The 72,089-nt window shown below is 42.3% G+C and overlaps 3 protein-coding genes across 9 annotated transcripts in view; 2 read left to right on the plus strand and 1 right to left on the minus strand.

Annotated features, from left to right (window-relative positions):
* LOC124002142 (leucine zipper protein 1-like) overlaps positions 1-5,698 on the plus strand; it is a 75,303-nt gene extending 69,605 nt beyond the window's left edge. For both annotated transcript variants that reach the window (XM_046309450.1, XM_046309449.1), the window contains one exon: positions 719-5,698. The gene's annotated coding sequence lies outside the window, so the exon portion shown is untranslated. The remainder of the gene's footprint in view (positions 1-718) is intronic.
* Positions 5,699-9,210: 3,512 nt separating this feature from the next.
* LOC124001588 (lysine-specific histone demethylase 1A) lies at positions 9,211-36,289 on the minus strand. Of its 6 annotated transcripts, none has more exons than XM_046308503.1 (21): positions 36,210-36,289; positions 35,328-35,379; positions 34,479-34,778; positions 34,075-34,240; positions 33,820-33,953; positions 33,339-33,510; positions 30,513-30,619; positions 30,149-30,230; positions 25,583-25,677; positions 24,570-24,587; positions 24,047-24,189; positions 22,854-22,944; positions 22,583-22,717; positions 20,905-20,978; positions 19,587-19,698; positions 18,783-18,915; positions 18,496-18,683; positions 13,781-13,895; positions 11,730-11,857; positions 11,319-11,465; positions 9,211-10,319 (listed from the first exon to the last, which is right to left on the minus strand). In XM_046308503.1, the coding sequence occupies exons 2-21, from the start codon at positions 35,370-35,372 to the stop codon at positions 10,134-10,136; spliced, it is 2,571 nt and encodes an 856-aa protein (XP_046164459.1). In that variant the 5' UTR covers positions 35,373-35,379; positions 36,210-36,289; the 3' UTR covers positions 9,211-10,133. The 6 variants fall into 6 exon arrangements, with proteins under 6 accessions (XP_046164459.1, XP_046164457.1, XP_046164458.1 ...); XM_046308501.1 differs by having other exon boundaries at positions 34,069-34,240; XM_046308502.1 differs by having other exon boundaries at positions 34,075-34,243.
* A 1,017-nt stretch (positions 36,290-37,306) lies between these two features.
* Positions 37,307-48,511, plus strand: tmem30b (transmembrane protein 30B). Its single transcript, XM_046308764.1, has 8 exons — positions 37,307-37,470; positions 44,695-44,887; positions 45,265-45,372; positions 45,481-45,588; positions 45,685-45,775; positions 45,898-46,035; positions 46,782-46,988; positions 47,628-48,511. The coding sequence occupies exons 2-8, from the start codon at positions 44,699-44,701 to the stop codon at positions 47,804-47,806; spliced, it is 1,020 nt and encodes a 339-aa protein (XP_046164720.1). The 5' UTR covers positions 37,307-37,470; positions 44,695-44,698; the 3' UTR covers positions 47,807-48,511.
* Positions 48,512-72,089: the final 23,578 nt, after the last annotated feature.

Genomic DNA, 72,089 nt, shown 5'->3' on the forward strand with positions numbered 1-72,089 from the left:
AACCACGACCCCAAAACCGCAAAATGTACCGAGCCGTGTGTGTGGTTATTGCTGTATAGTGTTTAAACTGACTAGACAAAAGGAAGGATCATCTTCTCATCTCACTGAAGCTCTGTAATAGCCATGACTACTACAACAGGAAGGGTCATCTTCTCATTTCACTGAAGCTCTGTAATAGCCATGACTATTACAACAGGAAGGGTCATCTTCTCATCTCACTGAAGCTCTGTAATAGCCATGACTACTACAACAGGAAGGGTCATCTTCTCATCTCACTGAAGCTCTGTAATAGCCATGACTACTACAACAGGAAGGGTCATCTTCTCATCTCACTGAAGCTCTGTAATAGCCATGACTACTACAACAGGAAGGGTCATCTTCTCATCTCACTGAAGCTCTGTAATAGCCATGACTACTACAACAGGAAGGGTCGTCTTCTCATCACACTGAAGCTCTGTAATAGCCATGACTACTACAACAGGAAGGGTCATTTTCTCATCTCACTGAAGCTCTGTAATAGCCACGACTACTACTGTATTTCTATGGTGGGAATCATTTTAGAACTCGGCCAGAGGATAAAAATTTGATTCCAGACTGAGCCACTGGACTGCTTGACTGCACTCGTTACTTTAATCAAAGGATGTGCTAGTTTAATTACTCCTACTCTAATGATTCCAGCCCTCTCTGAGTGTATGACTTGTGCTCTCTTTTCTTCCAGAGCTCTCCATCCCCCCCGCCCAAACTGCACAACAAGAAGGAATGTACTGCGTCCCACATCTCTAATCCCCCCCCAGCAACAGCAGTGGCAGGCAAATTCCTGCCAAGTCCCTGTCCAGCAACAACCCCATGCTTCTGAGTCTAAAAACAAGATGTCCACCTGTAAAACCTTCCACCACAACGTCCATGTATAAACCCTGGATGACTAACTGGGTACTGTATTGAAGCCACCGCGCAGCCATCTTGATTTTTCGAAGCTATGGAAATGCATTTATTAATGTCTACATACGTTTTTGACATTCTATTACAGACACCTTTGGCAATACTTTAAAAATATATTATGTGAGCTAAACATAAAAATAAAAAAACGTGATGAAAAAATATCCCTTTAAGTATTTTTTTGTAGAGTACTAATGTTTACTCTACTCTCCCCACTACAACAACAAAATACTTAAATACATGTCATTTTGACCGTAAAACATTGCATTGAAATACTCTAGAATACATTCCTATGGAGGGCTGCTCATTCTAGGGAGTGCCAATATGGCCGACCGGTGGTTTCAAAGCCTCTCAGTGGTTTATACAGAGTGTCAGCAATCCAGGGTTTATATACTTCATTGATCTGCACAGACCTCTTCAGTTGTATTATAATATGCCCATATACAGTGTCGCGATGGAGTGGTCCCCACCACCCTCTTCCGCTTCTTCTCCTACCTGATGTATTATAATGTATTGCTCCGACTTGACAAGGGAGAGACGCTCACTCGGGTGACTGGGTCTAGAGGTGTGTGTGTGTGTGTGTGGGGGGCGAGAGAAGAGGGGAGTGACACAGGAAGGAAGGATTTGTTGTCTTTCAGGATGGACCGTTACAAGACCTCACTTTGGAACTTCTCAGCGGCGCTCCCCCAAGCTGCACCAAGATGTGACCAAAAACAGGGAGCGAATTACTTCTATTTTTTTTAAATGTCTTCTGATCTCGGAAATGTGTATATATGTTTTTTTGCTTAATTTGGTGAGCTTTTGTCCATGTGTTTGCTTCATACTGACAACCATAGCAGGTTTTGCAGGGTTTTATTTTGCACATCGTACACATACACCTATATCTATTTTTAACCTACAAACATGACTATCGTCCCAGAGAATGCATAATGTGGGCCTAAAAGAGGGTTGACTGTAGGGCTTTGGGGAAGTTTGCATGTTTCAACTTAATGTATAAGAGGAGCATTTTGGAGTCATGTGCCTCCAGTTTCCCAGCATGTTGTCTGCTTCACGGACAACAAAGACAAGGACCCTGTCATAGACACGTTCTTTATTTTCTTATAGGCTGCAAACTCAATATCCTCTTCAACATCTGTCCCTGTGCAATAAGGAAGATAATAGCCAAGTACTTTGATCAACAACCTTCAATTGTGCTTCATTTGGTTCCTCAGTAATTCGCTCCCTGTTGCCCTCCACTGTCTCTTCCCCCTGCTCAACGGGACTTTAGAATGTGTCTATTGTGACACACAGCAGAAAGGAAGGTCCACCCCCTTTTGTCTGCACTCAATGAATGATGGATTGCATTTATTTAAGCTTGGGGGACATGCATTTGTCATCTGGAACAGGACTACTATTCCTATGGTGCTCTGCTTCAGCGCACTTTCCTCCAACTGTAACTGATGCTCTGGATCTAGCAGTAAAATGTGCTGCGCTGCTGTGAACAGCCAATCAGACATAAAAATTCTCCAATCACCAAAAGGAACAATCAGTCCAGATACACGCGACTGTGTTTGCGGTGCGATTCGTCTCAACTTCTCCCTGTTTCTGTAGAAGTGTATTTTGTTGTAATATTTAAACTGGACTTTTCATTGTTGGATTAGGGAGGTTTCTCTGTCACTCTGGACAGAAACAGAGATCACTGGGTTGCCATGGAAACACAAGTAGTCTGGCAGGTGGTGAGACCTGATGTACTCATATAGGCAATACTCTGTAAACTCTGAACTGCAAACTCTGGTAGGAAGTTTCCCCTTGATACTGGTCAGTCATTGTCATTTAGCATTGCCTGTGTAGTAGCAGCCGGCCAGCCGTTTCACTGTTAGATTTCATATTTATTTGTTATTTACCACAAAATGCATATAACTATTTTTGTCATTGTGAATGTTGTAATTTGGTGATGGGGACCTACCATTTACAGTCCTTTAGATTTCATAGTGTATTGATTATGGGAAATGGAAGAAGTCAATTACACACAAAGAATGCAAATATAATCACTCCTAACCCCGAAATCACCACGTTGTATTCCTCTAACCTTGTGGAAATGTGAGGTGCAATTCCCCTCCTGCTGGCTACACATTACTAAGCTGTTGAGCCTAGGCTGTGTGAATTACTCCCTAGTATTTCTGTCAAGGTTGGTCTAAAGATTGTGTGGACAAGTATAATGAATGCAGTCATTACACATTTGCAAAGATTTTCACATTTGTAGAGAATATTTTATAGAAGACCATTGTGGTTTCAATTGAAGAAAAATCTACTGACGAGTAAAAGACCCCCACCCCAATCCTTTGAATTTAATCATTTTTTTGTCCCCCCTCCAAAAATCTTCAAAGGACCCATTAAAATAATGTTCGCTGGCCAAAATGTTCTGATCTTTCTATTTTTCCGGCCAGAAGTGCTCCAGCTCGGCATCATAAAGCATTAGTGTTGCCATGTGGCCCCTTACATGGCTACTGGCCCATCCTGTGAACATGTGTTCAGTGCAAACACACACACCGCTTGATGTTGTTCAGAAGCCTGGTGCTGATGTGCCAAGGGCTACGTGATGACTTATCCACTTCAGAAGGCTTCTGTTGTTGACCAGTCCTCTGTTACCAGGATGACAACTGCCAGAAGGCCACTCGTTCCAAATCTGTATTTCCGACCTCATCCCTTCTTTCCTGCAGTGGTTCCAGTTTCCCTCCTTCCTCCCTCCTCCTTCCCCTTCTTCCTTCCCCTCCAAGAATGCCTTGATTCTTAACGACCGTGATAAGTATTGCTAGGTCTGAGAGCCGTTTTACAGTCTGCCAAAGCTTGCCGGCAGACACTGATATACAGCCCCCGGGTAGCCGAAAGGTCAAAGGTCAAGGCTGGAGCTAATCGCGTCTTTCCCTTGGACTTTGGGGGTTATACTGTGAGGAAAGCAAAATGATTTGGCAGCAGCCAGCACTAACCCGAAATGGAGGCAGTTGATGAGTGCCAGTCAGAACTGGCTCGCGCCGATGTGTAAACCAAAATCCACGTGCTGGTTGTCCATCATAGCCAAGGGGTTTATGTGTGATGCTCATATAAGTGTCTGTGCAGACTCTTGTTTCGATTCACTCACTGGGGACAGTTTGATAGTCTGCAGTTGGCTAGTGAACTCCAGCCCATCTTAATGAGATGCTGTTTTCAGAGGCCCGTGTCAAAGTTGAGCCCAGGAACATTACAGGTTGTCATTCCCATTAGACCTACATCACCATGGGTCGGCTATCATCATATTTCATTGATCCTATGATGCAAGGCCAGCACCCTTGTCTGCTCAGATAATCAAGAGTGATCACTGCTGTAGGGAGATTGACCTTCTCCGATCATACCTAATCTGACAGAGGGAGACTAGGATTAGACAGGAAAAACTTCAGCCAATTTTTGAGATGAGAACTAAACTCTTAACATTCCTCATTATGTAACTTCTGGTATATAAACATCTGTTATTTACGAGCCATTGTTTTTTCCCCCTCTTACACAGTAGCGTAGAAGGTAGTTAGTGGAGCGGGACCAGAGAGCAGAAATGGCTCTTTGGAGTGACTTGCCATTCGTCCTGTAAGGCCTCTTGTAAGGCGAGGGTTCATGGTCTCTTTGGACATCAGAAACGGTAATCTGCACTTAACCAGCACTTAAATTAAGACCCGACATAAGTAAGACCCGACATAAGTAAGACCCGACCTAAGTTCCTACGTAAGACCCTACATAAGTAAGCCCCCTTTTAGCCGCCCTTTTGTCAAACATTGCATTTGCGTTTATCCCTGAGAATTGTACTCCACTCTTTGATTTATTTTCTTCGCTGAATGTATGGTCATCAAAGATGTTTATATATATATATATATATATATTAAATGTGTGTTTCTGCACCGGCCAAATTGAAAAAGTTGCTTGGAGCAATTGCGAAACAACTTGTCTGATAATGTGAGGAGTTGTGGACTGTCACGTTTATTGTACAGATTATTATAAAGTCCTTTTTTTTTACAATTGATTTCCTGAGCACTTATGTGTCTCTGCCTTCTAAAACTGTGCCATAATCATTCCATAGCATGTCCAGTTTACAGTCTGAGACAGCGTCAGTGTTTTCCAAGATGGAGTCCCTGTCTCCAACTATTTGTGCTGAAATAAGGGGAAATATTACATTTGAGGGTTTCTTTTGTTTTCAACTCATGTATTTTTTTGTTTCAGTTTTGTAAAACAAAAGATGTCTTATTTTGGAAGCTGTTGTATCGGATAGATTTTATTTAAGAAAATCGTGTAATTTTGTAAAGTGGGCCTTATTGAAATATATGTAGGATTTTGTTGTTGCTAGATATGCATCTTTCTCATTAATGCACTCCTGGAGAGTACTTCCTGTTTTGTTTTGTTTTAATGTGAGAGATGTCATGATCTCGAGCTATGACATGAGATGGCAAGCCAACAGAGACTTGTCATAGTCTCTGTCGATTTGAGAGTAATGTACGTTTTATCAAGAGCGCGTCTGCTCTGTCCACGCAGTCTGAAGTCATTCTCCATGTGGCGTCCTGGTATTAGTAGTTCAGGAATCAGTCATTCTAACAGGTTCTCTGTTTTCTCTCTCATATGCATTCGGGGTTTATTCATCTTGTGTGCTGTATGTAAGTGCTGCCAAAGAAAGAGATGTTCAGGCCTCGAGACACGCACACACCTACACACACTCCAACATGAACAACTGGATATTCTCCACACACACACCTACTCACACTCCCACATGAACAACTGGATATTCTCCACACTCCAACATGAACAACTGGATATTCTCCACACACACACCTACTCACACTCCAACATGAACAACTGGATATTCTCCACACACACACCTACTCACACTCCCACATGAACAACTGGATATTCTCCACACACACTCCCACACAACTGGATATTCTCCACACACACACCTACTCACACTCCCACATGAACAACTGGATATTCTCCACACACACACCTACTAACACTCCCACATAGACACACAGAGGAATTTCGTCCTGTACGATCAAGTTGGAAATCATGTATTTTATATTGCAGTGTGTTTAGAAATGACTCTTAAGCGGCTGGAGGGAACCGATGGTCATATCAAAGAGAAACATTTGTAATGAAATCAGATCAAAAGGGTTATTGTGGATGTCGCTGCTCTGAGCTTCAGAGATACACGGCAAACTGCGGGATGCTTTTCCTGTCCTAGGGTAATATACGTTTGTGCATGTTTAATCTTACCGCATTCTGCATGTAGGTCTCTCGAAGCTGCCAACTGTACAGTGGATTATGTATTCCAATAAAATAAAATAAACTACCTGTTTGTAACCATGTTTTTGTGTCTATCTTGACTATACTTTGTGTTATGGGAAAATGGAAAACCCAACCAACTCATTTTAGTTTAACGATTTGACAGCACCTTACTCCTGTGTGTGTGTGTGTGTGTGTGTGTGTGTGTGTGTGTGTGTGTGTGTGTGTGTGTGTGTGTGTGTGTGTGTGTGTGTGTGTGTGCAACACTTCCATTGCTTTATACCACCTGCAATTGGCTTGTCTAGAGAGAGGTGTTTGACTGTGCAAGATAAGCAAACTAGCAGACAAATTAGGCAAATACATCAGGAGATGGTGAAACTTGTGGAATGCCTAGTCAGCACACACCTCTCCACCAGCTCCACCAGGTAGTGAAAAGGCTAAGCTTGTTCCCTGACAGTCTTACAGCCAGCAGGTCTAGTAAAAGGGTTATAGAGTTGTTCTGGAGACTTGGATTAGTAACGGCAGTTGCACAAATGAAGGGTTGGCCCAGTTCACACAGGGCATTTGATAGCATGCATGTTGTGATAGCATGCATAGTTTTTTACGAGTTTGTCTAAAAATGGTTTTTAAACGGTTGTGAAGACACCCAGCACATCATTTGTACAAACTGAGTGTGAATTATCCCATTAATTGAATTCTGGAAATGTGCTACATGGCTTTAGTTTAGGTCACAGTGCAGAAAAGGTTTAGGGAACCACTGTGGAGGTTGAATCAGATCATAATCACCAGGTCGTCTGCTGGATAGGGACTTCACTGTGAACCACTGAGCATGGTACACAGGTCCCATCTGGAGTGGGTCCCATCTGGAGTGGGTGACCTAAATGTTGTGTGTGTCAAGAATACAAATTAATCATCCTCTATGCAAAATTGTAATCTATGCAAGTTCGTATGGTGTGAAAGAACTGTTTCAACATCCAACTTTTTAATATATAAACCTAGGAATATTTACTCAATTGGTAGCGCATGGAACTTGCAGCGCCAGGGTTGTGGGTTCGATTCCCACATCCAACAACTATGAAAATGTATGCACTCATTACTGTAAGTTGCTCTGGATAAGAGCATCTGCTAACTGACTAAAATGTAAGAGAAAAAGACAGGATGCGGATGTCTGTGCAGTACTTTCCTATATACAGACAGATGTGATTTATGTTTCAAAGTGGTTCTAGAACAGTTAGGAACAAGCTTACATGACTCGCTACCTGTTAGGGCCTCCATTTTGACACTTTATGTGCCCATAGATTATTTTCCATTAATTCTGTCATCCTGACTTTGGTCAGAGTACCTCGTCTACAAGTTGATTCTTGGAACTGCTGTCACATCTTGTGACTGGCATCTGCTTTTCTTTGTTCTTTTGTGTGTGTGTGTGTACACATTTTCACCCCACCTGTGACGTCTGTACAGGCTGCAGTGTGAGTCACAAGGCTGTTGGAGGAGATGCGTTCAGACAAGCCTCAGCCTTGTGTAACTAACCTCGACCAGCAGGGAGACACCTGCCAGTAGGAGAGCAAAGTGGTGTTTGAGAACTCCAATGGAAACTGTTGTGTGTGTGTGTGTGTGTATAATAACGTAAAGCCCACTAGCCACCAACTTCTACCCTGGCCCCATGGTGAACCACACATGGAAATAACCTAGTGCCAACCTTGATGAGAGCTATTTCAATATATTTCCCAACCAAAGTTACTATAGTTAAGTCAAACCTCCCTACTGTGGCCAAGGGGCCCTCATGCCCAGGGAAAATCTCACTAATAATATAGGGGTACTGGTACTAAACTATGTTCCCAAACCACCTAGTGCAATTTCTCCTTTGGTCCATCAGACCCCCACAATGGCGTTGGTTGCCAAAGCCTTGCCCGGCCACCACACATGCTCCAGGGAGCAGGCCAATGGTCAGAGGACTGGGAGAATCAGTGCTACATAGAGGCCACCCAGATCAGACATGTGCGGCGATATCCCAATTATCTCTCTTTCTTCCCAGTGTGCACTTGTTCACTACCCTTTACTGATTTGAAAGGAAATGACTGCTGTAAAATCAGGCAGGTCACCCATGATACAAATTAGGATTCAACATGGAAACCCAACCTGGTCTCAGAGCATTTTGTATTATTCTGTATGTAAATCCGAGATACTCCATTTTGTACGGTATGTATTCATTTGTGGATGTACAGTTGAAGTCAGAAGTTTACAAACACTTCACAAATTTGTTAACAGACTATAGTTTTAGCAAGTCGGTTAGGACATCTACTGTGCATGACACAAGTCATTTCCCCAACAATTATTTATAGCACTTGTTATTAAATGTCCGGAATTGTGAAAAACTGAGTTTAAATGTATTTGGCTAAGGTGCATGTAAACTTCCGACGTCAACTGTAAGTACAGAACGTTACGGATTCAGATTTGCAAAAAGTTAAATATGTTAAATTCCAAATTGTGGAAACTCCCACTAGCCCATGCCTCCACTAAACCAATGGATTTGCTGGAAGTAGCCAAGCGAGATTTAATCCACCCAAAATATGTCTGAGATAAGCCCTTTTTTTGTATGGAGGTCTATTTGATCGAATAGAAGTTTCCAGGCTGTTACAAGTGAATGCATGTGGCATTCTGGCAACTTTGAGACAAACAATTTACATTGTGTGAAGTACAGGCACAACTATCTGCCCTCTCATTGGCTAGAATGGTCCCACCTGCTCTTGCCTTCCTTGAATAATTGACATCTATTTCCATGGTTAGAGCAGTCCTCGACTAGCTTGTCAATTTAATAGATCATATTTTAAAGTGTGTACACTTCAGGAGATGATTGGGAAGCAACCTCTGTGTGTGGACACAGGAAGCAAGTCTTTGACCATCTCCTCCACTCATAATTGCCTGGGTTGTGTTCACTAGGCATGAAATGGAAGAAGTGAAACAGGGAGGTACTATCTGAACCTGTTCAATAACAAACCATTTTTTGGGACACACATGCATTTATTAGATTTGTATACCCAAATGTTGAAAACATATCAAAAGGGTATGCAACGCCGACAATAAAATACACCAAGACAAGCTGCTAAATACAATAAGTAACAAAAACATTCACAACATAAGTCATAGTATTTATCTTTTCCTCCACTACTCCTCTATGCATCATACCCTACACAGTACAGGTCCTATTCAGTAGGAGGCATACAACTATCATTATCCTTAAAACAATCAATACAATGCACTGTAGGCTACAACATCGTAGCAGCTAGAATATGTTTAATAGAAAAATACATCAGGAGTGAAACAGTGCTAATGCTAGCTAGGGATGGATCAGCGAGTGATTGGCTGTCGTCCTTTGTGGCTTATTGGCTGCTGATCCTTCTCTTCAGCCCCTCCATCCATTTAATGTTAGGGAGGTGGACCAGTAACAGGAAGGTCGCTGGTTCAAGTCCCGGGCTGGGCGACGATAAAGTGGACCAGGGTTAGCATTACACCTTGTGTAGTGTCTTCCTACTGGAATAAGACTGGGAACCAGATCTGTCCTCCCAAAGAGGCTTTCATTACCTTCAACAACCAGATCCTAGCATGAGCCTGTTCAAACAGCACTATGGTTAACTAGTGGTGCTGGAAGGGACACGAAACGAGCTGAGAGTTCCATTGGAGGTTCCACTTAACTGCATTGACTGTCGAGGGATGAGGGGGAACGATGCAGGATAAGAGATGTGCCCGAGACATGACTGGTGCTGGCTCGGTCCTTTGGGAATGTGCAGTTTGTTTGTCCAGAAACATCGATGGTGGTTAAACATTAACACAAAATGACAGGCAATTTTTTTTTTACACCTTAGTTAGCGGGAGTCACCGACATCACTTGAACATAGAAGGACACTGGTAAAAGGGGCAGGGTTCTAGACACTGGGGGAGGGCTGAGGGGCGGCAGTCGGCGTGGCTTGTCGGGGGAGGGTGTACATGGCGCCCAGGAACTGGTCGGCGATGCGTCCTGCCTCTCGCAGGCCGCTGAGCAAAGCGCCGTGCACCGTGGCCGGGTAGTTGCGGATCGTGTGCTCGCCGGCGAAGAACAGACGTGGGACGGGCTGCGAACGAAGGGGGGGGAGGGTGACAAACATATCAACCAACACAGAAATATGAGTGTTCCCATGTCAGAACGACTTGGGTTGCTAAGGAGGATGAGACTTTGCAAATATGCTCTGGTGGTTCCGGGTATGTTTTTTAAATATAAACTTGCGCTAATATCCAGTGTTCTCATTGGCTTAGAACAAGGTGAAGGTTCTGATGATGTAATAGATTGGGCTTTACACTCTTTATTCATAAGGACAACATGCATGTATGCAAAATAATGTCGGGGTCGGGCCTTTGCCACTCCATTCACTATATACGAATCAAAAGTGGGATGCCAGTACAGAAATAAGTAGTGGAGTGTGTTATTAGGGGTTCAGCAGTGATGGTGACACCTTATCATATTTGATCTGGTTCATTATTATTATACTTATTTCTCAGGTCCGCCATTTTGAGAAAAACTCTTCTGGCAACAGATTCTTGCGTTTGAAGATGTGCATCCATAGATGTAATATACCAAAGTTGGTGCCGATTGGTCCAGTGGTTCTGGATAAGAATACTTTGAAAGTAGTCAACCTCATTGAAAATGATCAAAAATACATAAAATCGAATTCTGATATTTGGCTGGGTTTTTCTGTGACTTGGTGGTGACCTAACAATCGTCTGTGGAGCTTTCGCTGTAAAGCATTTTTGCAATCAGACACTGTGGCTGGATTAACGAGAATTTTATCTTTAAAATGGTGCCTAATAATACTTGTATGTTTGAGAAATTTGATTTATGTTGATTTGTATTTGGCGCCCTGCAATTTCATTGGCTGTTGGCAAGGGGTTCCCTGTTCCCAGACAGGTTAATCACAAAGCAGAGTACTGCACAGAAGTAGCCTATTCCTGGACCTGAAAGCACTTTGAATGGAGATTTTCCACTGACTGTACTTATTGACCCAGAACTGGGCTTAATTTGTATCTGGGAAACTGTCTCGTAATGTATCGTATGTGTTAGTAGTCCCATGTGTTACCTGTGACGCTCCAGGGATGGCGGGACCGGGGGTGATGGGCTGGGCCATGAGGTCATAGTCGTTACCGGAGGAACCGGCCGCCACGTACGAGTAGGAGCCCCGTGCCCAGGGGTCGGCACGCCAACGCGTCACCACCGTTTCCTTGGGCTGCCGTGACATCAAAGAAAAGACACAGTTTCCATACCGATATTAGATTCCAGTAAACATGGTTGGGTAACACTAGACAGTTCCAACACGAATAACTACATATGAACCATTTTTTTATGATGTATTTGACTGGTGGTTGGAAAGGACTCAACTATAGAAATGGATATTATGATTCAAGTTTACGTTACGTGGTGGGAGGACCGGTGGCGGCCATATTGAGTGTTATTCTATTTTTATGTACAAAACAAGCAAATTCACACATACCTGAGGTACAGCGCTGCTTCCGAAGATACCTTTAAGGATGGCAAGGCAGCGTCCGACAATGACGTCGTCGCTGATGTTCTCCATGATGCCGGCCGCCTCTCCGGCCATCAGCGCCAGCAGTATGGGGGCTGGGGGGGACACATGGGTCAATTTCGCAGTAACACTGTCAAAAAGGCAGTTGTGTAAAGTAACTACGTAAAAATACTTTAAAGTACCACTTAAGTCATTTTGTGGGGTATCTGTACTGTATTTTATTTAACTAGGCACGTCAGTTAAGAACAAATTCTTATTTACAATGATGGCCTAGGAACAGTGGGTTAACTGCCTTAATTCAGGGGCAGAACGACAGATCTTTACCTTGTCAGCTTGGGGATTCAATCTAGCAACCTTTCAGTTACTGTCCCAACACTCTAACCATTAGGCGACGTGCTGCCACAACTTTTACTCCCCTACATTCCTAAAGAAAATCTGTACTTTATACATTTTCCCTGACACCCAAAAGTACTTGTTACATTTCAAATGCTCATGCAGGACAGCTAAATGGTCCAATTCACAAACCTATCAATATATCGCTATGACAGACATACTAAACACAAATACTGCGTTGGTAAATTATGTCTGAGTGTTAGTGTGCCCCTGGCTGTCTGTAAATAACAAGCAGCAAGACAAGTGTACCATGTGGTTTGCTTAATATGAGGAATTTGATGGATGGCATTTACTTTTATTCAAGTATGACATTTCAGTTATTTTCTCACCACTGTACTTAAGTACATTTAAAACCAGATACTTTTAGTCTTTTAATGCGTGACTTTCACTTGAGTCATTTTCTATTAAGATATACTTGAGTAAAAGTAAAGATGACAATTGAGTAATTATTCCACCACTGAAAATGTAATATTAATTTAGAGAAGGAAATTCTGTCAAAAAGACAATGTGTGACTATATCCAAATATCAACGTCTAACTCAGTTGCTTATAAATCTATCCTCTCCTTTATCTGCCACGGGAGAAGACTTGACAATTGAAAACCACATGGTGGAAGAAGCTTATCATCAGGCTGGCTTTCACCTGATCAGTGCAATGAAGGAGATCAAAACAGACTAGTTCACTGTGCTCACCTTTAGGGCTGGGTGGTATACTGTATTTTACATGGACTGGTTTGAGTTTTTACTTTACCTTCTATAATGGTATTTCAATGTTTGGTTTGTTAAATGTGATATGCCGTGTGTAATGTCCATTTTTATAGTTGACTTTGCTACTGGAGTCATCTCTCTCTCTCTCTCCATGCCGCTTTCCATAGATTTAGCCCCGCCCCCTGACACTCAAGGAGCACATTCGTTTTTCCTTGAGCACGAGACACTTGCATTCCGTCTGCATGGTCAATGCAGCACATGCAACAATGTTGATGACAACAATCCTGTTTTCACTTTTCTTCTTAATATAATTGCACTATCAGTTTGTCTTGTCTTAATAAGTTGGGCCTAAACCTTGTTAGCCACTAATACTAGTCGCTAGGTAGCTAATAAATGTACTGAGTCAGAGCAAACATAACTAGCGATACAGCCTGATAATACCAGTGCATGTTTTTTGTGCAACAGTATCTTCTAAATCAAAGACGAATATGTGAAGCAAGAACGTTAGCTACATGAAGTTGCTCAGAGAAAACATTCAATGTAGCCAAAGATTAGAGTCCCCTAGGAAACACTTGTCAACACTTAGGTTCCTACCCTGTCACAATAACTCCCTGGCATTTTTATTTGTTGTCAAGTCAAACACTGTTTTCAAAGTGCCCACTAATTATATTCTAAATTTAGAATTTGAATAATCATTCAATTTCAAATGATTCCAAGTGTTTTGCTCTAAATCACAATGCAATTGCAACATTTGGTAAAAAAAATAAGGCCTAGATTGTTTGCCTATATCTAGCAGCACTACGTGTCAGTGTGGAAATTCTCAAATGAGTGCAGGAAATTGTGAACTTATTATTATTAAAAACAAACTATTTTTTGACCATGAAATTATATTTTGTCCATATCACCCAACCCTACTCACCTTTGTAAAGGTTCCAGAAGAGGAAGAGTTCTCCCCTGCTGGCTGTAGTGCTGCCCACATGGCCAAACAGGTTCACACTGGGGTCCCAGAACACACGGTCAAAACACAGCACCACCTGGTGACGGGAGGAACATACATCAGCATGAGTGACTCAATACACCACACAGATACCAGTCTATTCAGGACAGTTTCCCAGACACAGTTTGGAGTTGAGCAATGAGTCAATAAATTGGGCAGGGAGCCAGAGATTGAGGGAAATTCTGAGCTCTAGTCCTTTCTGATGACACTAGTGATCAGCACGAAACCAGGAGTGTCAGAAATCAGAATTTAACTGTTTTATAAGGAGACACCAAAGGGAAAATTGGAACCGGACCAAATGTGAAGTCTGAGCAACTGCATTTCAACATCGTTCTGCCCCACAGTATTAAACGCAACTGAATTATATAAATCTCTATTGTTCCAACTGCCTGTCCTATATTTGTGAGAAGTTGTTTAAGACCCATTTCACGCACAATAATCTTTTCATATGCAAACGCTGTCATTAGAAGCAGATTGCTCCATTCAAGTGATCCAGAGACGGAGCTCCCTCTGGTGGCCACGAGGGGCCACAAACAGGTCTCATTGCATAATAATGCCGCATTTTCTGCTGCAGCCGAATTAGCAGATTGAAACTGCAGTAGATGATGCACATCAGGGCTCAGGAAGAAAAGAAGAGGAGCGAGAGAGAGTGGGGGAGGACTCTTATCTGATCACTAACAGATTTCCAAAACACTCACTCACCCGCACACATTCCTCTCTCCCTGAATTGCTATAAAGCAGGATAAATAGCTGTGTTGGGGAGAGAGGTAACCTTGTACTTTTTATTTTATTTTAAATGGAAGCCATAAAGAGTTGGCTACAATTCCAATTTCATCCTTCAGAAAATGTAGAACAAATAATATGGCTGAAATCCAATGTACTAATACAAATGTATAAGGGACGTATCATGTTTATGAAGGACATCGTAAATAAGGACTGTGAAAGTGTTACACCAGCAATTCAAGGTGTATGGAGGTGTATAACCAACTCATCGCAGCTCTGGCACAAAAATGGAAGAGGCAATTGCTCAAAGTAATGAATTGGTTTTGTCTGCCTCCAATGAAAAACCATCCATGGCTTAAAATGACTAGTATAAATCCTCAAATGTATCAGTTAAGGTCGATAGGTTTGACAAATACGCTGCATAAAATCCATGACAGTTGGGAACAAGTCTAAAGGTCCCAATACCATGGCTACGGGTTTATGAACTGATTTACAAGTGACGCATCGAGCCGTTCTTTTCAATTTAAACTATTGTATAAAATTCTCGCCACAAAAGGAATTCTTAATATATGGAGCGTTGGACTGTCAGCTCTGTGCAGACTGCCATGAGGGAACAGAATCAATAGATCATCTCTTTTGGTGCTGCTTTTGGCATCAGGTCAAGGAGTGGTTGTTAAGTCATAATGTCTGTGTTCACATGGACCTATAAACAGTACTGTTAGGAGATCCGGAAAACTATAATCAATCAATGGGAAATATGATTATACTCTTAGGTAAAGTGTTTATTTTAAGAGGCACTCTGTAGAAATGGTCCAAATAGAGGTTCAAGACCCTCGTAAGACATCAGTAAAATAGAAGGATGTGTTGCAAAAGTAAAACGGTAATGTACTGGGAAAGATGGGTTTGTCTGAACTAAGACCGGAGTGATTCATTGATGAGCCGATACACTTGGAGTCCAGTCCAATTTTTTTTTTTAACTGTATATATATTTACACACACACACACACACACACACACACACACACACACACACACACACACACACACACACACACACACACACACACACACACACACACACACACACACACACACAAAAGATTGGACATCTACTCATTCCAGGGTTTTTATTCTTCTTTTTTTTTTTTTTACTATTTTCTATATATTGTAGAATAATAATAAATAATAATGAAACCCTAAACTATGAAATAACATTTGAGATTCTTCAAAGTAGCCACCCTTTGCACACACTTGGCATTTTCTCAACCAGCTTCATGAGGTAGTCACCTGGAATGCATTTCAATTAACAAGTGTGCCTTGTTAAAAGTACATTTGTGGAATTTCTTTCCTTCTTAATGCGTTTGAGCCAATCAGTTGTGTTGTGACAAGGTTGGTGTGGTATACAGAAAATAGTCCTATTTGGTAAAAGACCAATTCCATATTATGGCAAGAACAGCTCGAATAAGCAAAGAGAAACAGTCCATCCTTATGTTAAGACATGAAGGACAGTCAATCTGGGAAACTTTTAAAGTTTCTTCATGTGCAGTCGCAAAAAGCATAAAGCTCTATGATGACACTGTCTCTCATGAGGACTGCCACAGGAATGGAAGACCCAGAGTTACCTCTGCTGCAGAGGATACGTTAATTAGAGTTACCAGCCTCAGAAATTGCAGCTCAAATAAATGCTTCAGATTTCAAGTCACAGACACATCTCAACATCAACTGTTCAGAGGAGACTGTGTGAATCAGACCTTCATGGTCGAATTACTGCAAAGAAACCACTACTAAAAGGGCACAAATAAGAAGAGGCTTGCTTGGGCCACGAAATGACGAGTCCAAATGTGAGATTTTTGGTTCCAACCACCGTGTCTTTGTGAGACACAGAATAGGTGAACGGATGATCTCCACATGTGTGGTTCCCACCGTGAAGCATAGAGGAGGTGATGTGATGGTGCTTCGCTGGTGACATTGTCTGGCACACTTAACCAGCATGGTTACCACAGCATTCTATAGCGATACACCATCCCATCTGGTTTACGCTTAGTGTAAGGGCTATTTGACCAAGAAGGTGAGTGATGAAGTGTTGTATCAGATGACCTGACCTCCACAATTACTCAACCTTAACCCAATTAACATGGTTTGGGATGAGTTGGACCGCAGAGTAAAGGAAAAGCAGCCAACAGGTGCTTAGCATATGTGGGAACTCCTTCAATACTGTTGGAAAAGCATTCCAGGTGAAGCTGATTGAGAGAATGCAAAGGGTGGCTACTTTGAAAAATCTCAAATATAACATATTTTGATTTGTTTAACCCTTTTTTAGTTATTACGTTACTTCATAGTTTTGTCTTCACTATTATTCTACAAATGTAGAAAATAGTCAAAATAAAGAAAAATCCTGGAGTAGGTGTGTCGTTTGACTGGTACTGTATATCCACAGTGCCTTCAGAAAGTATTCACATCCCTTGACTTGTTCTACATTTTGTTGTGTTACAGCCTGAATACCCCATAATGTCAAAATTATATTTTGTTAAGATTATTTTTTTTAGATACACTGAACAAAAATATAAACACAACATGTAAAGTATTGGTCCCATGTTTCATGAGCTGAAATAAAACACCTTAGAAATGAGCCTTTTATGCATCTGGAAAATCTATCAAATTTTGTGCACAAATTTGTTTATATCCCTGTTAGGGATCATTTCTCCTTTGCCAAAATAATTCCTACACCTGACAGGTGTGGCTGATTAAACAGCATAGATGCACCTTGTGCTGGGGGCATTAAAATGTCCAGTTTCGTCACACGACGCCACAGAAGTCTTAAGTTGAAGGAGCATGCTGTGATGAAACATTTTATGTTTGTGCTTTTCTAATAACCAATTCGACTGTGTTCTTGCAAGTGACTGATTGATCGTGCCTTGGAGGGAATCCTCACTATCAGTATCTGCAATCTGGCAATACGCCCAGAACATTGTTTGAGAACGAAAGGGATATTTCAGTTTCAAGGTCTCAGCTTGGAGAGAGGTATTGTGAGGTATTGGTCAGTCACATGCATAAACCAAACATTAATGATGAATAAGCTAAATCATGCAAATATAACTCGTCTTATATACTGCTTACACAGACACCTAACGGGACTGCCCTGGCGGAGCTCACTTCAGACAGGCACTTTATGCATCTCCAGCATGCTGTTAATAAAGAATGATTCATTTAAGGTCGACTTTGAGTGTCCCTGTGTAGAATGTCCACGACAACGTCATTGTAAATTCTCAAAAATCAATTTAAATTACATGTTGTAATGCAACAAAACAGGGAAAAACACCAAGGTGGGGTGAATACTTATGCAAGGCACTGTATATATTTCATTTCCGTTTTTCAACAAGTCCTCCAACCAGGGGAGAGTGGTGCAGGGACATAATAATAAAAACCTTGTTCTCTGCACTATGTCCAAAACCCCCAGGCTGAATAATGCTTGATACAATGGAATAAAGATGCTCATGTAAATTGATAGGGTGACTGAATGAGTGAAATACATGTCTTAACAGCGGGAGAGATTATCAGAATTTTACTTCACTTCCTGGTAGTTTAGTATCAAGTGAGCCAAGAGGCTTTTCATCTGTTCACGTCCATTATTACAGCAGCAGGCTTCTCACTGAAGGTCAAGTTCCTTCTTCAAGGACACAGCAGCAAGACTGCAAAATGAGTTTTCCATCCATCTCAGTCCAGATGGGTAGAAACACAGAAAATAACAGACACACACCAAGACAACAGAGACACAAGATGTCACAGCACCCCAGTGAGGGATTTTCAGTACCTTGTTTTAGCAGCAAGACTCCCAAAGGACTTGTACCTCAGTACAAACACCAAACATAACAAGAGAGACGCAAAGTGTTACAACGCCAATTGGTGTCCTGTACCTTGTTGAGGTTTCCAAAGCCCATCCTCTGGATAGCTGCGGTCTTCCACTCGGGCAGGGGGGGGACAAACTGCACGGCGGGGGGCTGTTGTTTCATGACACCCAGGGGTAGGGTGCACAGCACCGCGTCACACTTGTATATGAACGTCTGGGTGGTGGAGCGCGTGTTGACTGCTATCACCTCACAGCCTGGAGATATACACATGGTTAGTCTAGTTTAACACACATAAACAAGACGCACAGAGTGACAAACAGAGACAGCTACTCACACACGTCCTGTACACTTACCGGAGGCTGTGTACCGGACCTGCCGTACTGCAGTGTTCAGTTTGATGTCCAGGCCCTCGGCCAGAGCCACAGGGACACAGGAGTAGCCGTTCCTCACTGTCAGGTGGCTGCCTGTGAACTCAAAGTCGTCGTCCTGGACAGGAGAGGGAGGACAAAACAAAATGTGGGTTATATATGGTTTACAGGGACTAGAAAACATTCAAACGGGCTCAATGTCAGTTATGTGTGGTTTATGGAGACTAGTCTGGTGGTTTGAATGGCCTAGATTCAACTGGACCTGGTGTCTAATAGCAGTTTATAGTAAGTGCATACTGATGTCATCATCTGATCTAGTGTGGATGTGCTTACTAGGAGAGAAGTGCCAGGACAAGACAGATTGGTTTAGTGGAAGGGCAAGAAGAAATCTTAAAGGTAGACTCAGCAAGATGACGTTGCAATGAGCAGCACCGTAGATAATGAGATGCGCGTGATTCCATCCTTTGCTCTCAGTCACATAGTATCTGCGCTTCACGCTGCTACAACCTGGTAGCTACTGGAGCAAAAGAGCTGACAAGTTTAGCCTCGAGCTTCAACGCTCTTAGCTGTTGCCAAAATTCACCCGATATTGTGTTCACTTTTAGTATGCAACTCATCAAATCAAATTTATTTATATAGCCCTTCGTACATCAGCTGATATCTCAAAGTGCTATACAGAAACCCAGCCTAAAACCCCAAACAGCAAGCAATGCAGGTGTAGAAGCACGGTGGCTAGGAACTCATCTCGCTAAGTCAACCTTTAATGAGTGAGAATGAGTGGGAGTGTACCTGGTCCCAGTGCTTGAGCGAGAGGGTGGAGAGGGGTGTGGCATTGGCGAATTCCAGGTTGGCAAAGTGCCAGTCGAGGATCTGTCTGTCTCGGGATGACAGGTACACGTCACTGTGGAGAGAATATCAGAGGGTTAGATAAAGAAAGGATGGATGCGAACACATCAAGCCCGCTCCCAGACCCGCCTGTAGCCCGCTCCCAGACCCGCCTGTAGCCCGCTCCCAGACCCGCCTGTAGCCCGCTCCCAGACCCGCCTGTAGCCCGCTCCCAGACCCGCCTGTAGCCCGCTCCCAGACCCGTCTGTAGCCCGCTCCCTGGTCCGTCTGTAGCCCGCTCCCTGGTCCGTCTGTACTTCTTGCCTACTCCAATGTCATTGCAAAGCCAAACATTGGCATGACAATTCCATAAAGAGCTGGCAAGAGAGCAGAAACAACCTGGCACCCAGGCTAGAGCACACCCACGCTTAAACCTCTACGGAATCTGTGTCCCTAAACCGGGACGGTTGAGCTAACATGCGCTAATGTGATCAGCATGACATTGTAAGTAACATCAAACCTTCCAGGACATAGACATGTCTTATATGGGCAGAAAGCATACATTTTTGTTAATCTAACTGCACTGTCCAATTTACAGTAGCCATTACCGTTGAAAAACACCAGGCTATTGTTTGAGGAGAGTGCACAACAACAAAACACGTATCACGGCAACTGGTTTGATACATTCACCTCTGAAGGTAAATAATGTACTTACATTCAGTAATCTTGCTCTGATTTGTCATCCTGAGGGTCCCAGAGATAAAATGTAGCATAGTTTTGTTTGATAAAATCTATTTTTATATTCAAATGTAGGAACTGGGTTGTCCAGTTTGAACCCCTGCTGTCTCTAGCTCTAGACCCACCCCGCCCGGCCATCTAGATGTGTGAAAGTTAGTGTATAAGATAATTATCCATCATGTATGACATTCCTGGCAGTGTGTAAACTTAATAGTTGTATTACCATATCATGTTTGTATGATCTCTATAGTTATGTACTTGAAAATGTGTCAATTGACCAATTCGGCCCATTTGGGCAGACTTGATACAAAATATTGTCAGGTTTTGCAATGCTTCACTGGATCAATCTGAAACTTTGCACACACTGCTAAATTGAGCCTAAACTGGAATATTATATTATGGCCTTCTGTGTTTCAAATATGATGGACCAAAAAAAAAATGAAAATGGGTCCAATCCTTAAGAGGTTTTAAGAATACGCTGGAGTTCAGGGGAAATAGGGCCACAACAGGCCTTTACACTGGAGTTCAAGGGTTAAAGGTTTACCTGGGTGGGTTGGCCTCTAGCTCCTGGAGCTTCTCCTCCAGTTTGACCTGCGACTCCACCAGCTCATCATACTCCTACATGAGACAGGGGACAGCAAGGTATAAACACTGTGGGACATACAGAGGTGTGTGTGTACTGTACGCTAAGTGATATTAAGGGAAACAGCGGGGTGTATGTTCTGCGCTGCATACACCCCCAAAGGAGGTTCTAAGTCAAGTAGGAAGGACAGCAGCTTAGTCAGTTAAACGGGCTGACTCACCCTATCCAAATTTCACCACTTACCCCTGCAGCCACCAGCTGGCTGACACGGCCTAAAAAATATGCCCAACTAAAACGAAAACTCCACAACCTTCTGCCCAAGGCTTCCCCGACCATGACCTAGCCTCTACGTGTGTATCAAACACGCTCTCAGTGTGTGTGTGGACCATTTCCAACCAGACAGACCAGCCTGAGTCACGCCTTAGAAGTGGCTTTTTCAGGAGGCAGTCGACCGAGGCAGTCGACAAGTTCAGACAGCAGCTGTGTTTAAACTTGCCTCCTGAAAGTACACGTCTGAGGTGAAGCTTTATCTGTGGCTTTAATGACACACCAGACAAGGCATTAGACCAGTCAAACACATGCTGCTGAAACGGTCTGTTTTGCTCAGAGCTAATGCCATTGTCACAACTTATATAATTTTTTCGTCTCTATCCTAACATTCTATTGAAGTCTAATTCTCACTTAGTCGTGTGTTGATGTCAATAGGAGGCTGAATGAAAGTTGGACTTAGGTATCAAGTACACTTCTTTGTCCTTGGCTTAATGGCCCAAATCCAATCTCTCCATTTGTTACATTAACATTATTTCTGTTAAAGCTCTTAGGCTGCGTTTAAAACAGGCAGTCCGACTCAGATTCTTTTTCCACTAATTGGTCTATTGGGCAAACGATCTGAATTAGGCTGCCGGTGTAAACGCAGCCATAGTGTGACAGGCAGCAGTCTATAGTCATTAGTCTCTATATTTCTCCTTGCAAATCAGTTTACTCAAATGAAGAAAATACTTGAATGGAGGAGATCCTTGCTACATAACAACCACAAAAATTACAATGGAAAGTCTTTATGAGTTGATGGAAAGTAATTCAAGAGTGAGTGGTAGAGAGCCTAGGCCTTTACTGTAGCTGCAGGCCATTCTACTAGTCGAGCTGCTATTTGGAGTTCCAGTCTACAGAAAACATACTCTGATAATCACATCAAAGTGGCTTAAAATAGGTGTGATTCAAAACGCATACGTTCATAACGCCTTTAATTGAATCAAATTGTGTCTGGAGCCTAGAAATAGATGATTGCTCCTGCTAACAACTCCAGCTGTTAGATTTATAGCTTATCCACATGGTGTGTGAGTCGAGAAAGTACCACACCACAGAGGAATGGAATTAGTTTGTTTTGGAAAAACAAATAAGTAAACAGGACAGTAATCAAAGTAATGTGTCATTAACTGCTTGCAGCCTGAAGTCATTTGTATGGAACAAGTCAATTGAGGTGATGAAGATTTCAATCGCATTTTGATCCTATCCACTTCAAAAACCACCATTATCAATCATCCCTTAATCCATTTTCATCTATCCTTCCTCTGTACCTCTACTCTGCCTCTACTGTAGGGTGGTGTGACTGAGAATGTGAGTGGTTGACTTGTGGTCTCACCTTGCAGAGTGCGGTCAGGTCGCGGTGCTTGCTCTTGACCAGGAACTCAGCGGTGATGTCTCTTGGGGGCTTGACCTCGCTGGCCTCCTTGTGCTGCTGATGCAGCTCTTTGACCCTCTCCTTGGTACCCACCATCTGAGGACATGAGGGAAAGCGAGAAAGGTAGATATACAAAAGAGGAGAGGAAATATTAAAAGGGGGGACAAAGTACATCTACAAGCAAGCTACTCTTGTTGTTATTTTGACCTGAGATAGTGGCTCTCATGGTCACCTTGTTCAACAGCTCCTTGAGATCCTCTTGGGTCTTGACTATCTTCTTCCAGTGTTCTATCTGCTCATCTTTCACATGTTTCTCCTGCAACCTATTGGATGATACCAGACAAAGAACACCTCAGCCTATTGGACGTTACCAGACAAACAAACACCGCAGCCTATTGGACGTTACCAGACAAACAAACACCGCAGCCTATTGGACGTTACCAGACAAACGAACACCTCAGCCTATTGGATGTTACCAGACAAACGAACACCGCAGACTATTGGACGTTACCAGACAAACGAACACCTCAGCCTATTGGACGTTACCAGACAAACGAACACCGCAGCCTATTGGACGTTACCAGACAAACGAACACCTCAGCCTATTGGACGTTACCAGACAGACGAACACCGCAGCCTATTGGACGTTACCAGACAAACGAACACCGCAGCCTTTGGACGTTATCAGACAGACGAACATCTCAGCCTATTGGACGTTACCAGACAAGCGAACACCTCAGCCTATTGGACGTTACCAGACAAACGAACACCTCAGCCTATTGGACGTTACCAGACAAACGAACACCTCGGCCTATTGGACGTTACCAGACAAACAAACACCTCAGCCTATTGGACGTTACCAGACAAACGAACACCTCGGCCTATTGGACGTTACCAGACAAGTGAACACCTCAGCCTATTGGACGTTACCAGACAAACGAACACCTCAGCCTATTGGACGTTACCAGACAAGTGAACACCGTAGCCTATTGGACGTTACCAGACAAACGAACACCTCAGCCTATTGGACGTTACCAGACAAACGAACACATCAGTGATAATAATGTGCCATTGAGAAAGAGGGATACTTTTTCAAATGAGAAACAAAATACAACCACTATCACAGAATTTGAACAAGTTGCTTGGCCGTTAATCTCTAGTGGGCAGATTCAGCACGTAATCCGAAGAATCTGTCGCTACGGGATGCGTAGGTTTTGGGTTTTTGACGATTATTTGGGTATATCAGGATTGGGTGAAAGTGGTGCTTAAACTTGAACTGCTTCGCACGTGTGGTGAAATTAGTGAAGAAAACTCCCAATTTCTAACACGTATGGACCCAGAACTAAATCATGCAGCTCACCAAATTGCCCAAGATTTTATTTCTGGGTTAATTGAGATGACCTGGCCAACGGGCCAAACACTTACTGAATGACCACCTCCAGGGCCTGTCCCAGAGACACAGGCTTGTTGTTAAGGAAGTTGAAGTCCAGCTGGTGGCTGAGGTAGGAGGTGGCCTCCAGCAGACGGTTAAACTCCTGCTCTACCATCTCATCCTTCTCCTTGGGCACCTGGGGGAGCAGTCATTCATACAATGACATGTTAAGAATCACCCATAGGATTACAACATTTGATACTAACAATTTGATGTCAATCATGAACATGAAGTCAGCAGGGAGGGCAATCCAATTTAGAAAGCAATCCTTATTTTCTCTGCAGAAAGAAATTAACCTAAAGGAAGTATCGTTTACCATTAAGGTATCGGATTGGAAGGGAAAAAAAATAGCTGACTACAAACATACTACAGCCAATTGAACCAGACACACTCAAGAACAGACCCAGTTCTATTACGGTCTACTACACAGTTTCTTCATTGGGAACTGACAGCAGATTTGACGTTAATTATTAACAATAGATGAACAATGTTATCATGTAGTAAAACAATACATACACTTGTGCATCGTTCGCCCTTTAGCAGTCAGCCAGGAGATGAACCAGGAGGTGAACAAGGGAGGGATTGAGGCCAGGGGTCAAAGAAATAACAAATTAGATAAACAAAACACAAACTTAACATTAAACAGATTTGAACCACACTTGAAAATGACAATTAGCGTCCCCTGCAGGAAAGGAAAACAGTTGCACGTGGTGTGAGAAGCAACCTTACACATGTCTACCACCCGTGTGAACTTTGTCATATTCATTAGGGACAAAACAGAAGAAAATGGACTGAAACAGGGAGGGACTACCTCAACATGTCTAATAAGAAAGGCTTATTTAAATTGTTTTGCCCTAATGAATACAACCCTGGCCTGAAAATAACCCCAAACATTGTACCGCTGCATGACAGAGAGGAGGGAGAAAATTATCATTCAGAAAGGACACTGCTGTTTATTTCCAGTCTAACAGTATTACATTGGGAGAGTGCGGTATCAACCTGGAGAGGGCTGAGCTATTGGGCAATGCTAGGATAAACGCTAACTGAATCCACCCTGTTAAGCAGCTAACTGAATCCACACTGCAGACAAAGTGAAGGGCCCTGCTAACACAGCACATAGTTGTGTCCTGAATAAAATCTAAACATCTTCAGCACAAATAACAAATGGAGCAAGTTAACATAGGGGAACGAGAACCAAATAGTGATGTACCCAAATAGTGATGTGTACAATAGCAGTAGGTTCCACTGGTAATAGGTTCCAATGGTAATAGGTTCCAATGGTAATAGGTTCCAATGGTAGAAAGTTGCATCTGGAGTAAGCAGACATTTAAACTGCTGAAACCGAGCACGCTTGCACGAGACACCAACAAGCCAATGTAGGCCTCATAGAACATTACACCAAAATGTATTGTCATATCTACACACAGGCATTCCACTTCAACTGCAGTTCATTGGCATCAACGGGGAGCGTGGCCTAAACCTCATAATGCAAAGTAAGTTAACTAAATAGTTAGCGATGCAACACTCACAGCTTGACCGTTTGCTTCGTACAGAGGGCACTTCTGTTTAATCTTGGCCAGCTCCATGTTGACCTGCTTACTGACCACTGCCATGGGATTCCCTCCTAGAACACACCAGATAGAACATCAGGATATAGGCCTACACAACCATAGAACCATCACATAGCCTCCATTTCAACTACAAGGCATGTCACTGTTTACTAGCCTGGCAGATCACTTGATGATATCTATTGTGTACATATTATGAACACACAACAAGCTGAATATGAACAAACTTGATATCTTAGGAATCTCATCGTCCTGATATTCATTAGTAGTTTTTGTATCGTTTTTAAGAAACTGGAGAAAAGTGGTGAACAAGTATTGTTTTTGCCTCTCCTGTCCTATCTATTCAGACTACATTTGATTAGACGACATTGAAATGGTCAACACCACCCTGAACTGGTGAGAAGCTGTCCTAACAGGAACATTGACAAATTCAAAGTAGAGGTATCATGAAGTCAATAGATTACATTTACATTACATTTAAGTCATTTAGCAGACGCTCTTATCCAGAGCGACTTACAAATTGGTGCATTCACCTTATGGCATCCAGTGGAACAGTCACTTTACAATAGTGCATCTAAATCTTAAAGGGGGGGGGGTGAGAAGGATTACTTATCCTATCCTAGGTATTCCTTAAAGAGGTGGGGTTTCAGGTGTCTCCGGAAGGTGGTGATTGACTCCGCTGTCCTGGCGTCGTGAGGGAGTTTGTTCCACCATTGGGGGACCAGAGCAGCGAACAGTTTTGACTGGGCTGAGCGGGAACTGTACTTCCTCAGTGGTAGGGAGGCGAGCAGGCCAGAGGTGGATGAACGCAGTGCCCTTGTTTGGGTGTAGGGCCTGATCAGAGCCTGCAGGTACTGAGGTGCCGTTCCCCTCACAGCTCCGTAGGCAAGCACCATGGTCTTGTAGCGGATGCGAGCTTCAACTGGAGGCCAGTGGAGAGAGCGGAGGAGCGGGGTGACTTGAGAGAACTTGGGAAGGTTGAACACCAGACGGGCTGCGGCGTTCTGGATGAGTTGTAGGGGTTTAATGGCACAGGCAGGGAGCCCAGCCAACAGCGAGTTGCAGTAATCCAGACGGGAGATGACAAGTGCCTGGATTAGGACCTGCGCCGCTTCCTGTGTGAGGCAGGGTCGTACTCTGCGGATGTTGTAGAGCATGAACCTACAGGAACGGGCCACCGTCTTGATGTTAGTTGAGAACGACAGGGTGTTGTCCAGGATCACGCCAAGGTTCTTAGCGCTCTGGGAGGAGGACACAATGGAGTTGTCAACCGTGATGGCGAGATCATGGAACGGGCAGTCCTTCCCCGGGAGGAAGAGCAGCTCCGTCTTGCCGAGGTTCAGCTTGAGGTGGTGATCCGTCATCCACACTGATATGTCTGCCAGACATGCAGAGATGCGATTCGCCACCTGGTCATCAGAAGGGGGAACGGAGAAGATTAATTGTGTGTCGTCTGCATAGCAATGATAGGAGAGACCATGTGAGGTTATGACAGAGCCAAGTGACTTGGTGTATAGCGAGAATAGGAGAGGGCCTAGAACAGAGCCCTGGGGGACACCAGTGGTGAGAGCGCGTGGTGAGGAGACAGATTCTCGCCACGCCACCTGGTAGGAGCGACCTGTCAGGTAGGACGCAATCCAAGCGTGGGCCGCGCCGGAGATGCCCAACTCGGAGAGGGTGGAGAGGAGGATCTGATGGTTCACAGTATCGAAGGCAGCCGATAGGTCTAGAAGGATGAGAGCAGAGGAGAGTTAGCTTTAGCGGTGCGGAGCGCCTCCGTGATACAAAGAAGAGCAGTCTCAGTTGAATGACTAGTCTTGAAACCTGACTGATTTGGATCAAGAAGGTCATTCTGAGAGAGATAGCGGGAGAGCTGGCCAAGGACGGCACGTTCAAGAGTTTTGGAGAGAAAAGAAAGAAGGGATACTGGTCTGTAGTTGTTGACATCGGAGGGATCGAGTGTAGGTTTTTTCAGAAGGGGTGCAACTCTCGCTCTCTTGAAGACGGAAGGGACGTAGCCAGCGGTCAGGGATGAGTTGATGAGCGAGGTGAGGTAAGGGAGAAGGTCTCCGGAAATGGTCTGGAGAAGAGAGGAGGGGATAGGGTCAAGCGGGCAGGTTGTTGGGCGGCCGGCCGTCACAAGACGCGAGATTTCATCTGGAGAGAGAGGGGAGAAAGAGGTCAGAGCACAGGGTAGGGCAGTGTGAGCAGAACCAGCGGTGTCGTTTGACTTAGCAAACGAGGATCGGATGTCGTCGACCTTCTTTTCAAAATGGTTGACGAAGTCATCTGCAGAGAGGGGGAGGGGGGGGAGGAGGATTCAGGAGGGAGGAGGATTCAGGAGGGAGGAGAAGGTGGCAAAGAGCTTCCTAGGGTTAGAGGCAGAAGCTTGGAATTTAGAGTGGTAGAAAGTGGCTTTAGCAGCAGAGACAGAAGAGGAAAATGTAGAGAGGAGGGAGAGAAAGGATGCCAGGTCCGCAGGGAGGCGAGTTTTCCTCCATTTCCGCTCGGCTGCCCGGAGCCCTGTTCTGTGAGCTCGCAATGAGTCGTCGAGCCACGGAGCGGGAGGGGAGGACCGAGCCGGCCTGGAGGATAGGGGGCATAGAGAGTCAAAGGATGCAGAAAGGGAGGAGAGGAGGGTTGAGGAGGCAGAATCAGGAGATAGGTTGGAGAAGGTTTGAGCAGAGGGAAGAGATGATAGGATGTAAGAGGAGAGAGTAGCGGGGGAGAGAGAGCGAAGGTTGGGACGGCGCGATACCATCCGAGTAGGGGCAGTGTGGGAAGTGTTGGATGAGAGCGAGAGGGAAAAGGATACAAGGTAGTGGTCGGAGACTTGGAGGGGAGTTGCAATGAGGTTAGTGGAAGAACAGCATCTAGTAAAGATGAGGTCGAGCGTATTGCCTGCCTTGTGAGTAGGGGGGAAGGTGAGAGGGTGAGGTCAAAAGAGGAGAGGAGTGGAAAGAAGGAGGCAGAGAGGAATGAGTCAAAGGTAGACGTGGGGAGGTTAAAGTCGCCCAGAACTGTGAGAGGTGAGCCGTCCTCAGGAAAGGAGCTTATCAAGGCATCAAGCTCATTGATGAACTCTCCGAGGGAACCTGGAGGGCGATAAATGATAAGGATGTTAAGCTTGAAAGGGCTGGTAACTGTGACAGCATGGAATTCAAAGGAGGCGATAGACAGATGGGTAAGGGGAGAAAGAGAGAATGACCACTTGGGAGAGATGAGGATCCCGGTGCCACCACCCCGCTGACCAGAAGCTCTCGGGGTGTGCGAGAACACGTGGGCGGACGAAGAGAGAGCAGTAGGAGTGGCAGTGTTATCTGTGGTGATCCATGTTTCCGTCAGTGCCAAGAAGTCGAGGGACTGGAGGGAGGCATAGGCTGAGATGAACTCTGCCTTGTTGGCCGCAGATCGGCAGTTCCAGAGGCTACCGGAGACCTGGAACTCCACGTGGGTCGTGCGCGCTGGGACCACCAGATTAGGGTGGCCGCGGCCATGCGGTGTGGAGCGTTTGTATGGTCTGTGCAGAGAGGAGAGAACAGGGATAGACAGACACATAGTTGACAGGCTACAGAAGAGGCTACGCTAATGCAAAGGAGATTGGAATGACAAGTGGACTACACGTCTCGAATGTTCAGAAAGTTAAGCTTACGTAGCAAGAATCTTATTGTCTAAAATGATTAAAATGATACAGTACTGCTGAAGTAGGCTAGCTGGCAGTGGCTGCGTTGTTGACTTTGTAGGCTAGCTGGCAGTGGGTGCGTTGTTGACACTACACCAATCAAGTCGTTCCGTTGAGTGTAATAGTTTCTACAGTGCTGCTATTCGGGGGCTAGCTGACTAGCTAGCAGTGTTGATTACGTTACGTTGCGTTAAAAGAACGACAATAGCTGGCTAGCTAACCTAGAAAATCGCTCTAGACTACACAATTATCTTTGATACAAAGACGGCTATGTAGCTAGCTATGTAGCTAGCTACGATACTTCAGAGTAAATTGTTCCTTGATAATAGGTGAGAGGAATGAGGCAAATTGGAAATGACTGTTTAAAGTGAGTTTCAATCATCTACATCCTCACCTGTACATGTATGTAATTGTTTGTGTCAAAAAAAAATTGCACGTCTCTGGTTCATCCTTACTAGGGTTGCAAAACTCCATTAAATTTGCCAGAATTTCTAAAAATCCCAGTTGGAGGATTTCCTGCTTATTCCCCACTGATTCTGGGGATCTTCCCATCTGGATTTCCTGCTTATTCCCCACTGATTCTGGGGACCTTCCCCACTGATTCTGGGGATCTTCCCCACTGATTCTGGGGATCTTCCCCACTGATTCTGGGGATCTTCCCCACTGATTCTGGGGATCTTCCCATCTGGATTTCCTGCTTATTCCCTCCCCACTGATTCTGGGGATCTTCCCATCTGGATTTCCTGCTTATTCCCCACTGATTCTGGGGATCTTTTCCATCTGGATTTCTGGAAAACATGGTCTTTTTGGGAGAGTTAGCAGAATTTTGTAACTGTAATCCTTACCCAGTCCTGTCACCACCATGGCCCCCAGATCAGCCACATAGTTGCCCTTCCGGAAGGTGGCCACTCTCCCCCCAACGCGGTCCTGAGGAGACAATAACCATATGACACAACTACCATAATGAAGAGGAACACCTTAACCATTAGCTGTTATACCAGGTCAAAACAGGACACAAGGCTGAAAATAATATATTACTGGTCAGTTCAGTATATTAGCTAATGGGTTGTGGTTGTGTTCAATTAGCACAAAACAGAAGAAATCCATCAGAGGCAGAGTGAAACAAACTTTCTGAGCTTGTCCAATAATAATGATTTGTTTTTCTACGGTTATTGAGCTCTGTTGACAAGCAATGTGCTGTTGACCCACCCTGGCCTCCAGTACGGTCACGTCCATGCCGAAGCTCTGCAGCTGCCGCGCGGCTGCCAGCCCAGACACACCCCCTCCGATGATGATCACCTTCCCCGTCTTCTTCGCTGCAGGGACACAGGAGAACCAGAGTGGTTGGCAATCACATCATAGTGATATGGGATGAAATCGATAGTTGCATATCGCAATATTATTTTTGACCGATATTAAATGGATGCTTTGGCTCCAAGTATCCATTTTTTTGTTGCTAGGTAGCGTTAGTTAGCCAGCCGTCTGTACCTGAGCCAAAACGGGTATTCCTCATCCCATCGCTTGTTCTCCATGTTCTTTTTAAATAGTGAGTCAACATGTTTTCAGCATTTTTATTTCCCTGACTGATCAAAACTCATTATAATACCATCTTGTCTCTCTGCAACAGACGTATAGTGAGCAATACGTTTTGAAAATTAAATCGCAATAAAATGAGTATTGAAATCGCAACACATATAGAATGCTGAGAATTGCAATACATATTGTATCAGCATCTATGTATCGTGATAAAATCGTATCGATAGGGATGGAAATTGACAAGGACCTATCACCTAAGTTATTTTGACACACATTGCTAAAAAAAATATACTTAATTTCATGAGGCATTTTTATCTTGTTACAATATCCCTGTTACACCTAGAGAGTTTTCCATAGTCTGATGCTATTCCATCTGGAACTCTCATGTTGTTTAGAGGTGTTACCAGACCTCACCTTCTTGACCTACCCTCGCTTAATCCAGTTGACTCTCCAATAGGGAAAATGTGTTTCTCCTTGCTCCCTCAGAACAACAGCTCTATACGTGCTTTATTTCAAAGGGATATTTTATCCATCCCTTACGTCACAACTTACTGGAATACATTTGTCAATAATATCTGTTGGGGAAAAGTATGTTTATTACCACACAAATACCCGCTTGTTAACAAGGTCAAAGAGGTCTCTTTCAGAATGATCCATAATATTACCCATCCAGAAACAGTTTTGCATTTATTTTGGCATTGTCTACATGTAAAAAAAAAAATATGGAAAAACATTCCTAGTTTTATAATTGTTAATATTCTTGATGACTTTTGTTCTTTATGGGAGAAGGTGCTCCTCCGTTTCCTTTACTATAATAAGGATAAAGAAAAACTATTTTACCTCAAATCTAATTGCAATAATGGACACTGCTACACCGCTTTGCTTTATCTTGGCCAGTTTGCAGTTGTAAATGAGAACTTGTTCTCAACTAGCCTAGCTGGTTAAATAAAGGTGAAATAAAATACAAATATTCATAAATGTAAATTTAAAAAATAACTATTTTGTGTTTTCTATAAATGAATTTAAGCAGTACATTAAGACCATTCTACAATCTTCTAATAAGAAAGCTGTTAAAACAATCAATGTGCGTTTCTTTTAAGGTCTTTGTATAATCTGTAATTTGTTGTACCCTGTAGCATATGTTGGTTTTTCTGTAATAAAATTAAAAATTAAAAAATATACAAAAAGTAAAAAACAAAGTCAATCTCTCTTTTGGACCTTCAGTCTTAAAAGGGGCAGAGTCCTATTTTCAGATCTTTTCAAAATGACATATGTCACAAACAAAAACAAGGTAATTAATACAAAGCTAATCTAATGAATCGACTAATGACTTGCATTGCTAAATTATTACACAGCTTTTAAATACATTGCATAATAACCAAATGTAGCCTATATATAATAGCTGAATATAGAGAGAAAACATGCCAACCTATAGGCCCTGCATGATCCCAATGCATTTAAGAACTACACTATGTCCGGGCCTGTAGAAACTTTTGGCCAACTGGACCGACCAGGCCAGTGAGGAAAAAAAGTTAACATTGGATTCTGGCATGTTTCATATGTAGCCATGAAGTGGTGACGTAAAGGCTATATATATACTGTGCTTCGATTGACAAACAGCAAGCTTGACTCGTTTTATAAAAAAAGTGTTGAACTGACTGAATGAAGTCGATCTCATACAACCTTCCCATTCATAAATCTTACAATGCAGTTATATATCCACTGTATCGCATTGGGACAACTAAAGATCTTGTTTGTATTTTCCATATAAAGTGCATCAGGACTTGCCAGACAGTGACGTTAAAGTGAGGGACTAGTCAGTATCCGACTGAATTGAATCGGTAAGAGAGCTGTTCATTTGGCTCCCTCATGTGCATACCGGTAGGCTTTTTGGCGATTATCTACAGATAAATTATGAAAACATTAGATGCAGATGGTTAATCCTCCTTACTGCAGAAACAATAGGTAGGCTAGTGGAGAAATAACCTCACACTGGTCCAAAATATTATAAAAGAAAACAGATTTAATTGTTTTAAAACCTAATGATACATATGGAATTTTCAGATATTGATGCAGGGTCGACTGATTTAAATCTAAGTGCTGACAATGGAGTAATCAACTGCTGCTTTCTGTGTAGCAAAGCTTATGTTAAACACCTTCTTCATTCTTTAATCATCCCTGTATTGCAGATAGCTGAGAAAATGAACATTTGATAGTTGCTGATTGAAAATACAATCTAGCATTAGGATGTACCAGAGGACACCAAAATAAAGCTTGTTCAGCAAAAATCTCTTAACCCCTGATGTCTTAACCCCCCCCCTGAGCGGCTACTTTCTCTTTTGTCGGGCTACTCCATGTGCTTGTGGAAAACATTGTATATGCATGCCTAAATACCTATAAGTACCACTGGTGTGTTTAATATGCACATATCTAAATGAGTGTAGGCATTGTACATAAAGTTTATGTATCACGCAGATAGTGGAAAGCTAATATACTCACTTGGTAAAGGCTTGACTCTCTTGTAGATGCCAAAGTTGATGAGGCCGTGTCTCTCCAGGTAACTGTGTATCCTGTGCACCAGCACTGTATCACTGTTGTATGGCGCTTCAAGTTGCTGTGCTGTGGCTTCGAAGGTCAGCTGGATTTTCGGGTTATCGAGCCAAAGTTGGAGCTAGAATGGAGAATTCGCCACTACTTCAGACCAAAGCCCAAAATGTACAATATTCTCCAGAATGAAGCAGGTTGTGTTAATGCAGTGCGCGTGTGCATATGGGGCGGCAGGTAGCCTAGTGGTTAGAGCGTTGGACTAGTAATCGAAAGGTTGCAAGATCAAATCCCCGAGCTGACAAGGTGAAAATCTGTCGCTCTGACCCTGAACAAGGCAGTTAACCCACTGTTCCTAGGCCATCGTTGAAAATAAGAATTTGTTCTTAACTGACTTGCCTAGTTAAATAAAAATTTAAATAAATAAAATTCTCACCGTGCGGTTACGGATATACAGGAACACTTTCTGCGTCTGCTGGGGCCCGCTGATGATGTCCGGGAAGCAGGCGGCCTCCTGGGAGGTCATCCGGTCATGTGGGAGGCGGCTCTGGAACGCAGCTCCCTCCACGCCTGAAAAACCACCAACACACACTCACTACCTGCCCTTACACATACACACACACCTTTCGCTGCCCAATGTTACATTCACGCTCGCAGACACACACTTTCGCACAGTCCGACTCACACTCACCAGAAGGCTCCTCAGGCTCGCTGTCCGGCTCCTCCTCCACAGGCGGAGCCGGCGGTGGGATCACCTGCTTTCTCTCTTTTTCTGCCTTGGCGTTGCGCTCCTCCTCCGAGTAGTATTCGTCCTCAGACAGATTGGCCAGGCTTTCGTCCATCTCGCGGTACTCCACCTGCAACAATGGGCACAATAAACGCTCCATTAAAACCATGTTCCGGCTCACCTGAGATGAGGTCAATGGTCAAGCTCCCTGTGTTCCTCTGGTGTTGTTCACCACTAATTAGATGGCCATACAAAGATTGCTGTATTCTCAATAGTCATTCATTGTGCTCCTGGTCTAGGCATGTGCTTGTAGTGACTTATTCTATTTCTCTCTAAGATAGGGGGGACAGGAGTAATAGGTTTTTTACTTTTGATCGCTTGCGACGGCTTGTCCTGCGGCCCTCGGCCGTGTCCGGGTCCACACCCCCGAGGCCGGGAGGGTGGGGCAGCGGGGGTCCGCCAGGCTCCCCGCTTGGGGAGGCCCGCTCTTTCTTCTTGATCTCCATGGAGCCTGGTGCCGAAGCAGGGGCCCCAGCCTGGGCTGTAGCCTGGGCTTCAGGGGCCCGTTCAGCTCCCCCTGCCGCCGAGGAGGAGGAAGATGCGGAAGAAGAGGTACCTGCATCCGACTTCTTACTCGACAGCATAATGGAGGAAGACAGAGGTCTCTCCTGGAAAGTGGAACCACAAAAATAGGCATGAGACAAATCCATTCGGTGCTCTAGAGTTACCGTTGGTGATGTGATGCTCTAGGATGGCCAGTGTTTTAATTTTTTTACCATGTTGATCCATTGTGGTGTGATCAAAAATAATAAACGGCTATGAAGTTGCATATTAGCTGCATTTCGCAAATGACTAGCTGTTCAAATGTTTTAATTAGATAATTTTGTAGTTTACCAGCTCAGCTAACATTTCTCAGTCTAACTGAAGGTTACATTTTTATTCCAGTTTTTATAACTTTATTTGTCTGATTAAATGCATTCACATTCTCACTTTCTACATGGATAATATCCATATCATGATGAAAAAAATATGAAAAAGTGTTCTGAACAACTCCATAACAGCTAGCTAAATACATTTATATAATTTGTATTGTTGGAGCTTTAAATGCACCTGCTAGTCACGGGAATTGTAACGTTAGCGTGCCTAAGTACTGCACTACTAGCTAGATGCGTTGACAGATATGCATGATGACAAATGTAAGAGGACGCCACAATAACCTTGTCTTGTTTTACCCATTTCTCCGGGCACCTGGTAATATCCATTCAAACACTAAGAAATAAAGACAGAATCAGAAATATGGTCATGAACAACAGAAATTGAGAAAAAGTTAGCTAAATCCACGCAGCCAGCCAATCAGTCCTGGGCCCGGTTCCCCAAAGGCATCTTAAGGCTAAGTTCATCCTTAGAAGGTTCTATCTAGCTAACGATGAACTTAGCCTTAAGTTAAGATCTCCAGTTGTATTAGCTAACTAGGTGTTAGCAATTTAGCTAGCTAGCCATGTATCTATCTAGCTATTTTTAGGTAGCTAACTACTTCAGGTATTGTAATTGTATTTTAAACATGCAGAGAAAAACAACCGTTGGTATTAGTAGTTAGGCCAGCTAGCTATCTAACATGACTTGGTTCAACCATTCGCCTTTTTCGTAACTAAAAAAACATGTCGACGTACAGCAGCCAGTCAGTCGAGCTAGCAAGCCATTTGTATGGCTACGGTTAGCAAGCTAACCATCTTATAAAACCCAGTCTGACATTATTACTACCTAGCTAGCTTCTCTGACTTAACAAGGTCGATATTCCGGGTGTTGTATGTTGTACTACCCTCATCGGATTCACAAACGAATCGATGTATGTAGATAACTAACTAGTTAGCTAACGTTAGCAGGCTAACAATGAGTCTCAGCAGATGAACTGGGTCTGTATGAGCTAGTTAGCAACTAGCTAACGTTACCCGTGTCCGTGAAAACATTGCACTCCAATGACATGTTAGTAACGCTAGCTACGCTATAAAATAATATCGCATTTCACTATTCATGCGATACTGGGCCGTGAGATGAAAAGTAAAACAGAACTTGCTATATGCATAATATGATCATTTTACCTCTAGATCTTCGCAATTTGTCAACACAAAGACAACTCGTCCTCTCCCGTTGAATGATATGACCCGCCCCTCACTATCATCACATTGGTTAAGGAGGAGAACGTCTAAAAGCTCGTGAACGCAATGATTGGTTTTGAACATTGTCAATTACCAAGGAAGAGACGATTTTTTCAACGCCGAAAACTAACATGAATTGCATATTCTGTAGGCTACTAGTGCATTTGTTTTCAGAGTTAATTAAAATAATGAATTAATTGAAGTCCATGTAAATTCCATAGAGAAAGAAACTCACACTATGTGCACATAGGGTAGGTCACCAACAGAAAAATGGAGCAAATACATCCCTTTTAGTATCACTTGATCTATGCTGCTCAAGCAAAAGCATTCCATGAAACCATTACTCAAGCTAGAGTAACCGAGAGCATCCTGTCCGGCTTGTATCACCGCCTGGTACGGCAACTGCACCGCCCTCAATCGCAAGGCTCTCCAGAAGGTGGGGCGGTCTGCGCACCAACGTATCACCGGGGGTAAACTACCTGCCCTCCATAACACCTACAGCACCCGATGTCACAGCAAGACCAAAAAGATCATCAAGGACAGCAACCACCCGAGCCACTGCCTGTTCACACCACTACCATCCAGAAGGTGAGGTCAGTACAGGTGCATCAAAGCTTGGACCGAGAGACTGAAAAACAGCTTCTATCTCAAGGCCATCAGACTGCTTAAACAGCAATCACCAACTCAGAGAGGCTGCTGCCTACATTGAGACCCAATCACTGGGCACTTTAATAAATGCCACTTTAAATAATGCCACTTTAATAATGTTTACATATCTTACATTACCCATATCACATGTATATACTGTATTCTATACCATCTATTGCACCTCAGCCATCGCTCATCCATATGAATATGTACATATTCTCATTCACCCCTTTCGATTTGTGTGTATTAGACAGTTGTGGAATTGTTAGATATTACTGCACTGTCGGAACTAAAAGCACAAGCATTTCGCTACACTCGCATTAACTTCTGCTAACCATGTGTATGTGACCAATAACATTTGATTTGAAATGACGTCACTGAGGAACACCATTGAGGCAGGAAGAGAAAGGAAAAGGGAAGGAACCGTCAGTCAGGTAAAGGTGTTAGCGGTAGGCAGCGCCCTGTTTATTTCCTATTGACTTTACGCTACATATTTTGGATATTCCTCAAACGAATCTGGAAATAAAGATAAAGACTTCCTTCTTCGTTAAAACGGGTAAGTAAGCTATTTTGCAGTTATTTACTTTCCAACTTATCAGAGTGAAGAATTGGGTGGTTCATTGTCTCTTGAACAAACGTAGGCGATAGGCACGCGGAAATATTACAAATATTCTTAAATTCTGCCAGTGGAGAATGCCTTGCTGGCCAAATGCTAGTCACTAATGTGATACCACACTCGGAATACTAACCTGTATTTAATTTAACAAAATAAGAAATGCGCTCATTTTACCTCAATCGTCCCTTTTGAAAAGACAACTAGTATTCATAAGTGCAATCATTCAGTTGTCCATACACCATTTCTCCACACTATAAGTAAAACAAATACAGTTGACATAAACATAACAATGCTCATTATTTCTATCAGCTGTTTGAGGCAAATCATCATACTTGAAATTATATAAAAGCCAATATCAAAGAAGCTGTACTGGTATTTAAAGGTAGCTTCAGCGATATGACGTGATGGAGGAAGTAAACAGCATAGTGGTTCATGCCCCATTCAAAACAACTGGGAACTCTTACATTTCCAACTTCAGTGTGTTCAGGACAAATTGGAATGAGAAGGGGGGTGAGAAACTAGCTCCAAATGGGAAAAATATTTTTTTTATGGTCATCCAACTCGGAATTCCATATCGAGAACTTGGGCCTCTTTCTAAAGCTCTAACTTAACAACTTGAAGATCACTGACGTCATGATTTGACCTCATCCCCCCCCCCCCCCCCAGTTGTCTTGTAAGCACCATCAATTTCTAAAGGCTTCCCATCGGTGGCGGCCACTGATTGGCTGAATACACTGGGTGAGAGGTGGTTGGAGTTGTCATTAAAGCCGCATGATTGAATTATGATGCACATTTTTTTAACTACCTGTAGTTTCTTTGAAAATTTATAAAGTTCTGTGTATTTAAACAACCAGTATAAATACACCTGTTTCACTTTTGCAGGTCAAAAACCGAATCACCACTGCTGCACATGCTGCCACTGTTTTGAACAGATTAGATTATACCAAAGATGGTACAGTGGGAAGATGGGCATAAACTGCTTCTCCAGTAGAACGTTGGTTAGCTAAACTCATTAGCAGAAACATTGTCAATGGGTCTTAACGGTCGCCAAACCTGCGCATGTGCAGGCTGTCAAATCAGTCAGTTTGTCACTTTCACGACGTTAAAGTAATAACATGTTCAACTACTTAAGACATTGGCTCGAATCTAGGTTGTGCCTTTATTAGATTTTAGAGAACATTTAAATAAAGACGAATTGTTCACTTCTCTCATTGACTTCTCAAACCCTGGTCTGTTTTGCAAGCATTCCCGGAAGTTCGAGATGTTCCGGCCTCTGGGTTTAGAAACTCGAATGAGCAGCCAGCTCACAAACGAACGAGTGCACCAGGGCAAATGCAACAAGCAGCATATAGATGCAATAAGTAAAAACACATGATCTAACTGGGGATAGTTAGCTAACATAATGTCACAAAGCATGTTGCACTAGCCAGTTAACTTTCATTCTGAAAGAATACACCCGGTTTGATACACCTGGTTTTATGCTGTTTAGTGTACACATGTCGCCCTGTCAGTAGAACCTGATGATGAAAAACATGGGAGGACGAGACAAATGGCCATGTTGTTTTTGTTCCCCCAGATCTCTGATGAGAAGGTTCTAGCTAGTAGTGTATCCCTCTGTCCTGTGACTCTTTTTGGGTGTAGTTGTCCAGTTTATCAGGTCCCAGGCTCTTATTATTTATTTATTTACAAGCTTATTACAATTTGCTTTATACACCATCTGTACCTGATATAGCGGATCTAGTCTCACGTGAGGAAGTAAGCCGTCTGGTGCGAGAGACTCATTGGGAGGAGGAGACTAAAGCAGACCATGAAGATCTGACTGAACATTTGAGATCCCAGGATGGTCCATTTTACTTTGTGCTGTTATAATTTAGGCTATGAAATTCTGCGATTTCATTGGTGCAGTTCCCCTTCATAGCAAATAGCTGGCAAAGCAATCCAAGCAATGTTCTCATGGCCTATGCGCCCTCTGAGGAGGCGCTGCCTGGCTGTCACTGAGGAGCAGAGTGATAACTGAACATCTTGTTTTGAACCATATTTTTTTAAACAAGAAAATGTACACATTTACCTGGCTTTTTTTGATGTCATGGCTTTAGAAGTTTCTGATAGGCTAATTGACATCATTTGAGTCAATTGGATGTGTACCTGTGGATGTATTTCAAGGCCTACCTTCAAAATCAATGCCTCTTTGCTTGACATCATGGGAAAATCTAAATAAATCAGCCAAGACTTAAGGACAACAAAGTCAAGGTATTGGAGTGGCCATCACAAAGCCCTGACCTCAACCCTATAGAATGTGTGTGCAGAACTGAAAAAGTGTGTGTGAGCAAGGAGGCCTACAAACCTGAGTTACACCAGCTCTGTCAGGAGGAATGGGCCAAAATTCCAACTTATTGTGGGAAGCTTGTGGAAGGCTACCTGAAATGTTTGACCCAAGTTAAACAATTTCACAGCAATGCTACCAAATACTAATTGAGTGTATGTAAACTTCTGCCCTACTGGGAATGTGTTGAAGGAAATAATAAGTAAATAATTTTCTCTACTATTATTCTGACATTTCACATTCTTGAAATAAAGTGGTGATCCTAACTGACCTTAGACAGTAAATTTTTACTAGGATTAAATGTCAGGAATTGTGAAACTGAGTTTAAAATGTATTTGGTTAAGTTGTATGTAAACTTTCGACTTCAATGGTGTGTATGGAACTTTTTTTACCAATCACAAGTGGGGCACCATTAAACATTGGGCGGGCTGCCGCTGGATCCCAATCCGAAACAGTAATGAACAGGGTTTTTTTGGTCGTTTTTGGGGGGGCTGTTTGTGCACACACCACTTTTTCTCGAGGCAAGCCGAAGTTCGTAGCTGAAGTCTACTCCCCTTCATTTGACAACAGTAGGGATGCTTCAATTAAGTGTTTGTCATTCAACGAGGATGACTCGTTTCATGCAAATCTTCACTTGAGAAATACTGCACCAAGCATCTTAGTTAGATTTAAAATTATGCAACTAAGTTCTCTGCAAAAACTTGATTCTTAGATTAATTCAGACTTTTGATGAAGTGGCTACGACATCTCAAGATGGACGCAGTACTATTGCAACTTTTTTTCTTGTTTTTCAAGCAAAGATATTTTAAGGGAGTATGTGAGCTCACTCATTGGGTTCGCCTAGCGGCGTTTGGCTAGGTGCCAGCTGAACATTTACAGCGTTGAAGCACAAGGCTCAACTTCTCCAACGTTTTGGTTCCCTGGCTACCAGCGGGAGGTGAACCCATGCACCTGCGAAGATACTGTGTGAGAGCGAAGTCTTGCATCTCGCTCATCTCAATGGGAGCGTTCGAGCTGAGCACTTTTGTCAAGACATTACCCAACGTTGGTCACCACCTTTTGTTTTGCATTATGGGTATAAAAAGGATCCCACTTGGAACTGCATGACCTCAACAACCATGTGATCAAAGGTCATGAACTTTCGACTGCAGTCGGCTAGTTTTCTGCAGTTGCTCCTCACCAACTGCAACTTGAAGTCGTAGCCAAAGCATTGTGGGAGACGAACTTCTGGGTTTTTTGGAAGCAAAAAGCAGAGATGGCGCCATACTGGATGGCCACCGTTTTGCAAGCGCCATGGATTGCCACAGTTTTGCAAGCGCCAACCCAACTTTACTATTTTTGTGATTCTTTTGTAGTTTTATTTTTACTTTATTTTCACAATGTATCCGCTTCCATTTCTTACAACCTTTTGAACATCAAGTCAGCAGTTACTTGCCTTAATTCCATCTTTAACCTCGACCCATCTGCCCTGGGCTCCTTGTGTAATTCCGACCCAATTTTCGGGCTACTCAAGAGGAAATGCAGGCATTAGAGGCAAGGGATGGGGGAGATCCTGGTGAGATTAAGGCGAAGGCAATACCGGGCAACCTCTTCCCTCCAGTCTACTGGCCAATCCATTGCTATTAAGATCACTGATTTGCTACCAACGGCACCCTCGACTGCAATATCCCCCCCCCCATGGCTAACCTTAATGAGCAAGTACCCCAAACACCAGTCTTGGGGTCAATATCAAGTGTATTTGACTGCTTGACATTGTGTTTACCCAGTAACTTATGTGAACTGACATGTATTGTCTAACATGTCTAACGTGACCACACCGCCCATGTCACAAAAATACATTTACACATGTTATTTAATCTTTGCACCCACACTGCTCGCACGCGTCAAAGGGCGTCTGCGTATCCAGGTGCTAAAATAAAACTTGGTTCTATTTGTGATGCTTGACGCGCTGCAAGTCCCGCCTCTCCAATCTTCTCATTGGTTTTGAGGAGCATATACCCACTTGGGTGATTGAAAGATGAACTGAGGTCCACTCTCCAGTCCAGTTGGTAGTGGTAATGCACCTTTTTAAAGTTTGTTGTCAACCGCCATATAAAGTCTGAAGAAGAAGTCTGAAGGAGACCGCAATGGGAGATTGCAAATCTGAAAATATTGCGGAAGCAGACAATGAAGTGGATTCTGAATCCAATAGTGGAAGAATCAAGGAGAATTGGAGTATTGTCAAAAAGAATGGAAAACTGAGAAAAAAATATTGTACAGTGAAAGTGACCCTTCATATCTAGTAGGATTATGGTTTGTTAATGAGGAGTAGCTGAGCAAAGTACCAATTTTGAAGAATCCATTTGAGTTATCCAGACATGAGGCAGAGAGTGCTGGGTAAAGCGAAGGCTGTGATGATTATAAGAGGCTTGCTGGTTTCGATTTTTTTTTTTTTTTTGTACTTCTGCGGATCAGAAGGAATGTGCGTTGCATCTCACACTATTTTGATACGTTTGAAGTGTGTGTGTGAGTGAGTCTTTGGAACAGGGCACCCTTCAAGGGGGCTATATCTGGCGTCTCGTGGGAAGTCAATTTTAAAGAGATTAAAAATATTCCTGGAGTGCTTGATGCACGTCAGTTGAATCGTATGGTGAAAAAGGGAAGTCTCTGTTCTTTTTGAGTCTCCCTACTTGCAGTTGGTATATAAACTACAGAGTCAGAGCATTTGTCCCAAGACCAATGCAGTGTGATCATAGTAAAGCTTTTGGTCATGTTTCAAGTGTTTGCAGAAGGGAGAAGCCGAGATGTCCAAGTTGTGGATTAGATTATGTGTTGAAAATGCATATTGCAATTGTGGTGGGAACCATGAAGCTACATCTTTCGATTGCCTGACAAGGATAAAAGAGAATGAGGTGGCCAAAGTCAGGGCTGTCCAGAACATTTCAAAAGCAGCAGCTGTTAAAAGGGTTGAGATTTTGAATGGTGCTCCTGAAGAGTCCATGGTGGTGGATAGGCCTTCGCTGCAGGGGTTGCCTTTCACCAGCAGGACCCTGGCATTTTAAAGGTTAAGAAGGTGGCCTTCATAGCTATGGGGTTAAAGGGCACTGCCAAGGTGGAGAAAAGGTCCAGGAGGATAGAAATTGTGGCTGCGGCGGAGTGGTTCCTGGGCCTCAAAGATATCTCTGCGGAGGAGTTACATGGAATATTGTCACAAGCATACCACCCTCAGGCCCTAGAGTCTGAGAAGGGAGATATGGACATTTGAAAGAAGGAAGAAGTGAGAGTTGTGTTTTGTTGTCAAAGTACTATTTCTTATTTGAGTGGACTACGTTAGTTTCCCTATCACATACGGATTTTCTTTTCACCTTGTTTTGGGTTTTCAACCCGTCCAGTTGGTGGCAGCAGTACACAGTTTATTTGGGTTGAAACCAACTCAGTTTACTCTTTTATCTGTCTATTTAATTGTCGGAGTAAAGGACTTGCATTTCAAGTATAACAACCCAATGTTCATATCCCAGGACAAATTAGCTAGCAACAGCAAGCTTGCTGGCTAAATTGGCAAAAATGTTTAATGATTTTCGACCGGCCCCCAAATGAATATAATTGGTTCAGAGTTAATTTGGATCATTCAATGTGAGTGTCCTGATCGCGTCTGGAGTGGGTGGACAAAATCAACGTGCGATGGCGCACGCACATGAGCGGTGTGGTCAACATGTAATCCTTTTCTGTACAGTGAGTGTGTTGTCCTTCATGTGATTGAATCAAATTTTGCAAACTGACAACATGAAGGTTGAGAATTAAAGAAATACACTGGAGGTTGTAGTGAAGCTGACATGAAATCAATTAACATACAGTAAGAATCTTTGTACTCCGTTTAATCACAATCTGTTACAATTCCGTGTTGCACAATTAATAATGTACAAGGGCATGACGTAATGGCAACAACAGAGCATAAGCTGAAAAAACACCTATGTTCTCATTCTAGTAGCCTATGCACTCACTAACTGGTTATATTTTGGGAAGACCATCACAAAAATACAAAACAATTCTTGTGAATGTTAGAGCTCGGGCTGGTATCTAATTTCCTTACCAGAATATACATTTATTGGACCATGTTGATCATTTTTCGGCTTCGTGTTGAAGTGGAATTCTGATTGTATCCACTTCATCGGCAATAACAAAGGCAACTACAATGTCTGCCATAGTGGCGTTTCCTAGAAACGGCAGAAGGTAACCGACTTGCTGACGGTGAATATGTGCCTCCCCTGACTTTACTCCTCGACATCCGTCTACAGTCGACTACTTTAAGTTTACCACTCAAATGCGCCCATCCTCTGCTGTGCTGCTCCTGGCAATGTCATTTTGCTGAGTCTACCTTTTTAACTTTACAGTTGTTTTACTTATTTTTTTGCCAAAGGTTAGGTTTGGATTATAATGGTGCTGGGACAGTTTGATTTAAAAAAGCTTTAAGTAAGGTTAAATATCTGTCACATGATTGCATGAAACACAGGGCCCTAATCATATCAGTGCAACTGCATAGTATTATTTTAGTTTTTCCTTCGGAATTCCTGCATGGAGAAACTCTGAGGCCTACATATGTTTCAAGTCAATTAAAATTGAAGGTAGTCAATTCAGGAAGTAAACTTCAAAAACAATTCAAAATGTGATCTGCATCTATTTTCAATTACTTCTCAATAAACTGAGTAGAAGCTATAGTATTTATTTCAAATGTTTTTGAATATTACACTTAAATCACTTCCTGAATTTATTGCCTTCAATTTGAATTGACCCCAGCCCTGATCTGCTGGGCCACAGCTCCCTGAATTTAAAAAAAGTCCCTCCCTATTGTTTCTTACTAACAGAATCATGATGAAAGAAGAGCTAGAAACGACCAACCGGCCAGACAACACAGCCTTCACACAGCAGAGACTCCCTGCCTGGCAGCCCATGCTGTCGGCTGGTATCGTAATCCCTGGGTTTGTGCTCATTGGCCTGGCATTCATTGGCATAGGTGTTGCCCTCTTCATCACCTCACAGAACATCACAGTGTTGGAGGTAAGAGTATGACTGACAAGGGCATCACGGGTCAACAGTGACTCCTAGTTTCAGTATTTATGATACCCATTTATTGTCCATTTGCATAAAATGTCATATTGTCCAGTTGTATGTTCTCAATTTAGTTATGAACTTCATCAGAGTAGCTCAATTTTTACTAGTTCAAATTAGACATGGCCTGTAACTCTTTAGGTACTTGTGTGCATCTTCTTCTTGAATGTTACTCTTGCGATCTGTTCAAGCTTGTTTACTAGCTCATTCGGTCACACAGGATGAAGATGATGGTTTCTGGCACACAACATAATGGAGGTGTGAGTTGTGGTTTTATGTTGATAGGTGCTGATCAATATTTAATGCAATGCTTCATGTTAATGCAGAAAGATTACACTGGAATGGAGACCACCTCAGACTGCTACAAGTGCTCCAACCCCAGTGACAAGAACTGTACGTGCAAACTGGAGTTCTCCCTCTCCAATCTGTTTGAGGTAACGTGACATTCGTACCCCTTCGCTTATTTAAGTTATCACAGTAATGTGAGGTCTGCTCATTACATGTAGCAAAGAGCTGGTTCTAACTCACTTTTTGTTCTTCAGGGTCCTGTGTTTTTCTACTATGGTCTGTCCAACTACTTTCAGAGCCAACGCTCATATGGGGCTTCAAAAGATGAATACCAGCTCTCAGGGGATCTGGACTACTTTAAGGTGGGAAGAGATGTGAATGTGTGACATGATCTATGAACAGCCTCAAATGTTGTGACTGATGACCTATCACCAACTGTTTTCCCCTCTTTGTTGCAGACACCTATTTCTGCATGCTCTCCCTATCAGTATGATGCCAACCAAAATCCAATTGTGCCCTGTGGATCATTAGCAAACAGCATGTTCAATGGTACAATCCCATCATTCATTAATCAGAACTCTAGTAGACTGTTTTATTACCACGCTGCACTTGGAGTAAATATTCTCTTCAACGTTGTCCAGTAATTAAATCTCTGCATTGTTTTTTTAAAGACACCTTTAAGCTCTATCAGATCGTGAACGGTACCAAGAAGCTTGTTCCCTTTGATGGAAAAGGAATAGCATGGTGGACTGACTACAACATCAAATACAGGAACCCTTCTGTTACGCCTCTAAAGAACGCATTCAATGGTAATGAGCTCCATCCAGAGACCATGACATTAATGTATACAGTGACATCCTAACTTGAGATGCCTAATCAATAATGCCCTGCATCCACATGTCTTAACACACTGACCTAGGAGTTTTTAAACTTTGTTTCCTTTGAACATGCTATACAAATAAAGGCATTTATAATTCATTTTATGAAGAATGCCTTGGTCCCCCTTTCTTTTTGATTACCAATTTACCCCTTTAACCAAAGAGCACCTTCTATCTACCAAAATCTGACTTGTGTACCTCCGCACCTTCTGTCTACCAAAAACCAGCTACTGTGTACCTTAGCAGCTTCTGTTTACAAAAACCAGCTACTGTGTACCTTAGCAGCTTCTGTTTACAAAAACCAGCTACTGTGTACCTTAGCAGCTTCTGTTTACAAAAACCAGCTACTGTGTACCTTAGCAGCTTCTGTTTACAAAAACCAGCTACTGTGTACCTTAGCAGCTTCTGTTTACAAAAACCAGCTACTGTGTACCTTAGCAGCTTCTGTTTACAAAAACCAGCTACTGTGTACCTTAGCAGCTTCTGTTTACAAAAACCAGCTACTGTGTACCTTAGCAGCTTCTGTTTACAAAAACCAGCTACTGTGTACCTTAGCAGCTTCTGTTTACAAAAACCAGCTACTGTGTACCTTAGCAACGCTTCCCTTCCTGCATTTTTTTCTACACTGACCTAGAAGTTGGACGTTACATCGACTTTCATTTGCTTTCCTCACGTAGGTACTGTGAAGCCGTCCTTTTGGTCCAAGCCGGCTTATGAGCTGGACACCTCTGACCCATCCAACAACGGCTTCGTGAACCAGGACTTCCTGGTGTGGATGAGAAGGGCTGCCCTGCCAGACTTCAGGAAGCTGTATCGACGAATCACAGAGGGTGACTACGCCAGGGGCCTACCTGCAGGGAACTACTCCCTTGAAATCGCCTACAGTATCTTTCACTACAATATGGAAATGTGTATAAGTCAGTGGGCATGTGTGAAAGGGTGCAGGCTTAAGTCCTTATGAAGCGTTTGTTTTGCCTGAAGACAGAAGAACTGAGCAGTTCTGTAATTACATATGGAATGACCGATGATTCAAGCATTACAATGTCATATTACGTAATTCAATGACCACTCCTGTAAATTGATGAGCGCTTATTTAATTCTAATCCAATTGGCATTTCCACTCACTCATTCACCAGAGTGAGTGGAAATGAGAACATAAACTGCATGTTGATGCTATTACTCCAGCTAAATGCAAGCAACTGTAATAATACTTTTTTTTACTCCGCTCTGGGTGAGTTGTATTTCACTCCCATGGGGCTAGTGTCTCGTGTTACAACAGTTTGTTGCTCAATGGTTTACACCTGCATTTCAGCTCAACTGGTCTTACCAGTTGGGTGGGACTCTGCTTTTCAAACAGAGGAGAATGGCAGACATGACGTGGTAGTTTTTCAGCCTTGGAGAAAGCATATGCTAGGGAAAGAGTAATGCTTTCTATATAAATATTACCAACCGTGTCTAATTTGTATGGTCACTCTCACATGGCACTCTATGTCCTGTTCGACCTTAACACACTCTTCCTCCAGACTATCCCGTGTTGAGCTTCGGTGGGAGGAAGAAGGTGGTCTTCAGCAACGTGTCCTGGATGGGCGGAAAGAACCAGTTCCTGGGCATCGCTTACCTGGTGGTTGGATCTTTGTGTGTTGTCATGTCGATGGTTATGCTCATTGTGTATGCTAAGTTCAAGTTCCCTGAGGATGATTAATGTTCCGGCTCCATTTGACCTTTTAGAGGTTAGTCATTATCTGGGTAAATTTAATAACTTTAAATTACTTGATTATACTGCCATGTCTGTCCAATATTGAATCTCGTTGAGAGAATTAGGATTTACTGGGAGAGTTGATAGAGGGCTCTTTGCATAGTTCATTAAGGGTTTTAGTTAAGAGGTGAGTGAGGTCAAGTTGGACATTTTAAAGTTTTAAAAGCTATGTAATTTGTTACTCTGGGAAAGCTGCATCTGAATCTTATTGTATAGTTTAAGACCTTAGGATGAAAAAGCCATTCATAAAAACCTATTTTTGTTGCGTTACGTCACATTGGTAACTGCAGCTTTTATCATGGGTCAGAAAAGACCAATCTGTTCATACTGTTTGTTATAGATATCTGAAAAGTAGAGGATCATATACAAACATGGAGTGATTGTTATTTTTAGACAGGACATGTAAGCCATAGAATTGTATTGCCATTTGTTATTGGATAGCATTTCTGAATTGATGTATCTGAAATGTTTTGCTGTAACCTTTTCTAATGGGAATATATCTCAGGGTTGTAATATACTGCACATAACTGAACATCCTCTTTTAAAAATATTTTTATTGCAGTATGTTTCTTGTAATGGAATTTAGAAAATTCCTTGGTGAATTTTAATTTGTTTTCTCTGAAATAATAAATGTACAACTTGAGGAATGAACTGATAGCTCTCTGCCATCCCTTTTGTTGAGTTGATATGGAATTAAGGTTGCATCATCAATGATTGTCAAGGAAGGCTCTGACAGTTCCATGGTATTGTCACAATTACAGCTCTGAGTGGAATGTTGCCAAAGATTCTATGCACAGATTCTGACACATTATACATGTCTAATGCCTGTCTCAGCTTCACTGTGTGTGGTTTAATCTGGTGAAGATGGTCTTTTCTATATGGCCCTTTTCCAGTCCCCCACCCCCCAAACATTCAATTTTCCCCAGCCTGCCGGCATGGGCAACGGTTGGGATAGATATAACTCCAGAGGAACTTGCTGCATTTTTCCGGCCCAGTACCAGTGGGATTAGCCAAGTTTTCAGTGCAATAGAACCTGCGCTCCCGTACCTGCTGGTGATCTTCTTGCCATTTTTTGCCTTTAATATTCTTCACAAAATATACAAAAGGAAGCTGATCAAGACATTACTGGTAAGTAACATTATCATCCACGTTCACATCAGGGCAACATTTTAGATTTTTTTGAGAAGCATCACTAGATATGGAAGTCTGCTTCTTCTATATTGGTGCTTGTCCAGGTTAAGTCTCAAAAAAGCTGTCGTTCTGCCCCTGAACAGGCAGTTAACCCACTGTTCCCAGGCTGTCATTGAAAATAAGAATGTGTTCTTAACTGACTTGCCTGGTTAAATAAAGGTAAAAAAAAAAAAAAAAATCTGCCCCAAAACATCGAGGAATACTAAGGATTTAACTTATCAAAATGGTGGTTAAAAAAAAAAGTAAAAAGAATCCAGGAGGGGGGGGGGTCATCTCTGAATGTGTTTTTCCTGCAGAAGTCGGATATGCTTAACACATCTGCCATGCTGTCAGAGCATCTCCAACAGCTGAAGGGCGTGGAGGTGAGGCTGCTAGCCCTGGAGAAGAAGCTTCGGGTGGTGGAACGTAGGAGTTGGGGGAAAGCACCTCGAAATAACAGGGGCCGAGAACTAACCCGCTGTGACGCTGTGGAGTCTTCCTCGTGTTGCTGCTCATCAGGAGAGAGTGAAGACGAGGGCAACCAATCAGGAGCTTTGACAACCAGAACCGTGGAGCGCTGACAACGAGACAGGACTTGGAGCCTGTTCTGTTCTTGAACCTAAAATATAACTAAGTTCTGAACAAAATGTTGCCTTCTTGTGTGTTGATACACCTCTGTACTGTGTTTGTTTTTAGAAAACTATTAGTGTTAGAATAATTAGAAAATGGTATAATTCATTATTTAAGATGCATTGTGCTTGTTACACTTGATTTGATGAGCACACCAGGGTGCTATTTTCACAAATGATTAATTTCCAAAGTTGGTATAGTTGTCACTTGGCTGTCATGATGCAATCACGGCACAGATGATGTAATAATGGGGCTGCTGAGCTATTCTGAGGTTGCACTGGCTCAGGTCCTCATTCGTTACTCAGATACGATTGGATTCACATCTCTGGCCTCCAGAGATAAGAACCCAGAGCTGTTTTTTTGAACTACATTATCTGAAGATGGTCTGTGTTGGTATTGGCGTGGGGCACTGCAAACACCCAACCTGGTCAAGGGTTGGGATGGAGATCACACCCGATGAACTGAGAAAGGTAGTGGAGAGCAAGGAGTATGACACCTCCTTCTTGGACATGGCCCTGCACAATGTTGGCTGCATGATCCTGGCTCTCTGCATGGCCTTTCTGGTCGTCTCCATGATTTACCTGTGGATCAGCAGGAAGAAGAGCCCTGGACAGGTTGGTGAATAGTTACTCTTCGTCAATTTGTGAATCCAGTTACATCATTTTTGGTGGTAATAAAGTCTCTGCCCTAGTTTTACATATGGTCTACATTGAAAATATGCACCTCTGTGTACTTAGCTACATAGCTAGCTTACGTTGCTTAGATAGCTTACAAAGAGGCCTGCTGGGACAGGTTGGTGAAAAGTCCTGAAATCATACTGCTCTCTATGTATTTCTATGTTACTGTTTTTTGAAGGACACATTTTTGTTTTTTGAATGTATGTCTGCCAACATTTCTGTCAGGGCAAAGCAGGATTCCTCCCGTGCAAAGGCAGCATGCAGAAACTGCGCCAGGGATTTGAGTTGCAGGAGCAGGTCCTGCTCAAGATGGATGGCATGGAGCAGCGTATGGTTTCCCTGGAGAGTTTCCTCAGATCCATTTGGAGGAGGAGATCCAGAGGCGATGGCAAACAGGAGGCCGCTGACAAGTACAGAGATGTCCCGGGCTTCTCTGACCGCTCCGACTAATACCTGATTAACCGCTCAACACCCGAAGACCCGGTTTATGGAGACTGTTTTATGTCTACTGATTTTGGGATTCTGTTTTATGGACAGTTTTAGTGCATTTGGTAAAATAAGCATTTTAAAAACATTTTTAAATGATTTAAAAATAAAATGTGTGAAATTGCATCAGAATTGTTTACCTTTTATTTAAGGTTCATAGAATATGATTCTAAACCAAGGATATATGCTTGATATATATATATATATATATAATTTAAAACATTGAAATGGGAAATTAGGTAAAGCAAGATATATAAATCACATCAAAAAGGCCTAATGATTTTGAGGATTACTGGAAATTGTTTGACTTTGGCTACATTATCCAGCATTTGACAGTTTGATTTCCAAATCAATAGTGACATATAATTTAGAAAAACGGGTGGAAATTGTAAATAAGTAATTTATTTGACCAATCGCTGTTATTATTATAATTTAATACGTGTGATGTTCCCATACAAGATATGACTACATTTTAATTAAATGAATACTTTGGCATATTTGTGATGAGATGAAATGACACTCCCACATTGGAGGACAGGTAAACTATTTACGTCAAAATGATCCCACGAAATGATGGCGGTTCTGTTCCATCACTGTTCATGTTGATTAAGATATTCTTTTCCTACCGTAATCTGGGACTATACTAAATATAATTCTAATTTTTGAAAGAGTCAAGTAATAGCAAGGGAACCAATTCTCCATACATAGGCCCGCCTACCTGTCAGAAAAACTAAAGATAAGAACCTGTATCGAAGCACCCATTCTACCATCTTTGACCATGGTTTTCTCGAAGTGGAATGAAAAAATGTACATGTCTTAAGCCTCTCGTTTACATTAGCGAATCAATCAATTTGTTATTTGTATCTAAACGTGCAAACACTGCATTGACTGCATTGAAGGTGAACGGAAAGGCTCTGGAGCAACGAAGCGCTCTTGCTGTCTCTGCCTGGCCTGTTCCCGTCTTTCCACTGAGATTCTCTGCCTCTGCTGAGTCACTGGCTTACTAGGGCTCTTTCATACCGTCCCTAGGAGGGGTGCGTCACTTGAGTGGGTTGAGTCACTGATGTGATCTTCCTGTCCGGGTTGGCGGAGATCTTTGTGGGCTATACTCGGCCTTGTCTCAGGATGGTACGTTGGTGGTTGAAGATATCTCTCTAGTGGTGTGGGGGCTGTGCTTTGGCAAAGTGGGTGGGGTTATATCCTTCCTGTTTGGCCCTGTCTGGGGGTATCATCGGATGGGGCCACAGTGTCTCCTGACCCCTCCTGTCTCAGCCTCAGCCCCAGTATTTATGCTGCAGTCGTTTATGTGTCGAGGGACTAGGGTCAGTTTGTTATATCTGGAGTACTTCTCCTGTCCTATCCGGTGTCCTGTGTGAATTTAAGTATGCTCTCTCTAATTCTCTCTTTCTCTCTTTCTTTCTCTCTCTCGGAGGACCTGAGCCCTAGGACCATGCCTCAGGACTACCTGGCATGATGACTCCTTGTTGTCCCCAGTCCACCTGGCCATGCTGCTGCTCCAGTTTCAACTGTTCTGCCTGCGGCTATGGAATCCTGACCTGTTCACCGGACGTGCTACCTGTCCCAGACCTATTATTTGACCATGCTGGTCATTTATGAACATTTGAACATCTTGGCCATGTTCTGTTACAATCTCCACCCGGCACAGCCAGAAGAGGACTGGCCACCCCTCATAGCCTGGTTCCTCTAGGTTTCTTCCTAAGTTTTGGCCTTTCTAGGGAGTTTTTCCTAGCCAACCTGCAATGCTTGCTGTTTGGGGTTTTAGCCTGGGTTTCTGTACAGCACTTTGAGATATCAGCTGATGTACGAAGGGCTATATGAATACATTTGATTTGATTTGACGTGTGTGCCTCTGCGCTACATCCTATGCTGAAATTTTGCTCTGAAGACTGCAATTGTTATACTTGTCCAGTAGATGGCACTGTCGCACACCTTTCTCTCTAACATCAAATCAAATCAAATTTTATTGATCACACACATTTTTAGCAGATGTTATTGCAGGTGTAGCGAAAATGCTTATGTTCCTAGCTCCAACAGTGCAGTAATATCTAACAATTCACAACAATACACACAAATCTAAAGTAAAAGAATGGAGTTAAGAAATATATCAATATTAGGACGAGCAATGTCAGTGGCATTGACTAAAATACAGTAGAATAGAATACAGTATATACATATGAGATGAGTAAAGCAGTATGTAAACATTATTAAAGTGACTAGTGTTCCATTATTAAAGTGACCAGTGATTCCATGTCTATGTACATAGGGCAGCAGCCTCTAAGATTCAGGGTTGAGTAACTGGGTGGTAGCCGGCTGGTGATGGCTATTTAACAGTCTAATGGCCTTGAGATAGAAGCTGTTTTTCAGTCTCTCGGTCCCAGCTTGATGTACCTGTACTGACCTCGTCTTCTGGATGGTAGCGGAGTGAACAGGCCGTGGCTCAGGTGATTGATGTCCTTGATGATCTTTTGTCCTTCCTGTAACATCGGGTTCTGTAGGTGTCCTGGAGGGCAGGCAGTGTGCCTCCGGTGATGGGTTTGGCAGACTGCACCACCCTCTGGAGAGCCCTGCGGTGGCGGGCGGTGCGGTTGCCATACCAGCCAGTGATACAGTCAGACAGAATGTTCTCAATTGTGCATCTGTAAAAGTTTGTGAGGGTCTTAGTGGCCAAGCGGAATTTCTTCAGCCTCCTGAGGTTGAAGAGACGCTGTTGCGCCTTCTTCACCACACTTTCTGTGTGGGTGGACCATTTCAGAACGTCGGTGATGTGTACGCCGAGGAACTTGCAGGCATAGACTTCATAAGGGACGGTTATTGTGGATCAATTGGGAAGTGGCTGCATAATTTGTGAGTAACAAAACATCTGCCCCACATTGAAATGATGCACTGCAGTGCATCTCCATATTCTACAGATTGCACTGTAATCTCCTGAGTTTGTTGCATGTAGTTTAGGCATTTCTTGTAGTTTGTCAAAAAGCAGTTGGTCCATGTCAATGCCGTATATTATAAGCTAGATTTTGTTGACTTGCCTTTGATTTGATACAACAGGGGGATTGATATCCATATTTAATATAAACCATGATTTTCCAGTAACCTATCCAATTAATTCCCTGGCAGTATGCCTGTGTAGCCTAACTCAACGTCTTTGAAGGAGATAGTGACAAGCACACGATGGAGTAGCTTGTCAATTGTTCATCTGGGAAACCACTTTAAATGATGTTGTTGAAAGCTAATTTGCATATTTCCTCCACATGAGATTATGCTATTTATATACCTAACTAGAATTTGCTTGACTTTCTCACATGACAGTGTAAGAGGCAGTAGCGATGCGTGGGTAAAATCACTGGGGAAGCCAAGCCAGGGAAAAAAAGCCTGATTACAACCTGTGTGTTGTGATAATTGCGTTATTTGCTCTATAATCTGTTATATCAATATGGCAAGGCATAATGAACTATAGGCCTAAGGCCAAGACAATAAGAAGACACCGTGGCTGAATAAATTCAACCACACCTTTGTTTCATCACAAAACCGGAGAGCAACATCTGTCTGGCGAAACCCCCAAAGTATTTTAAATAAAATTATAGCCAATTACAATTTTATCTAGCTAGCTAGCCACCAGAGGACAAAGACACAACGGGATACAATTCAAGTTTTTTCTGTAAATTACGTTCTGCTTTTGATCTGATGTGATTGGTGTGAAGCCAAATCCTAACTGGTTTCCCTTTACATTTAGTTTTGGTGCGCCATGACCATTTACAGTTGAGCACGCTCAGTATAGCACACTCACTTGAGCTCAACGCTGATTGGCTATTATCAAGGGAGTGCAAATGCTCGCTGGCTTCCCTTGCATTCATTGCTGTGGGCGGCAACAATACCATACTCTTTTTGACCATACAGCATCAGATAGAAAGGCTACACATACAGAGAAAGAGGGGTGCTGTTTTGCTTGCCGGAATCTTTCTCCGGTGAGATAAATTCAAGCTCTTGCAAAAAAAAATGAACAATTATGAAACACAGAGACGAAAGATACCACATTTTTGTAATTGTATTTTTTATTTGTTTTTATTTTGGAGGGAGGGGGGGGCTTCCCTTGGTATCCATGAGTACATGCCAGTGGTGAAAGGGAGAGGAAAAAAAAATAAATGGCTGAAATACCACATGGCCTACCTGTGCTCACGTCATGTCTATCCAGCCTGCATGTGATCATGACGAAAAGGAGAAGTGTGGAGAAGATGAGGAAATAATAAATCCATGCTGAGTGCGTTAATCAAAGTCCATCATCTTGAAGCAGGGCCGGACCCCTCATTAGACAGGATTAGGTGGCCACCTAGGGTGGCAGATTAGTCAGGGCGGCATTTTCTGAGCTAAACAGTGGCCACTTTGTCAAAGGCAGGGGCGGAAAATATTTTGCTTCTTTATTCCCAGCGCACCTCTCCAGGGTGCTGTTGGAGAGACACATCGCTGCGGCACTCCAATGTTTAAAAAAATGATCTAACATAAATCATGTAGCAGATGCAGTCTATGGTAGAAAGAGTAGGTCATGGCCTTTTCTGTAGCCTTACAGGCTGGAGACAAAATGTATGACATTGTAGTGAGATTGACCCTTTTTAAACATCATGCACATTTCTCAGATCAAATAGCCTTAACTAAATGACGCCCAATCAAATAAAAAATGCACTGACATGTTAACGAACACCATATCCTAAGAACAGGACAGATCAATGTAAAATTAACAATATGGACAATCAGGCTACTTACAACTGCTGTTTAACCCATGGGCTAAAATGTCATGATCAGTGGTTTCAAGTTTGTATCCATCAGCCGATCATAGCGAAAAAATAAAATACTTATGCATTTCCTGCTGTGTAAACAAATGGATTATCATTGAAAATAAACTCAGGATAACTCCTGATAAAGTTGGATAGCTGATATTCCGAGCTTAAATTTGATACTGTGAGATTTCAAAACTTTTAAAACCATCACTAGAGAGATCAATGAATTCAGCAAAGAGCTGCTGTTTTTATAAGTAAGATAATGTTTAAGTTGTTTTTCAGCACTTTGTTCAACACTTTTATAAGCCATAAATTGCTAGTTCTCCCTACTTCCACTCACGCTACAACCAGCACTGCAGCTGCAATGAATGATTCTAGCAAGGTGTTTCCATAAGCTTGTGTTGTTATTAATAGCAGCTTGTGTCTTTTTTAATATCGAGGAATAGAGCCAGTTTCATCATATCGCATGATGGTTTTTGCGACTGCACTCGAAGAATCTTACAAAGTTCTTGAAATGTTCCCTATTGACTGACCTTCATGTCTTAAAGTAACGATGGACTGTCGTTTGTCTTTGCCTATTTGAGCTGTTCTTGCCATAATAATAGCCTATTTTTCCCAAATAGGGCTATCTTCTGTAAACTAATCCTACCTTGTCACAACACAACTGATTGGCTGTAGCCTTACAGTGCATTTCCATATAACACAATGGGGGATTTGAAACAATGGAGCCCAATTCATTTTCAGTGGAGGGAAGTGAAGTGGGCGGGGGGGTCATTGGGCGACGTGAGCATGGGTGAGGGAGCGTGAACAGAGCGGCACCAAAGTTGGGGAAAGCTGAACTTTATGCAAATACTAAGCAATATTGTGAAGCGATTGAACAATCGAAGCTCCCTGTAGCTTCCCCTACTGGATTTGCTGTTGATACCTAGCACTATGTAGCCTACTTGCTACCTTGCTAGCACCCACATTAGGGTGAAGCTAGCGTGGCTATCTGAATTATTGTGTTATGTGTCAGCGTGAGCCCATTTTCCCTGCCTATAGTGCCGAGCCTCATCATCTGTGTGGTGTTATTACTCTGCGATACGGCTCCTTTCATTTCCTGTTTCTCCAGCCGTGTGAAGGCAGAACGGCAGCGTTATTGAAAGGGAAGGGTAAAGGAGCAGAAGCCGTCTCCTGTCACAGCTGATTGTAAGACGTATTGCACTGTCACTGTGTCGCACACACACACACACACACACACACACACACACACACACACACACACACACACACACACACACACACACACACACACACACACACACACACACACACACACACACACACACACACACACACACACACACACACACACACACACACACACACACACACACACACACAGGGCGCAATATGTCATATCTTTTGAAAATAAATGAAATAAAGCAATCGATGGTGAAGCATGACGATGATGCAGAGGCCAGTCTGTATTCCTCACACCGCAAAAATATCAATCAACAATTTGGTCATGTCAATTTGTCCAACGTACACCCCCACAAAGACGCAGGGTCATCATTATTAGAGTGAAAGTAGTTCCTCTCTTGCACCATATGTTCATGAGTACTGGCTCATCTTGCGGTAGCCTGTACCCACATGACTTTTCATCAAGCAACATGTTCTTTTTCCTGGGCTAATTATGATTCGTGTTGATGTTGGACAAGTTCACACAGTAATACCTGGTAACCCTACTGTTGTACATCACAGTATTATTGATGTGGTGGGAGTTGTCATAACAACAGCTGCTTTATCGTTAGCGAGCTGTCAGGCAAGCTGGGCCCCAGAAGAAAGTTTGTTTACTGTTCAGAGAACCAGAATAGAGAAAGAAAGGGAAAAATAGAGGGAGCGTGAGCGCGATGCTGTGTTGGTCCAGATGTTCTTCACGAATGAAGCGATTGAAGCGGGGTGAGGCTGAGTTGTTTGTCAGGTGGAAGCTTGATAGAGTGAGAAATAGAGTCAGCTCAGCGCAATCGACTCTTGATCGCAGCGACGCAGAGTACGTTCCCCACACCCCTTTATTTCCACGCCAGCACAAATGAGCAATGTCTTTACAGTTTAGATTTAGTTTGAGTCATTTCAATGTCGATTAAGATCGCCCCCCCTCCCCATTTAAATATATTTTGGATTGAATGAGCTCGCCGTATGTTTAACACCCCTGGCTTACTGTATTTATACTTGGGATATAATTTGTCATTGGGAAAAGTAATTTGAAAAAAGCTGAATCTTAATATCTTAATTAAGCTTTCAGCAGCGGGATTTTAGTTGTTGTTGGATGACTGAGTATATTGGCCAAACCAGTGACCTATTCTGTGGACCTGTAAAACCACTGAATAGATGGGAACTATTGGAAAAAGCGGTAGCCTAATGTTGATACTATCTGTGATTTGACCTTTTCATACCGTCATACTAACAAATAGACTATCTGTTGCTATTATTAGGTGGATTTAGCGGTAACTGCTTTCAATATTTGAGAAGAGTACGCACTGCACATATTTCAAACATAGCCAACTACAGTATGTAAACTATCAACAGCTGACAATATTTCTTATGTTATTGAAGTCATAAATCTTCCAGACAGAACTGGGTCAAGCCTAACAGTACCGTTTGATGACCATGAGAGAGAAGACAAGATACCAAGGGCATGGTGTTCTTGGGTTTGAAATCTCAACACATCCCTCCATTTTTTCTCCCTTTTAAACCTCCTATAGTTGATGTCCTCGTCCTGTGGAAAACTAATTTGCATAGTAAAAAAAAATCACCTCTAAAGATGTGTCAGTTTAAGCTATAGATACATTACATGACCAAACGCATGTTGACACCTGCTTGTTGAATATCTCATTCCAAACTCATGGGTATTTCAACTAGATTTTGGAACATTGCTGCGGGGACTTGCTTCCATTCAGCCAAAAGAGCATTAGTGAGGTCGGGCACTGATGTTGGGCGACTAGGCCTGGCTCGCAGTCGGCATTCCAATTCATCCAAAAGATTTTCGATGGGGTTGAGGTCAGGGCTCTGTGCAGGCCAGTCAAGTTCTTCCACAACGATCTTGACAAACCATTTCTGCATGGACCTCGCTTTGTGCATTGGCTAATGTTGTACAAATGGCCTGGGTTTAGACAACTGTTGATTTGATCAAAAGAGAGAAGGGTATAAGGAGGGTAATTCAGGAATATGCTTGTTGGTTATTTCTTTGAGTTAAGTGATTGATCGATAAAAAAAAAATCGATTCAGAAAATTAATCTATTATTTTTGACTATATTATATAGATTCTATGACTCTAAGTGTCGATGCTCTAAATAGTAATACAAATATATATATATATATATATATATATATATATATATATATATATATATATATATATATATATATATATATATATATATATATATATCTTTTTGCCAGGTAGTTAACGTTAGCTAGCGCTAGTCGGCTGTAGCTGTGTCAAAACATTTGTATTTCTCCTCCTATAACTTGACCTCAATCTTCTTTTTAAATAGTGAGTCAACATGTTTTCAGCACCTATATTTCCATGACTGATCAAAATGTGTTTTTATTATGGCTTTCTCTTGTCCCTCTGCAGCAGATATATAGTGAGCAATATGTTTGGAACATTGAATCGCAATAAAATCGCAGTATCGAATCGCAATACATATAATTGTGATAAATGATAATATATATGGAATCACAACACATATAATTGTGATAAATCGAGATACATACTGTATGGAATTGCAACACATATAATTGTGATAAATCGAGATACATACTGTATGGAATCACAAATTGAGATACATACTGTATGGAATCACAACACATATAATTGTGATAAATCGAGATACATACTGTATGGAATCACAACACATATAATTGTGATAAATCGAGATACATACTGTATGGAATCACAAATTGAGATACATACTGTATGGAATCACAACACATATAATTGTGATAAATTGAGATACATATTGTATGGAATCACAACACATATAATTGTGATAAATCAAGATACATACTGTATGGAATCACAAATTGAGATACATACTGTACGGAATCACAAATTGAGATACATACTGTATGGAATCACAAATTGAGATACATACTGTATGGAATCACAAATTGAGATACATACTGTATGGAATCACAAATTGAGATACATACTGTATGGAATCACAAATTGAGATACATACTGTATGGAATCACAAATTGAGATACATACTGTATGGAATCACAAATTGAGATACATACTGTATGGAATCGCAAATTGAGATACATACTGTATGGAATCACAAATTGAGATACATACTGTATGGAATCACAAATTGAGATACATACTGTATGGAATCACAACACATATAATTGTGATAAATTGAGATACATACTGTATGGAATCACAACACATACAGTGCATTTGGAAAGTATTCTGACCCCCTGACTTTTTCCCATTTTGTTACATTACAGCCGTATTTTAAAATGGTTTACATTGTTTTTCCCCATCATTGATCTACACACAATATCCCATCATGACAAAGCGAAAACATTTTTTTTGCAAATGTATAAAACCTTTTTTTTTTTTAAGAATACCTTAAATATATTTAGACTCTTTGCTATGAGACTCTTTGCTATGAGAAATTGAGCTCAGGTGCATCTTGTTTCCATTGATCATCCTTGAGATGTTTCTACATCTTGATTGGACTCCACCTGTGCTAAATGCAATTAGTCCACCTGTGCTAAATGCAATTGATTGGTGATGATTTGGAAAGGAACACACCTGTCTATATAAGGTCCCACAGTTGACAGTGCACGTCAGAGCAAAAACCAAAGCGATGAGGTGAAAGAAATTGTCCGTAGAACGCAGAGACAGGATTGTGTCGAGGCACATATCTGGGGAAGTGTAGCAAAAAATGTCTGCAGCATTGACGGTCCCCAAGAACCAAGTAGCCTCCATCATTCTTAAATGGAAGAATTTTGGAACCACCAAGACTCTTCCTAGAGCTGACTGCCCGGCCAAACTAAGCAATGGGGGAGAAGGGCCTTGTTCAGGGAGGTGGCCAAGAACCTTATAGTCACCCTGACAGAGCTCCAGAGTTCCACCATCTCTGCAGCACTCCAGCAATCTGGCCTTCATGGTAGAGTGGCCAGACGGAAGCCACTCTGCAGTAAAAGGCACACGACAGCCCACTTAGAGTTTTCCAAAAGGCACCTAAAGGACTCTCAGACCATGAGAAACAAGATTCTCTGTCCTGATGAAACCAATATTTAACTATTTGGCCTGAATGCCAAGCATCACATCTGGAGGAAACCTGACATCATCCCTACAGTGAAGCATGTTGATGGCAGCATAATGCCGTGGGGATGTTTTTCAGTGGCAGGGACTGGGAGACTAGTCGGGATCAAAAGAAAGATAAACGGAGAAATATAAAGAGAGATCCTCCAGAGCACTCAGGACCTCAGACTGGGGACAAAGATTCACCTTCCAACGGTACAATGATCCCAAGCACACAGCCATGATAATGCAGGAGTGGCTTAGGGACAAGTCTCTGTATGTCTTTGAGTGGCCCACCCAGAGCCCGGACTCTCCAGGAAAGACCTGAAAATAGCTGTGCAGTGACGGTTCTCATCCACCCATACAGAGCTTGAGAGGATCTGCAGAGAAGAATGGGAGAAACTCCCCAAATACAGGTGTTGCCAAGCTTGTAGAATCATATCCAAGAAGATTCAAGGCTGTAATCACTGCCAAAGGTGCCTCAATAAAGTACTGAGTAAAGGGTCTGAATTTTCTGTTTTGTATTTTTTATTTTTTTTTTGCAAATGTTTTTGCTTTGTCATTATGGGGCATTGTGTGTAGAATGACGAGGGAACATTTTGACTTAATCCATTTTTAGAATAAGGCTGTAACATAACAAAACATTGAATTTTTCTAAGGGTCTGAAATCTTTCCGAATGTACTGTAATTGGGATAAATCATAATACATACACTGATTAAACCAAACTTTAGGAACACCTTTGCCCTCAGAACAGCCTCAATGTGGACTCTACAATGTGTCAAAAGATGTTCCACAGGGATATTGGCCCATGTTGACTCTAATGCTTTCCACAGTTGTGTCAAGTTGGCTGGATGTCCTTTGGGTGGTGGACCATTCTTGGTACACACTGGAAACTGTTTAGTGTGCAGTTCTTGACACAAACCGATGCGCCTGGCACCTACTACCATACCCCGTTCAAAGGCACTTAAATCTTGCCCATTCACCCTCATCCTATGTCATGGAAAGAGCATATTTGTATATTTCAGTGCAAAACTTTTGAAAAGGTCGAATTAGCTCTTTGTTTTTATTCTGTGTTTAAGTTGGAAATCGGAGGGTTTTTGCCCATTCCCAAAATATATCCCTCAGTTCATTTCAATGTCAGATGTCATGGAAAGAGCATGAGACGGGGGCACAGTATATTAAAGGCAAAACTTTTAGCCTGCTATGCTATTTAAAAAGGTCCATACCTTTGTTTTTATTCTGTGTTTAAACTGGAGACCCCACTGATGTACAGCAGGGTTTTAGATGTACAGCACTCTCAAAAGTTAATAGAAAATATTATCTTTGAAAACAGATGATACATTTAATAGATGTAAAGCTCAGTTCATTTCAATAGATCACAGCACCTATACGTTTAATAGATGTACAGCACCTATACATTTAATAGATGTACAGCACCTATACATTTAATAGATGTACAGCACCTATACATTTAATAGATGTACAGCACCTATACGTTTAATAGATTCAATAAACTACAGTCCTTTAATAGATGTACATTTTACTTAATAGATGTACAGCACCTATACATTTTGTCCACCTATACATTTTAGATTCAATTCAATAAACTCCGTCCTCACATTTTATTCTGTCAGGGACCATTCAACCCAACCATTGTGTCTTTTTCTTATAAAGGGGAATTAATCAAAAATCTTTGAAGAGAAACTCAATAATTAGACATCTCTATTCTCTGATGAAGTTGGTAATGAACTGTGGCTGAAAGAAACAAACGTCATGATTTTGTTCAATAAGACAAAAAAGAAAGTGGAAAACAATTGACCGAGGCTTTATTACTAGTTAAGCTCAAACAGAAGACATATCTTCTCTTAAGCTTTGGACCCACTGTGAGGACGAACAGCTCAGCGGGTGACCGTCCTATCGTTTGCTGTTGCTGCAGTGTGTTATAGCAACCACTTGCTGGGTGTCAGCGGGCAGTGGCTATTGTCACGTACTCAACCTGTAGAAACATCTAACAATTAACAGAAAATAACAGACAATGTTCTGTTCATAGACACTCTTTTGCACTTGGCCGGCCATCATTCTGCTGTGTTTCCTCTGTAAGACATTTAATCTTTAAGAAATTGCTTTTGTGTCTCTCTTTCATAGTCTTCACAATAACAATGCTTCAGTGCCATTGTTTGAGATGCAGATTGTGACTACTGCCTCTAAGCATGAGATGATTTAGGATTTATATTCGGATCCCCATTAGCTGTTGAAGAAGTAGCAGCTATTCTTCCCGGGGTCCACACAAAACATACAGAACTCTAAGGGACAAGAACAGCAACACAAATTAAATGTTTGCCTTTGATATTCTTATGTACTGCTGACTCACTGAATCCTCCGGTGTTTGTGCCTCTCAATGCTCTCTCAACCAGATGTTCTGCCATTGAGAGTTCCAGTCAGACCATATGTGGTGAAAAGCCTGTCCCAGTTCCACTCTCCACTAGCATCGTCCCATTGTGCTGATAACAGTATGTTCATCTCGCGTTTGCGACAACTCAGTATTCACCACACAGCTGCCACTGCCATACAAGCCTCTCCCGTTTTTATTAAAAACTCTCCCTGACGTTCAATGATCTCTGTCTGAGGTTGATTAGGGACCAGAATAGATACTGGAAATAAAGGGAGGAGAGAAGAGGTCTTTAAAAAAAGGCTTTTGGTTTCGGTCAAATTTATACACCACATTACTTGTATTGTTCTATTATTGACGACGTCTTCTTGTTGGAGCTAGCTGGATCAACCCGGTTTTCATTGTTTAGCCAGACTCTCCATAATCTCATTTTTTGCTATGTATATATATTTCCCAGGGTTACATTGTAATGTTGTCAGAGAGGTTTAATGCGTGCCTCTTACGTCAAGTTTTCTGTTACTGGAATGCAATGCCCATGGACTTGAGAAGCTGCACTGACTCTTGTACTTTTCCCTTTGAATTGAAAACATGGCTAAAATCTATCCAGACCTGTACAGTTATCTGTGGTTCCTCATAATGTTAGATGACAGCTGATGATAGTGTTGTTGTTGTTAGAAAGATATATTATTGGATGTAGTGTATTGGTATGTTGTATTGTTTTAGTGGGTATGTGTATTGTTGTTGTGTAATTGTCCTTAGCTGTCCTGAGACTACGGGTGCAAATCCGCTTCCCCTTATGTCATCAGTCTTCGTTGGATTCGTGCTTACCAGGGAGCCAGGTGCTTTAACACTAAGTTGGCAGTTTTGGCTAACCCCGGCACATTTACATGGATGTTGCATTATTGTAATATTGATGTTGATTAATGTGCATTGTCGCCTGTTAATAAATAAATCAAATAAATGTTTGGCTATATGGATATCCTTGGTGTTTATCAGTTCTATTATTACCCAACACTGCCAGCCTAAAGCACTTTCAACATCTGGTTTGATTGACAGAGCGATATGTGTTGTAGACAAGGTGCTGGGACTGACACCTCACATATTAGTGCTGGGCATGGCAATTTCTCTGCTGCAGTGATGCCAGCTGTGCAGTAGAGGTTCAAAACACACGTAAAGACTGTTTATGCACCTTTTGCGGGGGGGGAAAAATGCTTTGAAAGCAAATGGAACCTCACAATTGACCCATCTTTGTTTTCCCACTACATCACCGAATGATGCATATCTTACATCGTATTACAAAGCACCCTGTTATGTCATCCAACAAGGTTATGAAAAATATATATATATCTTTTTGGGGATTAAAGCTACTGTTTCGCTTACCCAATATATCTTGCGAGCCTTACATTCCTTTTTTGGGTTGGCTACTACAGCATGAGAACATTTTTCATAATAGATTTGACCAGCCACCATTTTCAGTATTTCAGCTAAGGAAATTCTGCTTATTTGGCACTGCTGATAATACAGCCTTTCCCTGAGGGTTATTGTAAGGATCTGTGTGTCGACCTGTCACAAACATTCACAGAGGAGCTAACCACACACAATGAAACTACCACTAGTCAGTCAGACAGCCCAGCTAGCCTTGGAATATTTTTGGTTTCATATTGGTTGTAAGAACAAAGCCATACGCTTCATGACTGTTTTTAAACGTGAACATTTTGCCTTTTCTGGGAACGTTTATTTTTTTTTATGTTGCAGGGAGGTTCTGAGAACGTTTTATTCTGGTTCCTTAAATGTTTTCCTGGAAGGTTTTATTCACGCTCTGAGAACGGAAATGATGTTATCATGAGGTTTTTGAATAACTTCCACTGAATGTTTCAATAAGATTTTTAATCACACTGCTATCTTATTTTGGGTTCACTTTTTTGAACTCCAAGCACAGATAGGACACATAGAAATTAATTTCCTTAGGCCTTAATCATGCAAACACATTCACTTTATTGTACGACTACATCTGTTTCCATGGAATTAGTCCACTGCGCCACCAGGATGCATGCCATGTTTTTTACGCATACAACACTTTCCAGAGGAGGAAAGAGAGAAGAGAGGGATTAAAAAATGCCTGTTTTGAGAGGGATGAGAGGGAGTCCATCGACTGGAGGAGGTATGACTGACACCTCCAAAGACTACCACTCCACGTGAAGATATCAAAGACTACCACGCCACTTGAAGATATCAAAGACTACCACGCCACTTGAAGATATCAAAGACTACCACGCCACTTGAAGATATCAAAGACTACCACGCCACTTGAAGATATCAAAGACTACCACTCCACTTGAAGATATCAAAGACTACCACGCCACTTGAAGATATCAAAGACAACCACTCCACTTGAAGATATCAAAGACTACCACTCCACTTGAAGATATCAAAGACTACCACGCCACTTGAAGATATCAAAGACTACCACGCCACTTGAAGATATCAAAGACTACCACGCCACTTGAAGATATCAAAGACTACCACGCCACTTGAAGATATCAAAGACTACCACGCCACTTGAAGATATCAAAGACTACCACGCACTTGAAGATATCAAAGACTACCACGCCACTTGAAGATATCAAAGACTACCACTCCACGTGAAGATATCAAAGACTACCACGCCACTTGGCACACAATGGTTGAATCAACATTGTTTTCATGCCATTTCAATGAAATGACTTGGAACCAACGTGGAATAAACATTTAATTGACGTCTGTGTCTAGTGGGACTTCCATGCCACTCTTTCCTATCTGTGGAGTTCTGACTGTGTTTCATGTCAATGTCTGCCTGCGTGAGAGAGAGAATTTGTTTGTTTGAGGATACCCCTCTTTTTTTTAAATGAGAAAAGCAGATTATGCTGGTGGCCTTTAGAGGAAAACCTCAATCTTCCCTTGGAGTGTTCACCAAGGCTTTGATACTCCACATATCATTTGTGATAAAGTCCTGTGAGATAAGGGCCAATGGATGCCTTTTGATTTCAAGGCTCCTATAGTCCTCTGATCCCTCTAATACACTTCCTCTTCTCCTCCTGTCTCGGGTTTCCCTGACACATTCATTCAGTCTCTCTCTCTTTCTCTCTCTCTCTCATCCCACGTTCCTCTTTACCCGTGTGGACCTTTCAGACTAAAACATTAACCTGTGGTTTTCCTAATCTGGGAAGTACAGCTGGCTGGAGAGAGGTTGAAGCAAAGGCCAGATAAATAAAATAAATAAAAGCTCTGAATGTGTGAACCAGAGATAGTCCAACTTCACCTGTAAGCATACCTTGGTTGCCGCTACGTCTGGAGAATGTTCATGTCACGTTTGTAATAAGGATCGGACCAAGGCGCAGCGTGGTACGCGTACATTCTTATTTATTAAAAGAATGAACACTGAACAAAATAACAAAACGTGACGCTATACAAACGAGTGCTGACAGGCAACTACACATAGACAAGATCCCACAATCCATATGATCCCCAATCAGAGACAACGATAAACAGCTGTCTCTGATTGAGAACCATATCAGGCCAACTCTAGACATACAAAGACCCTAGACAATACAAAAACTAGTGTAACCACCCTCGTCACACCCTGACCTAACCAAAATATAAAGACAACAGAGATAACTAAGGTCAGGGTGTGACAGTACCCATCCCCCCCAAAGGTGCGGACTCCCGGCCGCAAACCTGAACCTATAGGGGAGGGTCCGGGTGGGCATATACCTTCGGTGGCGGCTCCGGTTCTGGACGCAGCCCCCCATCTTTACGCTGATTCCTCCGGCCTTTGTAGAACCGGATTGTGGATCATCGCCAGAGGCTCTGGACTGGGAACCGTCGCCGGAGACCCTGGACTGGGGACCGTCGCCAGAGGTTCCGGACTGTGGACCGTCGCCAGAGGTTCCGGACTGTGGACCGTCTCAGGAGGTTCCAGACTGTGGACCGTCTCAGGAGGTTCCGGACTCTGGACCGTCTCAGGAGGTTCCGGACTCTGGACCGTCTCAGGAGGTTCCGGACTGTAGACCGACTCAGGAAGTTCCGGACTGTGAAATGTTGCCGGAAGCTCTGGACTGGGAGCTGTCTCCGGAAGCTCTGGACTGGGAACTGTCTCCGGAAGCTCTGGACTGGGAACTGTCGCCGGAAGCTCTGGACTGGGAACTGTCGCCGGAAGCTCTGGACTGGGAACTGTCGCCGGAAGCTCTGGACTGGGAACTGTCGCCGGAAGCTCTGGACTGGGAACTGTCGCCGGAAGCTCTGGACTGGGAACTGTCGCCGGAAGCTCTGGACTGGGAACTGTCGCCGGAAGCTCTGGACTGTGAACTGTCGCCGGAAGCTCTGGACTGGGAACTGTCGCCGGAAGCTCTGGACTGGGAACTGTAGCCGGAAGCTCTGGACTGGAAGCTCACTGGAGGACTGATGCGTGGGACCGGTACATGTGGTACATGTGGCACCGGGCTGAAGAGGAAGTGTCAGGAAATAACATGCTACCATTTGTTAATGGAATATCATAATTTCACTATCATATAACCACATGCTGCTGCAGGGGCATAATGTACCCCAGAATATTGAGGGGGCACAAAGTACATTAGGATGGCTGGGGGGGTGTTCCCCTGTCTGTCAATTGGAGAATTTGGAGTTTTTCAAACACCTGAATCAGCTTTTTTTTCTGCAATCCAGAGCCATAATCATTATGCTTAATTCCATGTTTTTATTTATCTAAGCATACCTCTTGAGCTGTCTGTATCCTCCTAACTAGTGGTTATTTATTTATCTAAGCATACCTCTTGAGCTGTCTGTATCCTCCTAACTAGTGGTTATGTATTTATCTAAGCATACCTCTTGAGCTGTCTGTATCCTCCTAACTAGTGGTTATTTATTTATCTAAGCATACCTCTTGAGCTGTCTGTATCCTCCTAACTAGTGGTTATGTATTTATCTAAGCATACCTCTTGAGCTGTCTGTATCCTCCTAACTAGTGGTTATTTATTTATCTAAGCATACCTCTTGAGCTGTCTGTATCCTCCTAACTAGTGGTTATGTATTTATCTAAGCATACCTCTTGAGCTGTCTGTATCCTCCTAACTAGTGGTTATGTATTTATCTAAGCATACCTCTTGAGCTGTCTGTATCCTCCTAACTAGTGGTTATTTATTTATCTAAGCATACCTCTTGAGCTGTCTGTATCCTCCTAACTAGTGGTTATTTATTTATCTAAGCATACCTCTTGAGCTGTCTGTATCCTCCTAACTAGTGGTTATTTTTTTAAAGACACAAAGTATCCTTCTCTGCATCTCAGCAAATGTCTGGGTGAAAGATTGAAAGATTCAGTACATTTAGTAATTGCTTGTTTTTTGTAGTCTACCAACCTTACCAGCTGGCATGCCACCTACGATTGTCCTACTTGAGTAAAAGTAAAGATACCTGAATGGAAAATGACTTATGTAAAAGTGAAAGTCACCCATTAAAATACTACTTGAGGTATTAAAGTATTTAGTATTAAATGTACTTAAGTACAGTGGTGGAAAAAGTACTAAATTGTCATACTTGAGTAAAAGTAAATCAAATTAAATAAATAAATCAAACAAGACATAATTTACAAAAACTTTGTGTTTATTTAATAATAATAATACATTTTATTTTAAGTGCTTTTCACAACACCCAAAGTCACATTACATACACAATCAAATCAGCAGGATACAAAGTAATACAATCTCATTTTAAATAAGTATATAAAAGACCATGGAGAACACTAAACATGATGACAGACTGACCATAGAGAATACTAAACATGATGACAGACTGACCATAGAGAACACCAAACATGATGACAGACTGACCATGGCGAATACTAAACATGATGACAGACTGACAATTGAGAACACTAAACATGATGACAGACTGACCATAGAGAACATTAAACATGATGACAGACTGACCATGGAGAATACTAAACATGATGACAGACTGACCATGGAGAACACTAAACATGATGACAGACTGACCATAGAGAACATTAAACATGATGACAGACTGACCATAGAGAACACCAAACATGATGACAGACTGACCATGGACAATACTAAACATGATGACATACTGACCATAGAGAACACCAAACATGATGACAGACTGACCATGGAGAATACTAAACATGATGACAGACTGACATTGAAGAACACTAAACATGATGACAGACTGACCATAGAGAACACTAAACATGATGACAGACTAACCATAGAGAACACCAAACATGATGACAGACTGACCACGGAGAACACTAAACATGATGACAGACTGACCATAGAGAATACTAAACATGATGACAGACTGACCATGGAGAACACCAAACATGATGACAGACTGACCATGGAGAACACTAAACATGATGACAGACTGACCATGGAGAACACCAAACAGAGAATACTAAACATGATGACAGACTGACCATAGAGAATACTAAACATGATGACAGACTGACCATGGAGAACACTAAACATGATGACAGACTGACCATGGAGAACACTAAACATGATGACAGACTGACCATAGAGAATACTAAACATGATGACAGACTGACATTGGAGAACACTAAACATGATGACAGACTGACCATAGAGAATACTAAACATGATGACAGACTGACCATGGAGAACACTAAACATGATGACAGACTGACCATGGAGAACACTAAACATGATGACAGACTGACCATGGAGAACACTAAACATGATGACAGACTGACATTGGAGAACACTAAACATGATGACAGACTGACATTGGAGAACACTAAACATGATGACAGACTGACATTGGAGAATACTAAACATGATGACAGACTAACATTGGAGAACACTAAACATGATGACAGACTGACCATGGAGAATACTAAACATGATGACAGACTAACATTGGAGAACACTAAACATGATGACAGACTGAACAAGGAGAACACTAAACACGATGACAGACTGACATTGGAGAACACTAAACATGATGACAGACTGACCATGGAGAATACTAAACATGATGACAGACTAACATTGGAGAACACTAAACATGATGACAGACTGACCATGGAGAATACTAAACATGATGACAGACTGACATTGGAGAACACTAAACATGATGACAGACTGAACAAGGAGAACACTAAACATGATGACAGACTAACATTGGAGAATACTAAACATGATGACAGACTAACATTGGAGAACACTAAACATGATGACAGACTGACCATGGAGAATACTAAACATGATGACAGACTGACCATGGAGAACACTAAACATGATGACAGACTGACCATGGAGAACACTAAACATGATGACAGACTGACCATGGAGAACACTAAACATGATGACAGACTGACCATAGAGAATACTAAACATGATGACAGACTGACCATGGAGAACACTAAACATGATGACAGACTGACCATGGAGAACACCAAACATGATGACAGACTAACCATGGAGAATAGTAAACATGATGACAGACTAACCATGGAGAATAGTAAACATGATGACAGACTAACCATGGAGAACACTAAACATGATGACAGACTGACCATGGAGAACACTAAACATGATGACAGACTGACCATAGAGAATACTAAACATGATGACAGACTGACCATGGAGAACACTAAACATGATGACAGACTGACCATGGAGAACACTAAACATGATGACAGACTGACCATGGAGAACACTAAACATGATGACAGACTGACCATGGAGAACACTAAACATGATGACAGACTGACCATAGAGAATACTAAACATGATGACAGACTGACCATGGAGAACACTAAACATGATGACAGACTGACCATGGAGAACACCAAACATGATGACAGACTAACCATGGAGAATAGTAAACATGATGACAGACTAACCATGGAGAATAGTAAACATGATGACAGACTAACCATGGAGAACACTAAACATGATGACAGACTAACCATGGAGAACACTAAACATGATGACAGACTAACCATGGAGAACACTAAACATGATGACAGACTGACCATGGAGAACACTAAACATGATGACAGACTAACCATGGAGAACACTAAACATGATGACAGACTAACCATGGAGAATAGTAAACATGATGACAGACTGACATTGGAGAACACTAAACATGATGACAGACTGACCATAGAGAATACTAAACATGATGACAGACTGACATTGGAGAACACTAAACATGATGACAGACTGACCATAGAGAACACTAAACATGATGACAGACTGACATTGGAGAACACTAAACATGATGACAGACTGACCATAGAGAATACTAAACATGATGACAGACTGACATTGGAGAACACTAAACATGATGACAGACTGACCATGGATAACAATAAACATGATGACAGACTGACCATGGACAACACTAAACATGATGACAGACTGACCATGGATAACAATAAACATGATGACAGACTGACCATGGAGAACACTAAACATGATGACAGACTGACATTGGAGAAAACTAAACATGATGACAGACTGACATTGGAGAACACTAAACATGATGACAGACTAACATTGGAGAACACTAAACATGATGACAGACTGACCATGGAGAACACTAAACATGATGACAGACTGACATTGGAGAACACTAAACATGATGACAGACTGACCATGGAGAACACTAAACATGATGACAGACTGACCATGGAGAACACTAAACATGATGACAGACTAACAATTGAGAACACTAAACATGATGACAGACTGACAATTG

The sequence above is a fragment of the Oncorhynchus gorbuscha genome, linkage group LG17 (assembly GCF_021184085.1).
Source record: "Oncorhynchus gorbuscha isolate QuinsamMale2020 ecotype Even-year linkage group LG17, OgorEven_v1.0, whole genome shotgun sequence".
Taxonomy (NCBI): Eukaryota; Metazoa; Chordata; class Actinopteri; order Salmoniformes; family Salmonidae; genus Oncorhynchus; species Oncorhynchus gorbuscha.

Coding starts and splice junctions, on each gene's coding strand:
- LOC124001588 (XM_046308500.1), bottom strand. CDS start 35,372: ATGGATATTACCAGGTGCCCGGAGAAATGGGTAAAACAAGACAAG. Junction 34,779..35,327: donor AATGGGTAAAACAAGACAAG/GTTATTGTGGCG, acceptor TCCACTTTCCAG/GAGAGACCTCTGTCTTCCTC. Junction 13,896..18,495: donor GCTTTGGAAACCTCAACAAG/GTACAGGACACC, acceptor TCCCGTCACCAG/GTGGTGCTGTGTTTTGACCG.
- tmem30b (XM_046308764.1), top strand. CDS start 44,699: ATGATGAAAGAAGAGCTAGAAACGACCAACCGGCCAGACAACACAGCC. Junction 44,888..45,264: donor AGAACATCACAGTGTTGGAG/GTAAGAGTATGA, acceptor ATGTTAATGCAG/AAAGATTACACTGGAATGGA. Junction 46,036..46,781: donor TCTAAAGAACGCATTCAATG/GTAATGAGCTCC, acceptor TTCCTCACGTAG/GTACTGTGAAGCCGTCCTTT.